General features: G+C 37.6%; 1 protein-coding gene across 1 annotated transcript; it reads right to left on the bottom strand.

Annotated features, from left to right (window-relative positions):
- Positions 1-33,748: 33,748 nt before the first annotated feature.
- Positions 33,749-41,619, bottom strand: SOX11 (SRY-box transcription factor 11). Its single transcript, XM_027455179.3, has one exon. The coding sequence runs from the start codon at positions 41,298-41,300 to the stop codon at positions 40,089-40,091; it is 1,212 nt and encodes a 403-aa protein (XP_027310980.1). The 5' UTR covers positions 41,301-41,619; the 3' UTR covers positions 33,749-40,088.
- Between the last annotated feature and the right edge of the window lie 30,470 nt (positions 41,620-72,089).

The raw sequence follows: 72,089 nt of genomic DNA, 5'->3' as shown, positions 1-72,089 counted from the left end.
GATCTTAGCAGACATCTGCTCACAGTTAAGGATCTGAAACTGTGGACTCACAGGGATAGCAGAAGAGTCCAACAATAGCTTTATGTCAAGGTATCCACTCCCAGTAATTCTTGTTTCATACGTGGGCTCTTGTTCACCTTTCCAACAGAGCCAGTTCTCCTAGGTGGATTAAAGCTACATTGTCTGTTTCTCACTGGAGAAAGACTATTAAGAGTTAATCTCTTAGACTCTTCCAAGTCCTTTTATTGTTCTGCCCTTAAAGCTTGTCTTGTTTCTTTCTCCTCTTTTACTTCAGCAGCTCACACTGAGCATTCAGATTTCTGATGGATTTAACCATTCTCATGTCGGGAACATGAACTTTGGATTCAGGATGGGGGCTCCAGGAGACAGCACTTTTGCCCATTGCAACTCAGGTTAAATTCCCTCTGGATCCAGAACAAAATTTTAAAAGGTGAAAACGTTAATTCTTTATCTAGTTCCAATTAAAAATTTGCCTTTGAGAGGCCCATTTATAAAACAGTTAACAAGGATAAAAAGACCACATAAAACAAGTTTTATTCTCAATAGTAGCTTTTATATACTGAAAATGTTTCTATGCAGTTTAGTCAATGGGGTACAATTTATGGTTTTCTTATAAGAATTAATTAAGTGAATATCAAGCCCAGTTCCTAAACTATTTTAATCCTCCCAATAATTTTATGGGATGCCACCACTTGGTTTCTAACATGTGTATATGTGTATAAATACCTGAGGTGTGAGAGACAGAGGGATTTGGCCAACCTCTTTTCAGTGGTTTGTTGGGACAGGACAAGGAGTAATGGTCACAAGATAGAGCACCGGAAGTTCTGCACTAACATGTGAAAGAACTTCACAGTGAGGGTGACGGAGCACTGGAACAGGCTGCCAAGGGAGGTTGTGGAGTCTCCTTCTCTGGAGATATTTAAAGCTCACCTGGGCAGCCTGCTCTAAGGAACCTGCTTTGGCAGGGGGGTTGGACCTGATGATCTTTCGAGGTCCCTTCCAACCCTTTCAATTCTGTGATTCTGTGATCTGAGGACCACTAGCAGACTAACAGATGAGTCTGACAGCAAATTGATACTTCATCACAATTTCACCATCTGTTTTCTGAAGTGGCAGTATATCATACAACTGCCTTATTGCTGACTTTATCAGCAGTTCTACAGTCATTTTTGTGAATTCTTGGGGTAATATTTCAGCTAGTATCTTCCTGAAGAGTTAGTGTTACATGCATTGTAAACCAGAAGTGTTCTTGATTTCAGGATCTATATGGAAATACTAGTTCTTTTATGACTATGTACAAACCCATTAGCCTATGTTCTTGCATGTATTTGAGCTTTGCTGCAGACAGTATTTTGTTTCTGAGTAAGAAAGTCAGGGAGTTAGGAAAGTGTTTACACTTTCAGATGGCATTACAGTTCATCTTTCCAAAGGAGAACAAACTCACAGAAGATTCTACCTTCTTCAGGATGATATTTTTGTGCAGCTTGAATATTGTTTTGCAGAAAAATAACAAACTACTGTTTCTTCTCAGTCTTTAGAGATTCTTCAAAAACATCTAGGAAAAAGCCTGGGGAACCCTTTTTTCATTCTTGAGGCCAATGTATAAAATCAAAACATTTGGGGTGAAATTTCTTTATTTTCTTAATTTAACAAGCACCTTGTAACTCTTCAAATGCACTCAGCAAAAGTATAAACTATTTGATCCACTCTGAAGTACTCTGAAGTTACTTGCTTCAGCTTAAAAAGGAAGGGAAAGACACATACAGAAAGAACATCACCCATCATTCATCTGTCAATGTAAATCAACTTGTGTACCCACCATAACAAGGAAGTAATAAATAAATTAAACATTACAATCTTCAAAAGTTGCTGACAGAATCATCTTGAAAACAAAATTCATAAACTGGCATTTTTATATTCAGGGACCTGTTACAAAGAAAGTTTCTCCTTTGAACACTTTGCATTGATTTTCCCTCCTGCGGGCCCAACAAAGGAGGTTACTTTGGTGCTTAGGTATTTGTACCACTTTTGCCTTCGTATTATTCAACCTTAAAATGGTTCTCCTTTCCAAACCAATGTTTCCAATGTTTACAAACCAATGTTTCCAATGCTTACAAACCATCAGTTCTTTATTCAAACTACCCAGTGCTTTCTGATTTACTGTTATCAACTATTGATTATTTGTGTTTGTTTTCATAGGAAGTCCTTGTTTATTCAACTGTTATATTAGGATCTGATCCTATTGAAATTAGGAAGTTTAATGGTGTGTGTGTGTGTTTTTTTTTTTTTGTTTGTTTGGTTGGTTGTTTGGTTGGGTTTTTTTTGTTTGTTTGTTTTGTTTTGTTTTGTTTGTGTGTGTGTTTTTTCTTTTGTTGTTGTTGTTTATTTGTTTTTGTTTTTAGGATTTAGGAGAATCCTAACCTGACTTTAAGCTCATTATCTCTAAGAACTCAAATGTTTAGAAGTAGACATACATTCAAGAACTATATTGATTCCTAGTGATAAAGCCCACAACACTTTGCGGTTGACACCAGGATCTTAACATGATATAATAACATCATTGTGACTGTGGAAAAGAGCTCTAGAACAGTATCAGATTTCAGTTCTGAATTCTACTTAAGGTTACCCTGGACAAGGTATGACACCTTAGTTTCTCCTACCTTTTAATGAGAATTAAGGTTATACATACATATGTGTATAATGTGTAAAATACTGAGATTTGTAATTAAATCAATAACACTGATTAATTCTATACTGTATTGAGTAGAAGCAAATCTGTTAAAATTATTTGTCTTTGAGACTAAAATGTTAATGTGAGTTGTTCCTTACATTTTTTGTATACCATCTATCATTGATAAGACACAAAGGTAAGTTCATATATAGATGATAAAGAATATTACAGACGATAGACGATAAAGAATATTACAGATATAGACGATAATTAAAACTGGCATTTCGCTATTCAAGCTGGCAGCAGAAATTTGAACTATGGTTATTACTATGGAATTTAACAGCAAGGAATAGATGTATCCATTTATAAATACTTGAGGCTATCAAATAATTCAGTCCATCTTGAGTCACATACCAAATCTTGAAACATTATCTTTACACATTACAATCAAAGTCACAATTGAAGTTGATTACATCCTGCTAGTTAAAAAGCTGGGAAAATAAATCTTTATTATTATTATTGTTATTGTTATTATTATTGTTTTTGTTATTATTATTACTATTATTATTATTAATTTAGTGAGATCTGCTTTTTTCAGGAATCTAATTCAAAAAGAAGTGGACATTTGAAATATACCCTTCCACACATTGCTATAATTAAGATTGAATTAGACCTCCAATCTTATCAAAACACTCACAGCAGCTCCTGTTGTGATATGAACATTGAAAAAAGTTACCACACAATCATTGCATCTTGACAGGAATATTAAAAATAAATCTGTTCTTTCAGTCATACATGACCTTAATACTGAAAAATGAAAATGTGCAAAATGACTTATCAGAATACAGTCATTGTGTATTCTGTGTTGTCTTCTGGCAATACTTGAGGTACAGAACAATGTTTCTATCTAGGTATAAAGTGTTTTTTAACTACTTCTGAATATAATGGGTAATATTTGCCCCTGAAAGTTTGATATGTCAGTACATATATGGCTGACAATGAAAACACAATGTTACTGATTCTATGACACTGGTCAAAACACTGCTTAAAGGAGGCAGAGGTAAAAAGAAGACTTTAAGAAAAGTCAGAAATTGTTTACCACTGCTACTGAAAAGAGGACAAGACCCCACTCCAGAAAGAGAAGTAGAGAACATATGTCACTGTGATTACAGGTATTGACAAATGTGAAGAAAACCACACTCCATAATAACGTGTGAGGTGCATAATGGGCTTGGTTTCATGTAAAACAGACAGTATCAACAGCAGAAGGAAAATGAAATCCCATTATTGTTTCAAATGTTGATGTTGGGTCTCTCTCCCACATTGTATACTGTGTTATTTTCTTCCTCTTTGATCTTGATTCAGCTTCTATTAAAGATAACAGAAACCAATGAAAACTGGATCAGGCCATGGTGGATAGTAGGGTGTTATTAGCACCAAATTTTCTCCTTCATTTGCAGCTCCCATCATTTGTATACTGAATGTTTCCTTGTCGCTTTGTAATTTAAGGGCTCCCGTCTGTTAATTTGTTCCCCAGATGCTGTTTCAGGATGTTATTGCTGTTGCAAGCAGCCTGTCATTTCAAAGATGCTCAGACTTCATTTTGGCATTTGAGGAGCTGGAGGAGCCTCTGGAAGCTGTGGAGGTTCACAAACAGAAGAGAGCCTGAGGGCAGGGAGTGTGGTTTCTGGGCAAGCTGGAGGCAGTCAAAGGATGTGGTTTTGTGGATGGAAAAGAAGCTGGATGGAGCTCAGGAGATGGTCCTTCATAAAGAGCTCTGACAAAACCCAGAGCTGTGGCTATTGATAGTGCTCTAGTTTTGATGCTGTTGCAAACTTAGGAATAGCATTGCAGTTTTTGTACCAAAAAAATTGTTTAGTAAAAGAGAAAGAGGAAGCAATAGCAGAGAGATATTTTCATAAATAATGAACATGATATATTGGCCCAAATTATCTCTGAAGAAACTTAGGCTTTCTGGGATCTCAGTAAGCTTAGCTAAATCACTGTTTGAAATCTGTGTTGTAATAAAAGCATCAAATGAAACAGATCTTATGAAACTGCAGTAGAACTTAGAAAACTCACAGATGTCTCAAAATACTGTATCACTTTGCTTTAACTAGCTCTTTCAGCAACAGGATAGCTTTTCTGAGCCTTAGATAAAGCAATAAACATACACACACGTACACTTTTTTTTCTTTTAGTATGTTAAAGCTGCCTGTCTATCTTTAAAATCTGTTTTAGATATTCAGTTTCAATAATAGAGAAGACATGGCACTTACAAAAAAAAATAAAAATCAAAGCCGTAAAAAATGAACGGCATTAGTAAGGTCCACCCTTGGTCATTCACATTAAATTGTACGTATGTGTATTAGAATCAATTAAATGAAAGCATGTCTTCCTTCCAACGCAGAAAAGAATTAAGTAATACTTTAAAAGTAGATAACCTTGTTTGCCTCCTACTCAACCTTTCTTCATCATTCTTAATAGCAAACATCTAGCTATTGATTAGTTCATTTTAAATGCTACTAAGGTAAATGCCATGCTGCTTTGAACTGATGAAAGTGTTGAACAAAGACAAATCATAGTAATTGTGGCATGTTGAGGAATGCAGATCACAGGACAACCAGATACACATGCGCACACACACACACACACAAAGCCAAATGTAACCTTTTCTTTCATGTAAAATCTTTGAAAGGAAAGAAAATGCATGATAAGGCAGTCAAAGAATTTTAACTTAACTAAAGGCAGATCCTTCTCATCTCCTTCATTTTGCCTTTGTAGTAGGGACTGCAACTTCATTCTAAATCAATACATTTTCTCAGGCAACATGATTCCGTCATAAATCATCATTTGCACAATGTGTTTCTGCTAATAAATCTGCAGCTAGAAGGGATAAGGAGGAAACTGGTTAACAATAAACTGTGCTGTTAAACTAGGGCAGAATCAATATAAAACACAAGGTTATTATTGACACCTGCACCTACAATATACTCTCTATCTATGTCAACTGTTGTGGAATTAAATGAACTTTCTCCTGTCTGTAAAGTCTAAGCTGATGCTCGAGATGGTGAAAATGCTGAACCAAAACTATTCATGATGAGGTTTAATGTATATAATTTAGCTGCAAACCTGGCCAACTGCATCTCGAGCAGATTTTCAACAGCTTCTCATAGCAAGGCAAAATTTGACACAAATACATATTTTGTGGCTTGGATGTAAACCTAAGGAACTTATTACCCAATAGACTAAAAATTTCCTTTGAAACCTCAAGTACATGCTCAATATAATCAGTTATAAAGCTAAAAACACCAAACTAAGTAAAATAAAGGCTAGACTAACTGATGATAGTGTAAACTATTGATAGTTTACAGAATCTGAAAGCCTAGGGGTTATATGCTTCTATCCTGTACAGAAACAGTGTTTTTAAATCAGTATTGTCATTCCCCACCCCCCAATCCCGTACCCCCACAAATTAGGAATCTAAGTTAGAATTGTTAAATTCTGACTTAGGAAGAAGCTTTCAAAACCACAAGTGAAAATCATATTCCACTGCTTTTTAATGACAGCTGAACTCCAAATTGCTGGCAAACACATGTAGAAATCTGTGCCATTATTACATGATGGTTTGAAAGCCCAGAAAACGGGAGGAAGTAGGTACAAGTCCTTAGACTACACTAACTCCTCTTTTTGCCTTTGAAAACCTGCTTTGTGGGTTTATATGTCCAAAAAAACTTTGCTCTTTGTCTCCTCTCCAAAATAAATTCCCCTCTTGACACCTTCCTTCCTGATTATTACTGCCATCACACAATTTACTGCTTCCAGAACTGAAAGCAAAATTATGCATCAGCCACATACTCTGAAGCAGAAAACATAGCTTCAAAATAAAAGGGTTAATTTTCCAAAAGGTTCAGCATCTTTTAACCCTGAATTAGTAGAGGCATTTCTTGCTTATGAATCTGAATGAAGACTTGGGGAGAGGTTGTATTTTACTTAAATCTTGAGGGGAAAAAAAAAAAAAAAGTCCTCTGTCATGGTCTTTTAATCTGCCAGTTATATAATACATTATAAAGAAGGTGTTGCTTAAAAGAAGACCAGATTCAACCAAGTTTACCCATCTAGGGAAACGGTACATGCACAAGTAAACAGAACACATTCAGCTTTCTTCATTAAGACTTCTACAGCAGTCAGTCAGTGAGCAAAGCTTCCAGATTTATTTATTAGTGTTAACGTATCTATTCAACACATTTCTGTTTTGTTCAAGCAGTAAGAAAACATTCATACTTTTGTGCCTACTGTCACTGTGTCTGCCTGAAAACTCTCTGTGTGGACGGAATTCAGGGCAGCCCCTATAAACACTTTCTTTTCCTTATTCAGGAACCAAACAACAAAAGTCCAGTCCTGGGCCAAATATTGTCTTCACTTGATAAATTTCTTAATCACCTCTCACATCTTGTTGATTCAGTGTCAATCAAAGGCAATACTACTGCTCACTTACTTGAAGCTGAATTGTAGCTTTAAGCGTATGCGTAAGTGCTTTTTTGGACTGATGCCAGGGTTTCTTGGGATCTTGCCATGTCAGGCCCCTGGTGAATACATTTTTCTCATGTGAGACATATTTCCAGGCTCAGACTTGCATCTTTGAGCATGCTGACAGCTAAACGTCTCAGGGCATAGATGAGAGGGGGCTCCCCTGTTCAGATCACCCTTGACTTCTTCTCGTGCTCAGTGCTGTGATGAAGCCTACAGATTTTGCAGAATTACGTGGTAAGATTGAAGAATCTGCCCCCAAGGGAGTACAACTGTCTATGTTACTGCTCGATATCTTACACATGCAAAAGAAAATGTATTTAAGCACTGAGAGGAAGAAGCTAGGCATGGGGATACTCAAATGAAGAAAAATTTGCAAAATGTACTTTGATTAAAAAAAATCTAGAAAAAAAAAATCTGGGCAATAAAATTTACTAATCTAATATTGGGTTAAATATTATCCCTATACTCAGATTATCCTACTGTGTCTCTTTAGACAATAAGTTACAAAATTATCAATTATGTACAACTTTATGGATTTTACCTCATGTTTTCAAATTATTTTTGAAGGTCTGGCAGCCCAGACTGATCTTCTGAGAAAAAATGCTCTAGTCACTTTCACACCCTATATGCAGTGAGGATGTGATGCTCTGGATGCACCAGACTCACAGTGAATACGGTATACAGATGCCGGCAAGTCTGATATACCCCAGAGTTGATCTGCACATGCTCCTGAGAGACATTCGGGACACAGGGACTGATTTAGTGTTGTGTCCAAATGTTTAGTCATGTCAGGTATCCCCAGCCACCAGACCCTTATGTTTTGGGAATTGCATATATGGACAATGCTGTGTAAATCTGTATAAATAATGGAAGGGACAATTAGATCTCAGATTTCAGATCTAACCCCTGTGGAACAGGGACCTTGAGCTTCTGGTAAAATATTATTTCATATATGCAATCTGCATTCTTAAAACTGTTTGAAATGGAGAAAGCTTGAGGTATAGACTTTGGGGTAAAGCCTTTTTCCCTGAGTCCTAAGGAATGGGTAGTGCAAGGCATCCATTCTGCTGGTGAAAGAAGATCCTAACCTAGTAAACACCTGAGGCATGCATGTCATATTTTCTTGGAGAAAAGGCCCATGTGACATGAAAAATCCCAGAGAAAAGACTTTGAGGGTTGGATGATTACTGAAGAAAAAGAGTATAAACATCTTGTCAAATATTCCCCTCCCAGTATGCTCAGCTTTTAGTCAAAATGGTATATTCTGTAAAACATTTAAACTGATTTCTCTAGGCTGAAAGAATGACAGTTTACCAGTAATGCATGACAATGTGAGTGTAATACCTTATGGAAATAGCACCTATTTTCAGAAAAATAAAAATAAATAAATAAATAAATAAAAACCGTATAACTAAGACAGTGGTATTTCTTACAGTTTATGAAGATAAATTTATGCAAATATTGAATGTAATCTTCTTTAAAAATGTAAAGTGTATATTAAGTTTCTTTGTCTACTAATATGTAGGCTTTTTTTCAAGCTAAGTGTCTTCAGTGTGCTCTGGGCTCGTAGGGCTCCCAGTTTATTCTGCCTTCTCATGAAGATTTAACAATGTTAGAGTGTCTGGAATGAACCGTAATTCTTTACAATAGAAGAGGGCTCAGGAGCATGGAAAAATAACACCTCACAATAATCTCTATTTTATTTTTAATTGACAAAATTATAATTTTAATTACAGTGATGTCTTAATTACAGTATATGGCTTTACGTATGATGAAAACAAGGAGAAGAATACAGAATATTTGATTTTCAAGGTTGCAAAATTTGCTACCTTCAATGTACTAATGTAAAGGTATAAAAAATATATATGTGCTATAAACGCATCTAAGAGTTTATGGAACCTAGTATATATAAAGTTATTGTTTCAGACTCCATCCAGACTTGCAACAGTGACAACTCCTTCCCACAGGGGTAAATGTAGTCTTAACATGAATGAGAAGGCAGAACTTCTTGACCAATGCTCTCTCATGTACTTTAGAACAAGTGAATGAGGGCCACCTCAAAGCTCAAATAAGCCTCTTCCTCTACTAAACTGTAATTTAAAGAAAAAAAAAAGGGGGGGGGGGGGGGGGGGGGGGAGGGAGAGGCTTAAGTTCTAGAACTTACATGTTTTACATAACCGTAACTTATTTAAGAGTCTGAGCTCTAATTCCATTCCCTCAAAGACGCTATCAGTCCTAGGAAGCAAAGGCATTCCTGTGTGACTGGAGTTAACATGTTTGGCAGCAAACAGAGTGGAAATGAGCAGTCCGCTCCTCTTAATGGTCTTTCATTATGGCATGAACATGTTGGGAAGATAACATGGCAAAGTCTATCACATGTCTCTCTCTGATTTGTAGAGCACCTTGACCTGTCAGCCATATCAATCAGGCAACCCTTCTGAACATCCAATCAGAAATTTGTATTTGATCTTTGATGATATTTAAGCTGGTCTTTGACAATAATGATCATACACAGTCCTAAATGAAATACTTGTTGTTTTTTCTGTTGTTTTGTTTTGGTGTGTGTGTGTGTGTGTGTGTGTGTGTGTGTGAAAAGGAAATTTATATTTTGAACACCTCAAAATTGTTTCAACATTTGAAAGTCATCCTTTTCAGCTCTTGAATCAAAGATATTTTCCAGGAGTTTGCCACTTTACTGGCAATGACATCCCACATAATTTTAATCAACTTCCAAGGTCAAAACTGAAGTAGAACAAGGCTTCAACAAGCATGAATTAAATATTATGAATTTATTAAAAGTAGCTGTAGATCTTCTAAATGAAATACAAAAAAACATGTTCATTTCTGTCTTAGCAGGAGGGGAAAAGCCAAGACAAAGTGGGATTTAACAGTGTTAGTTTGATAGAATGAAATGTATGCTAATAATTCTGTGCTTTTATGTACCTTTCATTTCACTGCTGGACTTTAAAAAGGATTTTCTTTCTTAGACTCTTCTACTGGACAGTGATATAAAGAATATAAACTCATTTGATAACCTAACAGTTCAACAATATTGCAATTTATTTTCGGAATGTGTTAGATCAAACACAAATTTTAGCCTATAGTTTTTGTTTTGTTTTTACTATGATTGTATCTCTTCCCTCCTCTGATTCTCTTCTATACAGGAGGTTTCCACAAAAATTACTTTCCAGGTTAATGCAGATTAACTCTAATGAAGGTATCTCCCTGACAGGTGTTAGCCCTCCATTGCATTTAGAAAGCAATTTTTCACTTTCTGGTATAAAACAGCCATAGAGAAGGGGCCTGAACCACAACTATGAATCCAAACACTCCTTAGTTTGGGGTGATCTTGGATCCAAACCAAAATTTGCAGCTGGTACCCATCTGTAGTTACAACACAATATTGAAGTATTCTGCAGTGGTGTAAATTGGCACACTTTCATGGACTTCAAAGGAGCCGTGCCAGTCTGCAGAAGCAGAGGGTATGGATAATCTTACCTCTGAGAAAAAAGAAATAAAAGACACTGGGAAAATCAAAGTAGATAGAGGAAATATGAAAATCCGGATCAAACAGAAAAGAAAGCAATCCCTGAAAGTTAGAAGGCCTAGTGTGGTGCAGACACATGTACATGTTTGGGATATATTTGTGGCTGTTAAGTACTTGGCCTTGTCTGCTCTGTTGTATTTTATGCTACAGAGTCTTCAAGAAGTAAAGAACCCATCATTTTTCATACTAAAAATCCCATAAAATTATTGTTTTAACTACTTATTTGTTTTGTTTTGCTTTGTTTGTTTTGTTTTTGTGTGTGTGTATGTTTTTGTGGGGGTACTCACTACTATAATTTCCAGAAGAAAGACACCACAGCACTTAATCAATCAAATTAATCAAATCTAAAGGCTACTATATTTTATCCTTCAAGCAGTTTTGAAAATACTATCTAAATTCGTATGAAATTATTACAAAGAAGATGAATTGTCTTATCCACATTTTTATAATCACCACACCTGGCCAAGGTAAACAGCTTCACTGAATTCAGAAAAATAAACAGTTCAGAAAAATAAACAGTCAGGAAAAAAACCCAGAGGTTTTGTCTCTGACATCTTTGTTGACACCATTGAACTGTTTTCCACTCTATAGGTCTGAATCTGCATATGTTTTTGTAAATGAAGTTGTTTAATGTTTCAATTATTTGATTTTGAAGTCCTGGGTTTAGATTAAGAATATTAGAAATTATTTACGGAAATTTTGTGTTTCATTTTCAACAGAACTAAACCTTTGTAGGGATAAAGGAGACTGTAATTTTCATATATATTTTGCCATGTTAGTTACTGTACATTGTTTGTTTCAAATTAATAAATATGTTATTGTTGTCCCTGTCATCAACTAGGACACACTTGGATACAAATACTTTATTTCAGTGGGATTTCTTTAGTAAAATTTGCTAATATAAATGAGATTATTTTAATATAAACAAGACACTTTCTAGTTTTGACATGTCCCCAACCTCTTCCTCTCTCCCCTCCCTCTCACCCCCTACCCCCCAAATACTTTGAAGTCCCATTAAACCAACAAGGAAGGGACATATAATACAAATAAAATCAATAACTATATTAAGCTTGATTTTTTTTTCTTGTTTGTTTCTGTTTTCATTTTCCTTTCACAGGTTTTTTAGAGGTTTGCTGAATATGAGTTCTCTTCTTCCCTTAGCTAAACACTGAGGTAAGCCACTGCAGGAATGCTGCCCTGTGATGCAGTGCTGGCAACATTAAACAAGGACACCCATCAAATCTAAAGGTTACTATATTCTACCAAGACTGTGAGGATTACAGAATTAGAGGGTGGGCCCTGTTTTAATATTTTAATAAGACAGATTATCAAGTCTCTAGAGTTAAGTCTCGCCCTTAATTAAGGGAAGAAAAAAAAAAAAAAAAGAAAAGGAGACGAGTGACCAAAAATCTGGGTATGTATATGTATATTTTGGAAAGAAAACTATGAAAAGAGCAAAATGATACATTCTCAGGTGCTTGTATGCTCGTATTGGGAGGTGGAATTGTCCAGAGATTCACTTCAAGTGAGATTTGGGTTAAAAGTTTCATCCAGGCACTGTTCAGACACGGTGATATTTAGAATATGATTGCTGCTGGGAGATCACAGCAGAGTTGGCAAAAGTGTTGGTGAGTGTCAGTGAAAGTAGGCAAAATAAGCATTTTCTGCTCAAATAAGTCAATTATAACCTTTTCCTTGTCATAAAACTGCCAGTTGATCTAATTAGGTAGTGACAATGAAAATGCAAAGCTAGAGCCATAGATCTATAACAATGTGTGCCATAGCCTATGTGTCATCTCTTCTGTCTTTATCAGGGCTTGATCTGAACCTTTAAAGCCTCAGCAAAGACTCAATTGCACAAAAGGTAAGAAAATACTCTTTAAGTGTGTTGGAATGTCATTTTGCTGTGAATAAAATTAAGTAAATAAATAATTAAATGGTGTTTTCTTACTCTATATCTGCTTTAAGAAGAAAAAGAAAATGCTGTTGAACTACTGAACTATTTTACAAACACTCTTTGAAATGTGGATACTCCTTCACCTGTTCATTCCTCTTAAGTGCCTCTAGTCTGGCAGCACAGATAACCTCTGTGCACCTGCTCAAAGCTCAGCTTTTCAGGTTACACTTCTTCAGCCTGCTTCCCTGGGTACCTGTCTGGAGCAGAGTGCAGTGCATGCATGTGCAGAGGTGAGAGCTCTAGGCAGCAACCATGTGAAATAGTCCTACCCTGCATAAGTAGAAGATATAAGCATTGTTTCAAATGTGCATTTATGGAATAAAGCATGTTGGATAGGGTGATGCAACACAGCCTGTGGTGTCAAAGCTGGGCAGGGGAAGGTGAGATGTATTTTTTTCCTTGTTGTGTACCATCTAGACAGTTTTTCAGTTAGGGCTACAAAACAAAACAAAACAAAACGTCAGAGAGCTATAGTCTCCATGGCTCCAACAACTGCATTTTAGGTGCCAACTCAGGTTTTAGAAATGAAGGAATTAAATTCGCAGAGATTTGGATACTTACTTATCAATTTAACTGACATGAAAAATGCAGACCCTGAGAAACTTGTACAATTCTGCCTACAATTATTAAAATACAGTAAAATACAGACTCCAAACTCTCATTCTGTCCTGCTGAAGTTGTTCCTGTTTGTATATCAAAAAAAAAAAAAAAAAAAAAAAAAAAAAAAACATTCCCTGGCTTTCAAAACCGGATGTTTAGGTGAATATATCTTAGGATTCTTTGAAGCTGGGACTCAAAATGCAGTGATAAGCATGTAAAAAGCCAGCAAGCAAAATGTGTAGTTTGTAAGAAGACTTTTCCTGCCCCCACAGAAAATAGGATTGCCACGTTGAAGGAAATGGGTAATTCAGAACGATTACTGGATTGGACTGAGAGCACAAGCACAAAAATATCCCCATCTTTTCAACAAATTATCTGGCTGAGGCAGAAGTGCTGCCATATGAGTGATATTTAGAAAGAGAAAAAAATGCTGTGGCTACAGGAGTACTTAGTCCAACTACTGATATGTGGGGTTTAAGGAGGAAAAAAAAAAAAAAAAAAAAAAAAAGGAACTCTATATAACCATATAAAGCTAGAAGTTAGATGGAAAGATGGAAGATAGATGAATAGATAGATAGATATGTAGATAGACAGATATGATAAATAGACAGACGATAGACAGGTAATTTACACATTTTTATCTATGTATCTGTTATCTTCATGCTGGTAAAAAGGCTGTGAAAAGACAGCTTTTCCTTAGAAAAATGGACATGGCATAGTTACTTTGTCTCAACCTTAGTTAACTATATGTAACTGTAATTAACTGCACAATACCACATTACATGAGGAATTATTAGTTATGCTGGGGAAAACAGAGATTTGTAGCAGGCCAAGGACACAAAGAGGGAACAGGCCAAGTGTCAGTGCAACCACAAGGTCTAAGCTTGGAGTAGAAAGCATTTAACTGCACGGAGACTCCTGCTGCTAGTCCCAACCATGGTTTGTTGGAACTGTTTTTATGTGATGTGGTTTTAATGCCCTTGCTAAGCAAAGAGTCAGAGTGGTGCTGATATTTGCTGGTGATACCATGGTGGAGGGAACTTGACTCTGAAGGATGGCTGGGAAGAGGCACGCAGGAAGAACTGCATGACGTCGTAGGCTAGAGTAATTGAAATTCAATACTACAAAATGCAAGGTCATGCACTTACAGGCTAATAACAAAAGCCTCTGCTACAGGCAAAGGGCTCGTTTGTTAAAAATGACTGAGAAAGAGAAAAACCTGGGTATATTAGCAAGTCACAGGATAACTACTAACTATCAAAGTAATGTAGTTTCTAAAAAGGACATTGTTAACATGAGCAATATTTTTAGCAGGGATATGGAGAAAAAAATCATGCCACTGAACAAATGGATAGAGGGTCAGATGGAATATTAATTATGTCATGTATACAGATATGGCCATTTGTGATATGAGGGACTGGGATGTGATTGCTCAGCAAGACCTTCCCAGCCTCCAGTTCCTGAGACTTTATTTTTCTGCAGTCCTCATGGGACCCATGCTAGCTGCCTTCCCTTCCCTGCAACAGGCACACTGAGAAGTGGTGCAGGTGTAACATGATGCAGAACGCCATGGCCCTGTGCCCATGAGTCATCTATAGTATCTACAGTATCATGGCTCAGTGCCATGGAGGCACAGACTCTGCTGCAATGGGGAGGAAGAGGTCCTAACATAGGAGGGATCCTCTGCCTGTGTGCTGCAGGTGGGGAGAGACCCTATAACTGACAAGAAATTGTCACTTCTGCAAAGTGCTTACAGACATGAATCAGGCCTCTTCACTGGCTGCTTTGCATATATATTTAGCTTACAAGTGACTCAGAACATCAAAGCAACTATAACTGTATATTAATATGATCTTGGTCTCTGGTCACAATATTTTCAGTGGGACACTTTAATTCTTCCATACCTCCCTCATATTTACTGCCAAATTTTTTCTTTTATTTTATTTCTTCTACCACAAGCAGTTCAACTGAAAATTTGTTAGTATATAAGATTGAATACATAGCTGAAGATGTTTAATTTCTTGTAAAATAATAAGCATTTATTCTAGGTTTGGCTTGAGAATGCAGACCTAGCTCACCTGAATGAGTAAGTCACCATGAGTTTTCATGGGATTAAATGCTTAAAGAGGTACTGTTCAGGGCAGGTATAGGTTTTAGGCTTGAAGTCATGATGTGAAGTTTGACAAATATTAGCAAAACAAAAGTGATTCTTCTGATACTGGATGTAGATGCCAGAAATGGTGAAACAGGAATATTCTGCCAAGGCATTTGGTGTGAGGCACCGTTTATATGCTTCCAAAGGCAGTTGGTTAGGAGTGACTGGGGAATTAGTTGAAGGATATGAAACCTTTTAGCTGTAAGTCTCTGGTTCAAATCCTCTCCTGGTCAGAAGTGAATGAGGACCTAAAGCACTGGAATAGATAGAGCTACTCTTAAATTTATATATGCTCTAAACAGCTTTGTTGGATGGAGGCTGGAAAGTCAGCATTATTTGTTGGCCCACATGAAATAAGTTGATGTCCCTGATGCAATCCTACTCAGTCAGCACCAAAGGATTTAAAAGCAATGAATTGCTTTTGCACATCTGGTGCTTCTCCCACCGGAGTACAACTGAGTGACAGGCAGGGAAAAGCCTTACCTGCCTTGGGTAGAGAGGATTGCAGTCTCTACTGCTGTAAATCTGGCACCTGTCACAAGCACTAAAGCTCATGTTACATTGGACAAACCTGGAGCTTTTTTTTTTTTGCTTTTTTTTTTTTTTTTCTCCTTTAATGTTTTCACAGCTACATCTAATCAATATAGTCTTCTCTTTGTTGTAGGGGGAAGTAGTAATTAACTGCCTGTCCAACATAAACACACTCTCATGTTGGTTTAAAAGTGAATAGGAAGAGGAAAAACAATTTTGCCTAAACTAATTAGTGTCACTAACTCATGCAATTACTGAGATTACAGAAACAAAAACAACAACACCAACAAAACAATGTACCATATCTTCACTTTATTATGAAGAAATACCTAGGCTGCTACAGAAAGTCCAAAGAGACCCTGGTCAAGCATTCATCAAGGTAACAGTTTCAGGATTACATGGGTGGAAGTATGTACTCACTGTAGAATTAAACTGGAATGTCACAGCCTTGTGATTTGCCTCTGGAGAAAGAAAGGAGATCAAGAGCTTTTATCGTGTTCAGGTGCAAGCCACAGGAAATTAGGCTTGCTTTATAGACCATGATTTCCTGACTACACAAGCATAACAATAATTAGAAATCTTGTGGAGGAGATTATACACTGCAAATGTAGTTGTTTACCCCTACAATCCTATTGTGATATGAGTTTTCCAATAACATTAGTTACTCTGTATATTTTCCCTAGCTTATACAGAGAAGAGAAAATCCACTTGTTATAAGACTTCACACTTCTAAAACTATATGGCTCATGAAACAAAATAGATGTCATAAGGCAATAAAGGAAATTAAGTTCCATAGAAGATGTGGGAAAATCAGCCTATAACCTAATGAAAGTTCAGGAAATGGTATCATTTGTATGAATATGGCATTTATACATATATCACTTGTACCTCCATACCATTTTCTGTAGCTGTGTGACTGAAAAGTTGCTGCAGATCAGAGCCACCAAATCATCCCAAATTCATGTTGTCCTTGGAAGAGAAATACAGAGGCATTTAAAACAAAAAAAAAAATAAACAAATGGCATCAAACAAACAAGCAACAACAAAAAAAGCATATGTCGTGGTTTAACCCGGCCTGCAGCTAAACACCACACAGCCATTCGCTCACCCTCCCCCCTCCCTCTCTGGGATGGGGGAGAGAAATGGGAAAGTGAAGCCCGTGAGTAGAGAAAAAGGTAGTTTATTAAGACAGGAAAATAATAATAACAATAATTATTATAACAATAATAATAACAATAATGATGATAACAGTACTACTAATAATAATGTGTACAAACAAGTGATGCACAGTGCTCACCAACTGCTGAACAATGCCCAGCCTAACCCCGAGCAGTCTGGCCCCTCTCCCCTGGCTAGCCACCCCTATATATTGTTTAGCATGACGTCAGATGGTATGGAATACCCCTTTGGCTAGTTTGGGTCAGCTGTCCTGGGTCTGTCCCCTCCCAGCTCTTGCTGCACCCCCAGCCTGCCCGTTGGTAGGACAGAGCAAGAAGCTGAGACGTCCTTGGCTTGGTGTAAGCACTGCTCTGCAACAATTAAAACATCAGAGTGTTATCAGCACTCTTCTCATCCTAAGCCAAAACATAGCATTCTACCAGCTACTGGGAAGAAAATTAACTCTGTCCTAACTGAAACCAGGACAGCATATCATAAAAGGCAAAGAACGTAAATATATGAAACTGTACTTAGGCTATACAAAGAAAAAGATCATGTGTGTAATGGATTCTGAGGTGACGTTATCTGGTTTTGAAGCATTTGAAAATCTTTTCAGTGACAACCAAAAATATTATTTAGGGTGGAAGAGATAAGCAAAGTTTTGTAGAACCAAACTTGAAGAGATCATACAAATCATTCACAGATGAATAGTAGAAATGTCAAAGGCACATTTCCTATTTGAGTAGTAGTTACCAGAAGTTTATTGATGACAATAATACTCATGTGTTGAATCTACCATACATGGGTATTTTCAGATTTTAAAGCACTGTGTTTCATTGTGTTTTGAAAATATGCAAATGTGAAATATCCTTGCCGCAATACATGGTGTCCAACAAATTAAACAGCCTGTAGGATTCCCATGTGTTACTTTGCAAGCTTGCTTTAATTCAGCTGAGCCATTAGACTGTTTTAGAAACACATTGTGCATATTATTTAGACACATGTCAGCAGCAGCGAGACATCTAAGCACAATCAGTGTCTGCCTTATCATGCAATGGCAAGGTGTGTGTCAGAGAGAGAGTCTTCCACAAATAGAAGTGGAACAGAGTAATGATAAGATTTCCACAGAATAAGGGGTATATTGAATTAAGATTCTAACTGATTAGATTAATTAGTGAGTCTGAATTGAGAAGGTAAGTTCTATTTCTTTTTCCTTACTTTGTAAGTATCAGCTATTTGTCATGTATCATGTATCATCAGTTATTTATCAGCCCCAGGTTTGATATTTCATAATACATATCTCATTGCTCATCACATTTTTCTTGTTTTTAATATTAACTAAGAACTAATTATTATACGTATAAAAGATAAGATTCATCTCATTTTCTTTAATGATCTAGTATCTAGGCATCCACTCTTGTAACTTAAGTGTTCATTATCACTCTCCAGAGGACAATTTAGCCTATACACTTTAGATATTTTTTTTCTCACATGAAGCAACCTGAACGATGCACACTGATAGACCCCTAACTTTTAAATGGCTAAAGGGAGATGGATGCTACCCAAAAGAACAACCTTTTCATCCTTTGAAGTTGAAGATGAAGTGACCTCTACAAAGAGAACTCATTAGGGTGGTTTAAAGAATAAGGATGAAATAAATACTGGTACCATGCAAAGCACTGGAAGTTTTATTACCATCCTCAGTGGAGACAGGTCACCCCGAGCCCATGTATAAAGTCAATCCAGTTTTTATGTGATGTTTTGTCAATTAGATGCGCATTTGTAGAAGGCCATCTCACATTCCTCATCTATCCCAATAGAAGCATAACACATGAAGAGGAATATGACTGGCAAATTCATTGCATTATCTTGGATTCAAGTTTTTGGTCTCTTTTTGGCAACAACAGTTTGTAATGAGTGTGGAAGTTGTGCTGCATGCTGGAAATTACAACAATAAGGACTGAGACCTCCTTAGCAGATTTAATGTGCCCTTTATTCTTAAGCAAAGACACACACATAAAATGAAAAATACAAAGAAAATATACTAAGGAGAAATACTAAGCATTACTGGGAGAAAAATGAGAGAAAAAACATAAAAACTTATGGTGGATGTTATTAGAAGACATAAAGCTTCATGCTGGACTTGATTTGGAATTTAATGGGGGAGTGAAAAAAAACAAAACTCAAATGATGTTTGGTGTACTGATAAGGTTTTAGGATGAAATACATGAATAAATATGCTGTGCACATCAGGTATGCATATTTTATTTTATTTTTTTCATTAGATGGCTCCCAAAGCATTTTTATGTGCTTTACAAGTAGCAACATTATTTTCGTGTTGGTCAATACCACAACCTAAGAAGTTAAAAAATGCCAACCACTGTGATCTACTTGCCTATTACTGCTGGAATTAAATCTATTTCAGTGACAAATTAAATTAATTCAACTGATTTAGGACTGAATAAAACAAGAAATACTAAAAGGTTCTATAGAAATGTTGTTGTTTGTGAGTTTGTAGTCTTCAGGCGAGGGACAGTGATGAGGAGCCAGGTCAACTTTTTCACAGTTGCAAGCGGATACACAAAAATATCTTGTCTTTTCCCTGAGTTCCCAGGGAAAATTTCCAGCTTTTGTATGCGCAGGTCCTGGAAGTATTGCACATGCAGGACCTGTTTTCTTGAGAAGTATTGAACAGAAGATTTTAAAGAGACCTAACAGATAAGCAAAACCTAAAGATAAGCAAGACCTTGGTGTGACGGTTCTGCATAGTGTTCTATGGAACACTCAGCATGTATAAAAATGTACTTAGTTCTTATTGCTACAGAAACTGCTTCTGCTTAGAAGGAAATCCATACATCAGATTTGTTTCAGTGAAAAGCTGAAAGTTAGTATTTAAAAATTGTCTCTCTTGTCTAATTGTGAAAGGGTGGGAGATATCACAGGCAGTTTTTTGTTTCAGGCAAACCAGAAAGGACAGGAGTTGATACTTACACCCTTGACCTGAGATCTGAAAGATACCTATAATTACCGCAACACACTTGTTTTCTGGATATCTATTTAAATTTCTGTTAACACTTTTTATTATGGTAAATTATGTTAAATTTGGAATAGATTAAGTCTGACTTAAGACAGGAAAGAGGGATTAAAAGGGAAGGAAAGGTTTTCATTTTATCAACATTAGTAGTAGTTTTAGTCACTAAGGTAAATTTGGTGCCCTAGTGTTTGCTTTGAGAAAAAAAGATAAATTAATGATAAAGAAAGCATTACTTACTAAAAAGAAATACATAATTCTGTTTCCTCAAACAGTACAAACAGAAGACAAAATTCATCGTTCACAGTCATTAGAATTTTTAACCGATTTCATACTAAAAATCCTCACCCTGTATCCCTTTGGGACACAGAGCAATGGCTGTTCAAATTGCCTCAAGATCTCTTCCCTGCCTCTGGCTGTGCATTTCTCCTTGTTTTTCAAAATCCAAGCATATCTATTCAGAATAAAGCAGATTCTTGAGCCACCTTGCATTTGTCTGTGGCTTGAACAGAGTTTTGTCTATTTCTTCAGCTTCCTTCTTCTATAACAGAGGTTAATACCTTTTAGAGTTATCTTAAATGAAAGGCAGTGGTTAAACATAATAGTTCCACTGAATTTTAATCTGGGCTATAACAGTGTTTTAAGACTTTCTGAAAGTAAGTTTAAAGTTTTACGGGGCTATTAAATGTTAACCTGGCCTTTGACAGCAATAGTGTGGTTTCATCAGCTCACACTGAAGAACTAAGAAAGCTGGAGTGCAACATGAACTTCCCTTTCACACTCGCATCCACCAATATTACATTTAGGATTTAAATACTCCTTATACATTACTGGGAGATCACTGGAAACCACAGGAAATCCTACTAACAATCCTGTTGGCCCCTTGCACCTCTTCTTTTCCAATATAAGATGGTAACAAATGTGGTTTTTTTGTTTGTTTCTGAAATCTTTGACAGATTCATTACCCTCTTTAATTTGCTAAAACTCAGAATAAAAGAAATCATTTAAATTCCTAAGCAGACCAATTCCTTTCATACTATCTCGCCGTACTATGTTAACACAGACATAATATTACACAAATATGTTATTTTTTTTTTCAACTTGAACTGTTGAAGTAAAAGCAAAGAGAGATACATTTGGTCATGGTTCATGCCAGCAGAGAATGTTCTCCTAGAATAGTTCTCTGTCAAGTCCAGCTTTTAATAGAAGTGGTTGTGGAACTCCCTTCATCTAGTAGGTTGACAGGTCCAGTTTTAAGTTTCATCCTGTCATGCTTACTTATAATCCTTGTGCCAAAATAAACCATTCCTTTCAGTCATGGTATTTCCATCTTGCAAGTAATTGTGGTCTGTTACCATACCCATCTTAGTTCTCATCTGATGAATTGAAATATATCTAAATTTCTTCATTTTTTTCCTTGTAAAATATTTTTTCCAGTTTTCTCTTTCTCTCTATTGTATTTTTCTAAATTCCTTCCAATTCATCAGTATTATTCTTGTATTAAACCTGAACAAGGGTGTACATGACTTTTATTAATGACACACATAGTAGAGAGACACAAAAATTGTTCATAGATTGAGAAGGATTGTTTGTATGTAACATATATGAGAGAGACATGAATAATACAAATGATTATGGAAAATAATTAAATATTATCCTAAGGCACATGGAAAATAAGGACGTGATTGGTGACAGCCAACATGGTAGATGGTCCCTGACAATTCTGGTGACTTTCTACAATGGGATTACAGCATTGGTGGCTAGGGGAAGAGCAACTGACATCGTCTATCTGGACTTGTGCAAAACATTTGACACAGTCCCAATGATAACTTTGTCTCTAAGTTGGAAAGCCATAGATCTGGTGGATGGACCACTCAGCAGGTAAGGAATTGACTGGATGATTGCACTCAAAGGGTTGCAGTCAACAGCTCAATATCCAAGTGGAGATCAGTAATGAGTGGTGTTCCTCAGGGGTCAGTATTGGGACTTCCAGTGTTTAATATTTTTATCAGTGATATGGACAGTAAGATTGAGTGCCCCCTCAAAAAGTTTGCCAATAGCAACCTGTGTTATATGGTCAACATGCAAGAGGGAAGGGATGCCATCTGGAGGGACCTGGACAGGCTTGAGAGGTGGACTTGTGCAAACCTCATGAAGTTCAACAAAGCCATGTGCAAGGTCCTGCATCTTGCCTGGGGCAATTACAAGAACAAATACAGGCTAGGTGGAGAATGGATTGAAAATAATCCTGATGAGAAGCACCTGGGAGTGTATGTTGATGAGAAGCTCAACATGAGCCAGCAATATGCACTTGCAGATCAGAAAACCAACTAAATCAAGGGGTGCATCAAAAGCAGCATTGCCAATAGGTTGAGGAACATAATTCTCCCCCTCTATTCTGCTCTCATAAAACCCTACCTAGAGTGCTATGTTCAGCTCTGAAGGACAACTAGGACATGGATCTGTTGGACTGAGTCCAGAAGGGGTCCACGAAGATAATAGGACTGAAACACCTCTCCTGTGAAGACAGGCTAAGAGAGTTGGAGTTGTTCATCCTGAAGCAGAGAAAGCTCCAAGAAGGCATTATAGTGGCCTTCCAATACCCAAAGAAGGGCTACAGGAAAACTGGGGAGGGACTCTTTGTCAGGGAGTGTAGTGATAGCACAAGAAGTAATGGCTTTAAACTAAAAAAGTTTTAATCTAAAAAAGTTTAGATTAGATATTTGGAAGAAATTCTTTACTGAAGAACTGAAACAGGTTGCCTAGAGAAATTGTGTATGTCCCACCCCTGGAAGTGTTTAAGGCTGGATCAGCCCTTGAGCAACCTGATCTAGCAAGAGGTGTCCCTGACCATGGCAGGGAGTTGGAATTAGATGATCTTTAAGGTGCCTTCCAACCCAAACCACTCTATCATTGTAATTCAATCATTTATTCCAGAATTTGTAGATAAACTCATTGTCTTGAGTACGATAGAAGAAAATGTTTATTTCTGTCCAAGTCATGGTTTCTCAAATTATTGGTCATAGCTGTAAGCAATTAGGATTAGTACATTTTGAGCCACACAGAAATGTGATAGGTGGCTGATGGTGGGGAAAAAAGAAGAAGAAAAAAAAAAAAAAAAAGAATCGCTGATTTAACAGATATGTACTATGACTTGAAAAACATAATAGAGTGCTGCCATGAACAGGGAGTGTTTCTTGTGGTTTTCTGTTCCCATCCAAACACCAGCCTGAGCTAGAGCACTCAGAAGCTGGTCCAGCTCCTTCCTGGTGGAAGAAGCATCCTACTGAGCACAGCAAGAACATGAGGGGTGCATCAGTCTTTTTCCATATCTCATGTGCCCACATCCATTCATTTCAGCCCTTTTTCCTCAGACATTTTCTTTCCACTGAAAACGATGATACTTTGTTAGAACTACTTATTTTCATTTTGTGTCCACTTTGGACTCTGTTACAACAGAGCTCTGCATCAGCCAAGGGGACGAGACTGAAAATGTGTGCCATATGGGAATGACATCAAGTTTCAGAGGACTGTTTCATCCTAGCTGCTTCTTGGTACACAGGAAAATAATCTACAAGCCATGTATCACTTTTCACATCATCCCCTGAGTAACAGGCTCTATTAGGTATGGTAAGTTTTTGCTTGTGAAGTGGTTCTTTGAGTCCTGAGCAAGTAAAGGTTAAGGTGCTTTCTCTTTTATTCTTCTATGCTTATGATTCATTTTATCACGGAAATGTGTAAAAACCTAGTTTGTTTTAACTTTCTGTAATGTACTGGAGGTTCTGAGAAAGATATCTTTCCTTAGCATTCAGTTCCTTTTTCTTCATACAGCTGTTGTAGCCATACATGAGTTCAGATAACCATGATGTCTCTCGCTGGAGACATCACACATCCTGCAAGAACACAAACTCCTTACCTTCATCCTTCTCCTGCTGCCAGACTCTCTCCAAATTTCCTGATTCCTAAGTATGCATCAGTACAGAGTCTTGCTGTCCTTTGCACTCCTCTTCCTACTATCCTTGCCTATGTCTTTGATCTTCCCACGCTGACTCCTGCAGTCTTGACCTTGTTGTCATTCATGTATCTCATCTTGTCTTTAAAAAATGTTATTCTTCAGATTTTTTACTGTTTTTGTTGTTGTTGTTGTTGTTTTTTTTTTTCATTTTCCTTCTTTACCTCCCAGTCATCTTACATGTTAGATCCATGTTTCTTTTAATCATTTTTAAGTTTCTATGCAAGTCTGCCTCAAGCATGTCCTTCTGCTTATTTTTTCTATCTTATTCTACCCCAAAACAAAACAAAACAGGTGCATTTTAAATGGAGTTAGGGTCATTTAGAAAAAGATGAGAGAAATTAAATCCAGATACTATTTCTTTGCAGGAGAGATCATATCTGTGTTTCCATATGAGCATTGCCTAATACCACAGAGGCCAGTTAAAGCTTGACAAATATTCTCATTTAAACATTTTACAGTGAACGAACTACTTGTTCTTAAAATAAAACTTCTGTGCTTTTATTATGTCCTTATTTGTCCAGATACTTAAAAAAATATATATATATACTTCATTGTTTTCCTCTTTTCCTTGTTTTATTTTATTTTGTTTTATATGTTTTATCTTATTCCAGGGTGAATGAATGAATGAAAGGTGTCAGGAATGTTTTCTCACTTTTTCCATTTTTCTTCTGACACTCTGTAACTTTTCAAAACTTCCTAAACTTTGGAAAAAGTAAAGAGGAAAAAAAAATGAGACTCAGTAACTTTGTCACTCTACAACTTTTAAAAAAGGTGAAAAAAAAATTAAATGTAACAGAGAGACAGAGTTATATAATTTAATTTTTCTTTTGCTTGATACTTTTCCAGAGCTAAAGAGGTTTTTTGTTTGTTTGTTTGTTTGTTTTGTTTTGTTTTGTTTTGTGTGTGTGGTTTTTTTTTTTTTTAATTTACAGACTTGGAAAAAAAAAAGAAATGAAATACTAAGGAAGAGGGAAAATAGAGGTCACCATTTTTAATATGTGCCTTTAAAAGGAAAGCTGAGAGGTGAAAAGAAAGGGCAAAGACAGGATGAAAAGTCAGATCTGAAGCTGTATAAAGAAAATAGCAGCACAGTGCACAATCAAGTTAAAAAGTAAAATAAATAAATAAATAAATAGATAAATAGATAGAATAAAAATAAAAATCAATCAATTTCCACTTATTTCATTATTCCTGTATTTACTTGATAACTTTAGCCTCCACTATAACCAGAATTTGTGGACCAACTGAAAAGCAGTCTATAAGGTCCCAATTCAGAAAAGCACATATCCAAATTTATCTCTACATTTACCAGCTTGCAGCCTCTGGCACTTGGTCAGATGCTGTAAATAGCAGTGGAGGAGACAGAGCATTCTCAGAGGCCTCGTCTATGAACGCACTTCCACAAGCACTAAATTTAAACAGGAATCTCATCACCCTCCACCCTAAGAGAAAGACACATTCCTTTGATGCTGCCACGATTTATGCAAATAACTGTAAGAGAGTAAATACTGCAACACATATTTTTGCTTCACCTGCCCCCATGGATCTCATACTCAGTGGTGATGGCCCAGTACAGGGCAGGATCTGTCCCATCCCTAAGTACAGGGGCTGTGCTTGAGAGCTGCAGCCTGAGGAAGACACAGGAGACAGATCTCCCAGAAAAGTAGTCTTTAAAAAAAGAAATCATATGTGTTGTATTAAACAGTTACTTGCTTGATTTAGCTCTTGACTCTCTGTGGTTCTCAATTAACAGAAATCCCAGACTCTTGCTAGGCTGAAGTTAAGCACATTGAATGGTCCCTTTGTGTATGCTAGAGGAACCTCCTGTCCCAACATGAGATTTTCATCTGCTGCAATGATTAGGTACAGACAAGTCACCTGAGTCCTTCAGCTCCCTCAGCGTAGACCAAGGTGGGTATAGGTAGTCTGGATTCAGCCCTAAGTCTAGCAAGTCCAAGAGATGTAGGCATCCATATCCCAAAATGATGTTTGAGACTAGTCTTGGGAAAATGTTCACGGTGTTCACAGGAGCCTACGGACCTGACAGTGGTAGCCTTAGAGAGGAACCACTAGAACCACTGGAGCTCAGCCACACTCATCCTCTGTGCACTACGTCCCTACTGCCTGCACTGTTATTCCACACCCTCTGGGACAGGGGGAGTATTTCTATGTTAAATTTTAAAAATAAGAATAATAATTTTAATAAATAAATAAATAAATATATATTCATGTATAGTTTATAAAAATGAAAAAATGAAAATTGGCAGTATACAGTTGAGTTTAGCTTCATTCTGCACAATGTTATCTGTAAATCTAAAGGAAGAAATTTTTTGTTGTTTTTTCAGATGACAATATGTATTGTATTTACCTGTGAAACTGGAAAGATTTAGAAGCTGATCCAGATTATTGTGCAAATAATACATGTAAAAGTATATGACTGTCTTGTCCATCTTGCTAGTTCTTCATTTTTTTGAATGGTTTATTTATAGTATGCCTGTGAATCCAGTCTCCTCTGTGGATGATGTCATTTCACATGTATTACACATGCTGCACCCCTGGGAAAAGGCAGCAATATGTCTCACCTTCTACTATTTCTCATGCCTCGTAAGTAGTCCATATAGTTTACATAAATATTTGTTTCAGACGTTGCTGAGACATCTATTCAAAAATATATATTTATAGAAAAAGAGAGGAAAATTACAGTTGCTGGTTCCAGTTCGTTTGCTCTTATATTATTATTTCAGATAACAGACAAACTGTTCTGCTTGTGACATTCACTTATGTCTTGTTTTCAACATATTCCCATAGTACTTTGCATGTCTGATGGCTAATACTTGGCTTGGGAGAGGTTAATTAATCTAAGGCTAAATGGTAACGGCATGAAATAAAGCTAGTATCAAAAGGACTGGAGAAGGCAAACATAAAAACACATGGCTTCTTCTGCTCTCACTTTCCCAAAGCAAAAGATGGAGGGTTGTTAATATCTATCTGGTTTTCTCACTAAGAGGACAGTAGTTACATTCTTAATGTTACTTTATTTACCTTTGATTCTATTTATCACGTATATGAAATACATAAATATTTTAATCACACTGCAGAGTTACCAGAAAGGAGGAAGAAAAAAATGATTAGGATGTATTTCTGGATTTTGGAGTCACAATGGGAAATCCATCCCACACGCTAACCTCCCAAATGAGCCGGTTACAAGAACCTCTTGTGAGGCTAGGAGAAATTCTAGCCCTTGCTAACTTCCATGAGCTGGGAAGTGGTGCCTAGCATTTAAGAGAAGTAAAATACAACTTCTGTTGGAATATATATTTTTTGTTTAATTGCCCCCATACACACATACCTCCACACACATGCACACAAGTAATTACCAGATATTTCCTCTGTTTCAAGGCTTGGCAGAATGTTGGAGTCAAACTTTTTAAAACATTTTCTTCCTGCAATTGTAAGACACAATACATCAAATATACATGAAATTAATTGTCTGCTTTAAACCACAGCCCACACAAATTAAACTGAAAATATATTTAAATACATATTGTAAAAGTATAATAACTAATAAACTGGAAATCAATATAATACAATATATTACAAAATAATTATAAATGTATTTGTGTGTGTATGTGTATATGTATATGTATACGTATATGTATTATACTATATCATATATTTTTATACTTTGCACCTAAAGTAGGTCTTCCGTGTCCCACAAATGACAAGATTTCTGAATTCTGTGAATCTTTTATGAAAAATCTTCCTTGACATACCACCTCCAACATCCCAGTTCTCTTACATGAAAGAATGCCAATAAAATGAATTAGACCAATTTGAAAAGACAGTCAGAATTCAGATCTATTAGAAGGTTCTTAAAAGAGAATCTGAGAGGAGGAAAAAAAAAAAAAGAGAAAAAAAAAAAAGAAACACAGGAAATTACTCTGTGAGTGTGGATTTGACTAGATAGTATCCTAATATGAGGTGCACGCTAAACAGTTTGTGATTTTTAATACAATATACAAAAGAAACAGTTGTTGGAGGAATCAGTGAATGTCTCTTAAATCTTTTTTAAAAGCTATTGAATAATTTTAAAAATGAAATTATTTGAGTTAAAATTGATTACTGTTTTTTATCTTAGATATTTATAGCTTTATATATAGATACATACATTCCTAATTTTATAAAATAAATATATATATGTGACAGAAAAATGCATGTATCGTTACTGAGGAAAATAGCTAGCTAAGCTTCAAATAAATGTATGAGTTTCTGTCTGGGAAGCCTGAATCCATTAGTGAACTCAACAAATAGGTCAAGAAAAGTAATAGCCAAATAAATATTTTATTAGCATTTTGTGAAACTTGCTAATGGTTAAGACTACTAATCCCACAGTAGTGGGAATCTTCATTCAATATCAGGTCATTATTCAATAGACATTGTCTCCAATTTCATACAAAGTGACTTTTGGGGTGTGACTGGAAAGAGGTGTTTTCACACTAATTGAATTCTTTACTCTGGGATACCATGGAAGAAATTTGCTTCTGGTCTAACTTTACTGCTGGCTAACTGATAACAAACAATCAAACAGAGCTCTATCAATCTGCATCCAAAGAAAATACATCACGAATTTTTCATCAGCTTTCATAACTAAAATCTCTCTTGAAATGTTGAATAAGGAAAATGCTGGTGTCATGGAGGATGGATAGCACTCTGGCTCAAAGTCTCATTCTCCAAAAGTGCAGGGTGGCATCACACAGCCCTACAAACACTTCTAGTGGTTTAGGAGAGGAGTCATCTGCAAATGCCAATATGGATATTGAACTTCATATCCCCATCTTTGTCCCTCTCGGATTCATATTTTAACTTCCAGAGACTGAGGTTGCCACCTGCCCATAGGAAGGCGGGGAAGAAAACAGTCACAGCACATCTTGCTGGCTGGTGCCCTGGGCATATCCGTTTCAAAGAAATGGCACTGACTAGGACTGATGCTGATGACCTAAACAGCAGATGCAATTTTTCAGGATCCCAGCACTGAGGGCTTTTTGGAAATTATTCTGGTGTGGCAGCACTTTTATAGTGCTATAGAACTCAGTGGGCAACTCTTTGTAGGCAAGTTGCTTGTCTTGTCTTTCTTTGCCATTTTAGCTTTGTTGTTGTTGTTTGTTTGTTTTGTTTTGTTTGCCCAGTTTATGCTGCTCTGTTTTTCCTTCTATCCACAGCAATCTTGTTCAGATTATCTCTGTTCAAAGTCAGATAGCATTTGTTCAGTCAATAATATCAAGAAACCAAAGAAACCACTGAATATCAGAAAAGTTGTGAAATCTGGTGAACTGCAGATGTATCATTTTGTTTTGATGTTGATATAACCCAAATAAGTCTGAAACCTGAATCTTCCTTTATGCTTTTTTAGATTTAGTTTCATCTCCAATCCTTAACATTAAAAAAAAAAAAAAAAAGTTCGAAGCAGTTTTTTTTGTGTGTGTGTGTGTGTGATTGAGTAATCACTGGGGTTAGACCATAACACTGATGTGCTGATCACGGGAACATTCCCTTTTCAGGACACTAAATCAATTTTACTAAATTATGTTCATATTTAAGTAGGAGAAATGCTTAATGATTCCCTCTTATCTAGTCCAGCTGGATTGATTTCTTTTCCTAAGAGTGCAGTTTATGAAAATATTGTCTAAACTAACTGTGAGGGTGCTAGAAGAACATACACTGTATGATTCTTATGTATAATTTAAATAGCAATTTCAAGGCTCCAGTTCTACAGCTGTTCAACATATAAAATTCTCACTCAGCTCTACAGTTGGAGGCGATTCAATAGAAGTGATTCTACAATTGATTTCAGTAGGTATTTTGACTACAAGAGTAGCTCAAAATTGGCCAACAGTATTTGTAAAGTGCTTTTGGATTCTTGGGAGTGAAGGCACTGCAGCATAAATTGTCAGTTTTATTAGCTAGAGCAATTTCCTCTTCTTAAATTCCATCTGAAATTACCATGTTTAAAAAAAAATCTGTGGTCACAGTCTCACTGTGCACTACTGCTCTTGAAGATGAGTCCCCATGACAATGCAACAGAAATGTACCATTTGCAGAACTGACAATACCCATACCAATATGCAGTATGTATCAGTAATAGAGTAGAAAGTCAAATTCCTTTTTGCTTTGCCTTTAGGCTCATGACCTTTACATTCCAGCCCATAGATTAAGGCTAAGGTATTCTCCAAAATTATAGTGACTTTATGGCCAAAGTCCTACAGAGTAGGGTTTATAACCTATAGCCACATCTATGCTAGTAAATTATTCCAGGGTCTGTTCCCTGTTTTTGAGGCCAGCTGGCATAATCTGGCCACATGTATGCTAGTAAACTCTCCTAGTTTCCAAAACAGAGTGGATGAATCCAAACTGCCTATTGGGAATGATATTTGGCCCATGATAATTTTCAAATTGTTCCAGTGATTTTTTGGAAGAGCACTAGTATTCACCAGCCAAAACCATGTCAGGGATTTTTCTAACAATTTAACGATACAGACAACTGAGTTCCAGTGCCTGGACTATGTGATGTTTAATTTCTTAGCATAGATGTGCTTTCCATCTCTTTCCAGTGCTTTCTGCTCCCTAAGCAAATGTTTTACCTACAAGATACCATATCAGTGAGAAGAGTTTGTCATCTGTCATTAGAATAAAACCATGAACTTGAGGTCTTGAGTAAACAGAGAGGGCCAGAATAAAATCCTAAATCTGGTGTCAGAGACACCTCCCATTTTCACAGTCAAGCTGCAGACCTCTCATCACACAGCACTAAGGCTGTGCCCAGACATCTGCCATGGATGAGCAGCTGGACCCAGGTGCCTAACTTCTAGGTACAGCATTGCTTGGTATGCATGTTCTCATGCCAGTATATTTGCTAGAAAGGATTTGAATAAAGTTGAAAATGCAGTTTTTCCCATGTTGTTCCTTAACTTTACAAGACTGACAAAGCTGCCTTAGCAATGTCTGTTTGTGCTTGTGCATGAAAGACTGTGAAGTATATCAGTATTCACACCTATCCATTTATATATAAAATATATGCTCAGAAAAAGGCTAGAGAAAAAACAGCAGTATTTTGTCTGACTGACTGACATGGTGAAAAAAGTGCAAAAATGTCTGGCCATAAAACTTTTTTGGAGGGCTGAAGAAGTCTCATATTATCATGGCTACATTAAGGTTTACATTTTAAACGTGCAGTTATTGGGGGGTGGCGGAAAGCATGGTTACTGCTGCTGTTATTTCCCTTTTTACAGATTCTAAAACTTCACTGTTCATACCAACTTCCAGCAAAACCAGGATGGCTAGTTTAACTGCTTAAGTAGATAACTTAGATGGTTTTCGTAAGTGTAGATGACTCACTCTGCCTGCAAAGTTATTGGCTTTGATAACCCACAGCTGATGAATGACCACACAGAGCTGAGAATGGCAGAATTGGTTTAGGCTATGGTTGTCCATGTGATTTTTCTACCATTTTTCTACTTTTTGAAGGCCATGCACAACAGTGATACTGTCAGGGGAAAAGATTGGTTCTTATCTCTAAAAGGTATGAGAGCTAAAACTCAACAAATAAAGTGAATGAAATTAGGTGAATGAAAGGCAGGCTTTATAGATATTCAGGGACTATTACCCTAAGGACACGCAGGCCAACAATGTCTCATCAAGTAAAGACTAGGTGTAAGTGTAAGACCAAAAAATAGTTCTTATTCATGTAAGAACATTAAGTAAGTAAAAACATCTTTGTAATCCCTAAAATTAGTTCTTAGTTTTAGTACCAACTTGAAAATGTAATTTGAACATATATAAAGCTATTGTATAGCTTTAAGATGTGATATCTTGTAGTTTACCAATCCAAAAACACTTTCAAACACAGGATAGGAAAGATTCCCAATACGTAATGTAGAAATTTTCTCTGACAACAACAGAACCAGATAATAACTGAAGTTCCAATTTTCAGTACAGTAGCGACACTTCTCACTAAGGAAGAGCCAAACACAAGAATTCAGCTAGAGACATTTAAAATAATAGAGAGACAGCCTTAGTTTGTTCTGGTAAATTTCTGTAGCTTGTCTTTGGTTATATACAACGATATGTAAACAAACAAACTATGGGAACTTATATATATGTGTGTGTGTATATATATATAATATGTATTATATAGAAATGATGTGGTTTTAGTGCATTGTTTCAAATCCCACTAAAGTATCTTAAAAAGTATTTTTTAAAACCTTTTTCATAAATACAGAAAGGACAGTGGTGTGATGGCTGTAAATAAAGATTTTATTTCACTGATTTAGAGTGACCAGCTTAAACTTCCTATCTTCACTATGATGCATCAAATTCAAACTTTTACGTCACATCAGTTACACCTCCATTCACAAGAAAGAATACTACTAGACCAGACTTTTGAAATTATATAGATTGTTTTCAATGTTCTCAGTAAATTTGGTAAATTAAAGAGAAATAATTACTTGTGAACTGAGAAAACTATTTTGGAGAAAAAAGTTATTCAGGTGTTGTGATAACAACAAGGGCAGCAGGAAGAGTTGTACTTAAGATTCATACAAAATGATCTGAAACCTTTTATTTGGTGAATCGACTCTTCTCAAGTTTAAATGCTTGTATCAGCTAAAACTGAAGTCAATATAATTTTTATTATTATTATTATTTCCTGGATTCTAGGAGTAACCCACAACCCCTTGATGGGAAGGAAACTATTATCAGTTGATATATTTACCCTTAGGTAAAGTTGCAGAAGTATAGATATAAAATACAATAAAATACAAGCAGGAGAGATGTGCCTTGCTTTTTTTTTTTTTTTTTTTAACATGGAAATATGTCTACAGACAGGACCTTTAGAAGGCTTATTCCAGCAAAGGATGTCTCGTGATAATTGCAGATTTTTAATTTGTAACAATATAACTCCATCATTTCTATAAAACCATATTTAATATACAAACAACTTTCACCACATAAACACATTAAAAACACCTTTTTTATAGTTCCAAGAATTGATTACAGGGTTCTCATAAAAACATTTTCATAACTAGAATCTTAATACAGAATGATTTTTTTCTATGCCAAAATACATTTAGATGGTAAACTGTTTGTAGAAAAAGTTACAGAGAGAAATGCGTTTTGCTGGCATGTAATCCATCTTATTTCATTCTTCTATGGTCAACTTTAAAGCAGGTTTTGAAATGTTTAGCATAAAATATTTTATTTTATCCAGAATACCAACAACAAAAAAAAAAAAAAAGGAAGTTGGCTCATTCTCTGTTTCAGTGTCTCTCAGGCGTGCCCAGAACAGCACTTACCCTTTTCACCTTGACCATAACTATCTATTGAGGGTTTTTTTCAAAAGACACGTTATTCCCACTAAATTTCAGCTTTTTCAGCTTTGGGTGCCCACAGAACGAAGAATGGATTCGCTATAATAGCTGAACTGCATTTACCAAATACAACACTGGAAAAAAAAAATCCACATAAAAACACATAGGAAGATTGATCACACAATTTTATTAGAGTCTTTTGAACAATTGCATTATGTTGTTCCTTTATTTAAAAACTCTTGCAAAAAAAGACATTGGAGTGGACTGGTTTCAACCCTGAGCATTAACACTGCATATCAAGTACTGTAGTAAAGAAGCTGGTTAAGTTTGTAGCACTAGCACAAGTCACTGATATTAATCCTCTAGGTGATCAGATTTTTACAAAAAAAATACATAGTTTTCAATAAATAATGCTTAATTTTACAACTTTGATACAGCAATGTCATACACTGTTTTGACACATACTAAACTCTGCATGCTATATAGTCTACTAGAAGACAAAACTTTGCCATGCATTTTCTTTTTCTAGTGCTAGAAAACACTTTGTCCTCCAGTGCATTGCCTCAAGCAGCCTTACCATCTTCCTTCTCTCACAGCAATAGGCCGTGCACTGGCATGCAAAAACCTCAAGAAAAGGTTTCCCCCCCACCATCACTCAGACTTCTAAACAAAAGTACTTTTCAGCTTTTCCCCCCAAGACCTGGAGTGGCTATGAAAACTAATTTCATGTGGCCTTGAAAAGTCTTTGAAATTACATATTTTAAAAGTGTCATGCTTGAAAAACTGCTCTAAAACATTCAATTTCCCCCACCTGTGGCCATCATGCAACATCATTGAAATGTTGTAACCATCAAAAGTCCCACACTGGAAAACAGGCCTCCATTTTAAAACAGCCCACCAAAAAAAAAATAAAAAGAAGAAAAAAAGTATCACAGCATTTATGTAAAGACTCCAAAACGCCAACATATGTACAAGAGCAAAACCAGATACAAATTGTAAATGAACTAACAATGGCATATAACTCTTCTCCCTGGTTTAGCCAGGGGTTGAGGCAAGTTGGTTTTGGAGATAAGCAGGACGATGGAAACAAAAACAAACTGTGACAATGGGAGTTCCTGGATTAATCATTATTAGTTGACCAAATTTCTTCAAGTGGTAAATCAGGGTCTTGATTTTCTTGGAAGTGGGAGTTACCAAAATCAAAATGTCCTAATTAATAACATATAATGCTAAATCAAACCTGCTTCTAAGTATTTGTAAGTCTTAGAAGTTTGGCGCCATGCACTTTTTCATCCTACAAGATTGCACACTTCACAGAAAATCCAGATGTTGCAACTAACCACAAAAGAAGAAACATGATTAATTAATAAGGATTGAAACCTCCATTCTCACACTTCCAGGTTGTTGTTCATCATTGAAAACCATTCACCCCTTCTTATCCATATTGCTTTAGGGGTTTCCTTGTATCTACAGAAGTCATTCCTTTGAAATTGCTGTCAACCACAATTTTCTAAGAGTTTTTAAAATATTCCTATCTTTGCACTGGCATAAGTATTGGGTTTTCTAAGAGAATCCCAACCCAAAGAAGGTATTACTTTTATACATGAAATATTATGAACTTTTGTTTCCCTTTTTGTAAGTCATTCTACACTTTCTGCACATTTGTGCTTTATATTGAATATAAAAATAGGTCTTTAAAACTCTATTTACTTTAAACTCACTAAAAAACTACTTGCTTGTGAAATTCTCTTACAAATTCACTGCATCCATGTAGAGAAGATAAAACTAATTAGGCAGTTAATTGGTATAGGTAGTGTGCAAAAAAATTAAGAACAAAAACAATCACAGCCTTTGATGTGGGTGAGGGGAAAGGAAATAAATCAAAGGAATATAACCATATAGAAGGAGAAATGTAAGGCAACTCATTGAATTAAATTTTTGTTGTTTTGTTTTGTTGGTTTTTTTTTTCTTTTACTTTTTTTTTTTTTCTGGCCATGCTTACAAATGAAGGTTATGAAGAACTAAGACACCTATCCTGCCAGCAGCCCTTGAGGCAAAAACTCCCATTAAGCTCAATGAGAATTTTTTTAATTTTTTTCAGGTTTAAGGCCTTACTAGGCATCAACTGTGCAACTGTAAAAAGGAACTTAATGACTGTGTTGAATATCAAACACCTAAAAAGTATATGGCCCTGACTTTGACCCCACACCAGTTGTACCTTAGCGTAACACCAGAGTTGCACCTTCCTCAAACAGGCATGAATGAAGTATCAGACTGCATGCATGCAAATCACATTCAATAGACTTGAAGAACTTTAACCCAAATGACAGCAAATGCCTAAAGAGCACGTAGCACATACAGGATGCTTGGAATGAGTCTTCCCATAACATTTGTAAACAACTGCACTAAAGGAATTAAGATATTTCTCAGGTGTACTTGTTTTTGTGTTTTGTTTTTTTTTTTTTTTTAAAGAAATAAGGGGCAGAGGGGGAACAACCAAAGGGGGAAAATGGTAACTTTAAAAAAAAAAAATCTTACTATAAAATTAAAAAGAATCACCATATTTGATTAAGTTTTACATGGAGTTGACATCCTCAGTGCTACGAACAAAATTGTCTTTCCAAAAAAAAAAAAACACCACTCATTTTTCTCCCTCTTATCACTAAGTCTTATTCTACTCATAAGAGTATTGTACAGAAACGAATGCAAAAAATGTGAAAAAGGCCATGGGAGATATTAAGCCTGCAACGGGACTACTCTAGCAGGTCAAAAAGGATTCTTATGTACACTAAAAATAAAATTATAAAGGAGCTGAAGATAGGAATATTATTAGATACAACAAAATCAAAAAATATAAGAGTAATTTAGCAAATGCTATTTTTCCTGATTAGAAGATTGTATGTTACTTTCATTGAAATCAGCAGGAGCTTAGGCATTCAACAGCATCAAACTTCAGCCCTAACAGTGTAGTGGCGTAAAAAGAACTCTATTTTTTTTTCCTTGAACAATATGCAACAATAAACTCTGAAATAAATGAAAGTCAGACTTTATGGACAAAAATTATCTCCCTGCACTATACACCTTCACTCAAAATATTCCTCTGATATAGTATTGTATCACTCCCAACTAGAAGAAAGAAAAGATATACTTCTGAGTGGGTATTATACTCTTTAACTAAAGTAGACCTGTTGCTCTTTTAAAATATGCCTGACTGCTCTATACTTGGATCCTTTAAATTAGTTATCCTTGACTAATATCTTAAACGGTAATTTTAAAAAACATCTTCCAAAAATATATGCAAGTCAAAACTCCTGTAGGCTGAGACACAGACCTTATCACAATGCAAACCAAATTCAGCCTAGATTCGACAATAATCATTCATAACTCATTGAACATCTGTAGAGCACAAATATTTAATGACACTGCCTATTATTACTTTAGTAAACAAGGATGCATATCAGAAGAAAGGGACTAGAAGAAAAAGTCCCCATATTCTCATGATAGCGTGAAGAATTACTAAGAGAATTTTGGCTCAGTTTTAAGACTTAGAACCTGATCAACTGACTCCATCACCCTAGCCCAAGAAGGGATTCTCAAAAGCAGGATAGTAGTGAATGGCTAGGCTAGAGCACTTCAGTGTATCTATTTTCTTTCATTCTTTTGCCTTAGAAGAGATAAATGTCATTTGTTTCAATCTGATTTCTAAGTTATTACATGGAGAACACACTAATCATTTGAGACCAAAAACTGAAAATTCAAGAAACTCTGTTTTATTGAGGACTATCCATTGCCAAGGATATCTTATATATTGTAATTAAGTTTGTTTTAAAACACAGTTTCTCATAAAGAATTATCACAATGCAAGACATAAATTTGAGTTCCCAGATATGCTATATCTCTTTTTTGATAGCAAAGATTTAGGCCAAACAACTTTTATTTAGAATCATGAGTGTTTTATTATTATTATTAGAAAGAGATCAGATTATATTAATCATTTTACTACCAGTTCATTTAACTAACCTAAAGTAAGATATCTCACCACTTAAATGCCTAAGAGTTGTCCTTGATTAAACATAACATGCATGCAGGTTTTAATGTTATGTTTTATTATGCCTTACAAATGTGTATGCAGGATTTTCATTTCAGCAAGTCTGAAAGCCTGTAGCAGTGGTTGCCACCAAAATACCAGCACAGTGAATTGTCCCTGTAAACAGCTGGATAATTAATTAGTGGAGAAAAAAAATTACCAATGCCTATCATATAAAAAGTAAACGTCTTGAGAAACAAGCTTCCACCTTGTGAGTCTGTTTATTGCCATCAGCAGTTATTTCAGAGCTTGTAACTGAAATCTGATGGCTCCTAAGGAAAAAAAAATAAAAACCGCACACTGCCAAAGTCTGCTCACCTACAGAAGAAGCTCGTACCCCTTCTTTCCTTCCCATGCCCCCTCTGAGAGGGGCTGGAGCTGCCCCGGCGGGCCGAGCGCTTCCCTAAGGCGGAGATGGGGGCACAGAGCATCCCCTCGTCAAGTCTCGCCCAGGCTACTCAGCAAAAGGAGGAGAAAAGGAGGAAGGAGGGGGAATGATAATAATAAAGGCGGGGAGAGGGGGAGCTGTCCCTGGGGCGGCAGGGGGAGAGCGGGCACTAGCCCCGCAGCCCCCCGGCCCCGGCAATGGGATGCGGGGAAGGGGGGGGGGGCGGGGGGTGAGGCGCACCCTCGGGGAGCTCAAGCGTTGCTGGGCGGCCGAGGGGGATGCGGGAGAGCCTAAAAGCAGCGGGGCGAGCCCACCTGCTGCACCGCGCAGCCCCGCAGAGCCCGGCACGGCCCCGGTCCGGTCCACCCCGGCCGCCCGCGGGTACCCGGCTGGACCGCGCCCGCCCCAAGGGGCAGCGCGGAGCAAAAAAAAGGAGGTGGAGAAAAAGGAGGGAAAAGAATACAAAAAATATAAAAAGGAAAAGGCAAGAAATCCTTATTTTCCTTCCCCCTAAGCTCTGGTCATGCACTACAGACTATAGCTACCGCTCCTCCACGGGCGAGGGGTGACAACACGGCATCTCCAGCGTTACTTCTACAGACACTAATAGCGATACGAGTTTCTATCAGTTCCAGCTGATTTATTAAAATTGTCAAGATACAGACTTTCAGCATTAAAAAAAAAAACAGGCTATGATGTTGACAGTGCACAAGTCTGCTTTTGCCATCATTTGCTACAAAATATGCAGATGGTCTGTACTTTAGATTATATTGCACAACATGAGAAACTTTAACTATGTGCCTTTTTTCTTTTTTTTTTTTTTTTTTTGCTAAAATCGAGAATCCAGTTTCATACCTTCCATCTGGGGCCCCATCCACATATCACAGCGTATGAGATACATAAAGTCCTACTATAGTACAGTACATATACAATCTTTTAAACTAAGATAACAGCTCTGAGGTCTATATCACCATTTTCAATAAATCTTTACCTACAAATATTGAACAAATCTGAACTATAGCTGTACAAAAAAAGTGTTTGTTTCTTTTTTTTTTTAAAACCACAAGGCCTTTAGATGCAAGGATTATTTTTTTTAAAATGTTAATCCTTTTAAAACCAGGACGTAACGTACCAACAAACTTGCATGCTAAAAACAGAGAAAAAAAGAAAATAAAAGGGAAGAAGTGCCTGAAAAGTCTTACTGAAAAAACACAGCAAGAATGTTCCCTTTTCACTGTACAAAAATACGCCTGAAAATATATTAATTTTTAAAAAAGACTGAGGTCTGTTATGTATCAAAAATGTTTCAATACCTTTTTGTACTGAGGTCTAGGCTGTCTGGTATTCAATCAAGGAGGTATAAGGGAACAAGTTACAAAAAAAAAAAGTTGGCAAGTAGAAATCACATTTGTAAAACCATAAACAATTTGATCTGAAAAGTAAACTCTGATCTTAAGTCAGTTCAGTTATTTGTAAGCGTTTGTACAGTCTGCATTTTTTCAAGCTCCCTGCAGCTTTGTTAAGAATCGGATGCATAGAAGACATCAGTTTTCTCCCTCCAAAAAAAGTTGCAATGGTCCCTTTCGGAAAAATAAAAATAATTAAAAAAATCAGAACAGTTCTTTAAGATCTCTCACGGGAAAAAAAAATAAAAATATCCACAAACCCCCTTGAGTAACAGTTGTGCTGCCAAAAGACTTCTTTGCAGACCATCTTCCAGACTTCAATCAGAGACCGACAAGCTTCAAACAGCGCCTTCTGTATCATTTTTCCCCCAGTCCCATTTGCCTTTGCTGTTGTTGTTGTGATCACCAAATGCGATAAAAAAAAATAAAAATAAAAAACACAAAAATTAAAAAAAAAAATCACAACTCCCGGGCTCGGAACTAACTTCGAGATTTTTTTTTTTTTAAAAAAAGAAAACAAGACCTTTTTTTTTTTTTTTTAAATCATCATCATCACCGGCGTCGCTCCAGCTCCAGCTCCGCCGCCTCGCCACCGGCGCCCGCCCTCTCTCCACCGCCGCCCCCGCTCAGTACGTGAACACCAGGTCGGAGAAATTCGCCTCCAGCCAGTCGCCCGCGATCATCTCGCTCAGCTCCGGGGTGCAGTAGTCGGGGAACTCGAAGTGGGAGCCGAGGCTGCCCTCGCTGAAGGAGTCCAGGTCCTTGTCTACCAGAGAGAGGGAGAGGTTGCCGGCGGCGGCGCCCGCCCCCAGCTCGGCGGCGGCGTGGCCGTGCTGCGAGAAGTTGAGGCTGAGGTCGAAGAGGAGGTCGTCCGCCTCCTCGCTGCCGGCCGACGAGGTGGAGATGGAGCGGGACGAGGCCGGGGAGAGGCCGGCCGGAGGCTGGGGCGGCGGCGGGCCCTGCTTGGTGATGTTCTTGAAGCTGTAGTAGAGTCTGCTGCCTCCGCCCGCCGCCGCGGCGCCGCCCCGCACCTCCTCGTAGAGGCTCGCCCCCTCGGTGGACTCCGCCGAGGAGCTCAAGGTGGGACTCGCCGGCACTTTGGCCACGTTGTACCGCCGCAGCTGCTGCGGCCCCGGCTCCTCATCTTCCTCCTCCTCGTCCGCCTCCTGCTTGATCCGCAGCTGCAGCTCGTCCTCGTCCTCCTCATCCTCCTCGTCCTCGTCCATGAAGACGCACTTGACCGTCTTGCTGCTCACTTTCAGGGTGCCGAAGACGTACTCGTCCCCCGCGTAGTCCCCGTGGTGGGCGGCTTTGGCTCCCGGCTTGGGGGGCGAGGAGGCGGAGGAGGATTTCAGCTTGCTACATTTCTTGCTGGAGCTCTTGGCGCTTTTGCTGCCGCTGCTGCTGGTGGGTGCGTTTTTCTCCGGACTTTGGCTGGCGTTGGGCTTGGCCGACGGGTCCATTTTGGGCTTTTTCCTGGGCCTGTATTTGTAGTCGGGGTAATCGGCCATGTGCTTAAGCCGCAGCCTCTCCGCCTCCCGGATGAACGGAATCTTCTCGCTGTCCTTCAGCATTTTCCACCGCTTGCCCAGGCGCTTGGAGATCTCCGCGTTGTGCATGTCCGGGGACTGCTCCATGATTTTTCTCCTCTCGATCTTAGACCACACCATGAACGCGTTCATCGGTCTCTTTATGTGCCCCGACGCCGTTTTGCACCAGTCCGGATCGCTCTCGTCCAAAGCCACTGGGCTGCAAGCCATGAACTCGCCCTCTTCGGTGTCCATCGCCTCCCGGGGCAGGTTGCTCTCGCTTTCCGCGCTTTCTGCTTGCTGCACCATGGTGGGCTTCTCCCCGCCGCTCCCCTCCGAGCCAACAAAGCCGCTCCCACCGGCGGCGCACCTTGCCCCAGCGAGCCGAGCTGGGCGCCGCGCTGCTGTGAGGTGGAGCCGGCGGGGGGCGAGCCTTGGAGGACGGCTGCCGCTGCTGTCTTCCTTCACCACCTCGGCCCACTGCGGCAGGGCCGGGCTGGGTGCGCTGGGGGCTCCGCCGCGCTGTGCCCCGGCCTCGCCGCCCGGCCTGCCCCCGCCGCGCTCGCTGCCCCCTTCTGCAAAACTCGCGGCTCCTCGCCCGACTCGTTATCAGCCCCTCATATGGGTGACATCACTCCCCCCGGCGGCCAATGGCGACGCTCGGGCACGCCCCCCGGGCACGCCCCCCGTGCTTTATCAGCTCCCCTTCCCCTCCCCCACGCTGACACACCCCCCTGTGCAGGGGGGCGGCGGGGGAGGGGGTCTGGCTCCTGCCCCCCACCCACCCCCTTCATCCTCTTCCCCCCTGCTCTTCTACCCCTGGGGGTCTTCGCCTGCCGCCCCCGGCTGCGGAGCGAGGTGGGGAGAGGGGCGGCGGCCGCGACCCCCCGCCGCCGTGTCCCGCTCCCCTAGGGAGGCCACCGAGCCCCTCGCAGCGGGCGGCAGGGGGCGCTGGAGCTCCGCCGCCCGCCCGTCCATCCCTCCGTCCGTCTGTCCGTCCCCACCGGGACAGTGCCCGCAGCCCCGCTCCCCGGATCGGGGCTGGGAGCCCGGTGGCCGCCCCCCGTCTCCTGGGGAGGCCGCGACGCGCTGGTGCTGAGGGACACGGGGGTCCACAGTGCCCCGAGCCCCCGGTGCCCCCGCGGAGGGTGGAGGTGGCTTTCCCCCAAAGCCAGGTGTGCGGCAGCTCCCGGGGGGCTGAGCCCGCCCTTCCTTTTTGTTGGCTGGCTTTTCGGAAAGCACCCTGGTGCGCAGCGATGTCGCGATTATCGCAGAGCCCCCGCGCTGGATACAGCTGTTCTGCTGGTTTCCGTCGGGGAGCTCTGGAAATCTGATGGCGCCTCGTCCCTGTGCGTTTTACTTTGTGAAACCCGTGGTGAAAATAAGTTTGTGCACTGCTCTATTCCCTTCACGTTTTCATAGCTACCCTTTACGGATATGAGCAAGAGAAAAGTTTAATAAGTTTGGTGATGGTTACTGGCTGGAGGAGATGCGATGGTGGTGAGATGGACAAGCCCTGGCATGGCTTCTCCTCTGTCAGAACTGCTGCTAATGGGGCAGCAGATCCCCTGGTAAATCAGCCTCTAATTAGCACAGTGGTTCGTTTTCCTCAGGCCACAGCAAAATTACTGTGCTGGGATGATATGACTATGATATCATAGGGCTGTGGTGTGACGAGTGCTGTTACAGGAACAAAACAAAAACACGGATCCCTCACCTCTTTCAGCTTTACAGATGCAGTAGGGCTACCAGGTCTCACTTGTTGTCAGAGGTCAGGAGCAGTTTGGAGGAGCAGGCAAGAGGCCAGCACATGGTGTCGTGTCGCTTTCTCTGCCTGACCCTGGAGAGGGCTACAAAGTAAGGGGAAAGGAAAGGGCATAGCTCAAAATGGTTCAGTTGCTCCCTTCTGAAGATGGATTTAGAAAAATGCCGCTTTGCCTCACCACGAGGAACCCTAGGAAAGTTTTATCTTCAGAGGTTTGCTCTCTCTCCCCTTGCAACTGCATTTAGTGGTACGATTTAGCCCCATAATCATGCTGATCCTTAGGGAGACAAGAGGTAAAATGGAAAATGTGCCTGGTAGGGTTCTCAGCCTGTTATCAAATGTTATGATTTAGAGAAACCACGAGAGGAGAGGACGCAGCACCTTCAGGAGTGCCTGAGTTCATGCTGCAGCTGTGGTCTGTCTGGGGAGGGCTGCTGGCAGAGCAGGGCATTCCTTCTGAGAGGGGCAAGTGCTGGCTCAAATCAGGCACACTGGAGAGCCATCTGTGGGATGGGGAGTTCAGAAAGAGTGAGAACATGCTCCTCATAATGATGGAGCAGACAGGAGTGTCAGGAGATACATAGCTGGCTGGCTGCCTCCAGGGAAGAGAGCTTTACTGCTGCTGGGGCTCTGTTACTAAAATTATACCAGGGTACCAAGACTCTCAGATAATCTTTATTATTGTTGTTATTTTTCTGTAAATGTCAGTATTCAGATTAAAAAAAAAAATCTGTCAGTGGGAATTTGAGATTTTCATTGTGACTTTTAAATCCACATGGAAATAAGAGGAGCCTTTGGTGTAGTTTTGCAAAACGAAACACACCAACAGGTTTTAATTTGTTGTTGGTTGTCCTAACATTTAGGGGAGATATCACTATATCATATAATTGCATAAAGTTCAAGCTGATGAAATTGGAACATTTCCTTAATTTCCTATTAAAAGAATTAAACCTATGTATTTTCATAAAATAGTGCTATTTTGTCACATCAGCACTTTCCAAGTGTTGTGAACTATTTTAGAAAAATTTCATTCAATTCCTATGGAAACCATGTAGTCAATATTGATAAGACATTTTGATGCCTAGGTCTCCATCACTCAAGAGTGACAGAATCTGACATTTAACTCATTGAGATCATGAGAGATCATTTTTAATAAAGCTTCAGAACAGATTGAAGCCAAGGCAGCCCCATCTCCTTTACGATATCATTACAGCAGACTTTATCTGGGATGTTTCTTCTCATTCACTTGTGTCCCTGTAAAGAAGAATATTAATACTATGGGCATCACTTAACTTCCATAAATGCCATTTTTTTTTATTTATTTTTTTTTTTACTATATCTCATTTTCTGAAGTGTCTTGGCAACATTTCATTTTTTCCTCAAAGTGATCTTTTAAATATAAACAGCATTACTCTTTTCTCCTGCTTGTTAATGTTATGTTCTGATTGTTGGTTTTTGTTGTTGTTGTTGTTGTTGTTGTTGTTGTTTTTTTTTTGCTTTATTTTGAAGGATAGTACCAGGAAGATAATGAAGCTGAAAACAGATTGATAAATAATAGCCATACTCAAGGAAAAAAAAATATCTTGAGGATTTTAGAAATCTGATTAAAACATGTACATGAATAAGTAGATATTATGGTTAAAACGAAATAATTTACTGTTCTAAAAGCAGTTCAATAATTGTATGCATGTTTGTGTATATTCCTATCAGAGTGGAGCAGTCAGAGCTAACAGCCCACTATTCATTCTTTTGAAATTCAAATGAATAATCATCTTTCCATTATCTAGGTCAATAGAAGGCTGGGCTCCCCCAGAAAGTGGGAGAAAACAGGTAAAACAGAATGCTTTGCAGAGCTCAATGCCTGCCCCTTGGATGGAGGCTGTTCTTAAAAATCTGTGTCCACACTGGACTCCTTAGTGCCCTATTTCGTGGAGATGTGTTATCCCAAGCGCAGACCAGTGTGAGTATATAACGCTGGTAAAAACACTGAGGTCTCTGAGTCTAGAAGTTGGCAAGATGCCTCTGAAGACATGAAGATAGCTGGAAGAAAATGCATCACACAGGAGTGCAGGCCCTCTGAACGTGGCTGTATGTGCTTACATCTGACCATGTCGGTGCTTGAAAAAGTGATCCATGTTTCTAAGACACGGGTGACAGACTTCATGCAAGATTTTGGCTACCAAAACAAGAACAGCAAATGGAAAAGCCAAGATTTTTACTGTGCTACATCTGAAGACAAATGGTACCGTGACTGCAATTTACTTTCTGTTATTTATTTCATGCCTGTTTTCAATTGTGCTGCAGACTTCTTGTCTGGAGATCCCAGGATGACTTTGCATGGGGTACATGTGAAAAAGTGGAGTTACACGCCTTCTGCAAGGTGTGGGAAGTGGAGGGAATCACATGCTGTGGGAGGAAGAATTAAAGTGTTAAGAATTTTGCATTAATGGGAAGCATATGATGAATTCTGACTGGAGGAGTCACACCTGAGGTTAGATCACACATTTATTTCTTAGAGATCTTTTCTAGAATAAATGTAAGTTTCTTGGGTCTTGTATTCATAAGGAGAAAATAAAAATAAGCTGTGTTCTTACTTCACATTAGGTAGTACAGGGTAAAATAGTGAAAAGATGCACCAGCTGTGCTTTTTACGAATTGGTGAATCTTACCTTCCCTAGAGCTTTTATCCTAAGCTCCTAATTCAGTGTCCTTGTCATCACTAGAAAGATGGCTTCCTCTTCTGTCCTAGCAGCTACTGTATGCTAGCCACCTCTGTGTTCTTGATATTGATAGGATTGTGATTTCCACAAAGCCTTTTCTTTGGAAATGAAGGTATGTAGGCACCCAGAACCACCATGTGTAACAACCAAATTTCAGAATGAGAGGTGAAGTATACTTGTTTAATTGAAATGGAGTAAACATCTGAGATTACTAAACTAGTCTTATGAAAATCCAGATAAATTAAATAAAGGGTAAAGTATCCAGATATACTTAACTTTAATTTTGTGTGCGGAAATCTTTATTTTGCCAAAAATACTTGCTTCAGAGATCTGTGGTGAGTATGGTACTGGATCTCTGGTGGGCCAGTACAGGATGTGGGGACTTTCCAGGCAGGGTGGCCTTCTGCTGCTGGATGGGGTTGCCTCAGGGGTCCAGCAGAGGCACAGTGAAGTTGTCAGTGTGAGCAGGATCATCTCCTCCTTCTTCACTTCCTTCTGGAGATGAGGGTTCAGAAACTCCAGAAGCTTCTGGACTCACCAGCTGACATGCAAGTCTGTGCCTGGTCACGTAACAGAGATCTGACCAGAGACCTGCTTTTGAACTGCTCGCTGCTTGTAGGTAGCTCCAACAACATCCTTTCGCCAATGTTTTTAAAACATGATCAGCAAAGACAAACCATAGGCATTGTTCATAAACTGAAACAACCCAGGAGTTCCAAATTGAGCAGTTAGTAAGCATATTAGTTAGTAATCTGGTGTGTTGTGTGAAAGGCGGAGGGCTGGAATTGACTTAATGGGACAGAAACTAGCACACTAAAGTGTGTTGTTGCTCTCCTATACCCCCCTAAAATATTATTGCAAAACAGCATCGTTTTTCTGGGGCTTTATGGACAGGTCATTTTTTCACAGACCTTTGATTTTAGACGAGGAGATATTTTAAGATACCAAGATAACATTTTTCATGTTGTCATTCTGATAACAAAGTGATAGCTCTTTAATAAAAATTAAAAAAAAAAAGCAACAAAATACCAAAAATAAACAAACAAACAAAGAAAAAAGCTCTATATGTGTTCCTTGGGCATTATATATGCTCTAAGAAATGGCATAAAAATAATGTTGGGATGTGCCACATTCACTGCAACTTTTTTAGAATTTTTGTTTGCAAGACAGAATAATTATTTTGTTCCTAGTTGTGAGACTAAACCCTTTCCGAGGCTCTGTAAGTCAGGCTGGGTTCCTTCCATCCCACAGATCATTGCAGTACTAGCAGTTCTGTTTGACAGATCATTTCCTCAGCCACTTGTGTGTAACCCTATTGATTTGAACGTCTGCCCCCAGCAACACCTGTGCAAATTCATGGATGGCACTGGGACTGCACAGATGCCATGGAGGGCATATTCTGGCATACAGGATATTTATTACTCGTGGTGATGCATGAGATGGAAGGGATCCAGGACTCAGGCTGAGTTTGTGCAGCTGGCAGTTAGAAATTTACTTGCAAACTGAGCTCATTGGGTAGGAAAATCAGTGTGATAATGAATCTGGAGCCCCTAGTGCCATTTTTACCAAATCACTTTCAGGGCAGGAGAACAATTTAGAAGTGATGTCTCTTATTAAAAGTGTCTGAAAATTGTACTTGAAAAAAAAAATAAATAAAAATTAAGAGAATCCCATTAGAGATTAGATTGAAGCTATTTGGTATCACAAATTACTGTTACTAAGTCTGCATAAACAGAGCCGCTTACATGTTTCTACTGAAAACCTGAAATATGTGTGAATTAAAAAATAAAAAAATAAAAAGCGCTTAATTTTAATGAAGTATTCAACAGACAGTTACATGAAATTAAAAAGAAAGTAATTATTTTTAAAGTTCTTTTTGTTGTTTGTTTGCTTAATAGGAAATCTTTCAAAGTATTCAAAATGATTCAAAGTGACAGAATTTATTAATAATGCTATAAATGTATATTGTTGGCCTATAGACATTGAAATCCATAGTGTTTTAGCAGGTCTCTTGGGAAAAAATGTTGTACCTTGCACCAATTATAGACCATCTCTGGTTAAATAGCAGAGCCAGTTTGCTTAATATGGGTAATTTGATGTTGTAAAGTATTTGTCAGTACCCTAGGGTAGTCTCCTAGGGCACACAGGTTTCATTGTATAATATTTCACACTCATACATGTATGTGCGCAAGTTAACCTGCTTAGGTGGAAACTACTTATAAGTCACATGGGATTTATTATATTACATACTTAATTTATGCTATATGCTTAAAGCTTCTCTTTATCAACTGTTGAATAATAATAATGGTTATTGCATTATTTTTGCTTATTATTTTTAGTGAGAAAAAATATATATTCAATCCAGCAGGTTTCTTTGAAGGTGAAAATTTAGCAAGGGCTCAACAAAAATGTGTAACAGTGGTATAGCTGTGTACATTGCACCAATATGCCTGTTAGAGATATAAAGCATGTTCACAGTTGAAAAGACACACACACACACGCAGAGATTTATCATTTACCTCTTCTTCCCTACTAAGGAAAAGTGGAGCAGCTGTACTGTCCTGACCATCACTTACAACCAAATAACATTTGAACCTATCAAACAGAAACAAGTTAATTTCTTTGGCTTCAATGCCCTGAAGGAGAAAACAACGTAAACTCGTAAACCGCAGAGAAGACACTTAGTCTCATGTCCCACTTGCATGTGGGACCTGCGGGATTGGTTGCCCTTTGCATATACAGTTATTGAGCAACACTCTGCAACATTTGCATGAAAGAATTTTCATTTGCAGGGCTCGTGAAGAGAACAGGATTCTGCAAAATTCTGTAGAGTTTTGTTAAGAAGGGCCTTGCTCTTAAATGATACCTTGTCCCATGTCATTCCCTAGTCACATAGTTGAAGATACATGGCATGGCCATAACATGACCTCTCCTATCAGATCGGACAGGAGTCTTCCTCACCAGGGAACAAGTCCAAGGTTTGCTTTGCAGTGCTTTTAATCTGGGAACTGTGAGAGCACTGGGGGGTGATGTGTGGATGCATCCACCAGGTGCCCTGGCTGTGTTCCCAAATGAGCTACTTCTGCCTGCTCTTGGCAGAGCTCTGCTTGGAAAAGCTTGGGATTTGGGCTTCTTGGGCTGCCTGGACTTCTCTCTTCAGGCAGACTTTTCCTGCTGGCAACCCTGAGCCTGGGCTTGCACTAGCAAAATCTTAGTGAAAGCACGGTAACAGCTGTACACTGGAAAGGGAAATTAGAGCTTCATTGCTAAACAAAGAAGCAAACCACATAATATTCCTATTGCTTGTATATATTTAGAGAGAGAAAAAAAAAAAAAAAAAAAAAAAAGGTTATATGAAGCTCTTTATAAAGCTCTTTATGTCCTTGTTTTGTTATGCCTATGTAAATCTTTCTATTACCATTGTTTCAAAAAGAAATAAATTTAACAAATGTTTCATTGCTTATTTTTTTCCAAATGGAAAACAAACAAACAGGCCTCCTAGTAATAAATAATATCAGCAGTCACTAGAAATTCTACAGTAGCTAACAATGAAGGCACATAGAAATGTTGTTTGTTTTATTCCTACACAAAGCCCTGCTGAATTCACAGGAATGAATTAAATATGCTGAGTGTGACTGGGACTCTGGGAAAGAAACACTTCAGTTGATACTGGCTTTAATTTTCCATTTCTATTAATTTGTTGTGAAATTGGATAATAGCCTTAAAATAAAACCCACTACATAACTGCAAATGTGCATGCATATAAAAGTGCATTGCTAATTCTTATGAAAATTACCTCATGTTCTTTTGGGTTCTAAAAGAATGTCCAATAAAATCACTAAATATTCACCAAAAAGTAGGTAACTAACTAACTAAATAAATAAATGATACAATTCCTTCTAATAACCTTCGATTTGTAGTGAAATGGGAAACATTTCCTTATTCTATCTGCTTTGTCTTATTTTTGAAATATGCCAGGAAGTCCCAGGTGTATGCAAAACCATGTCTGTACCAATTGTTTTATGATGGTGATGAACATATTAACTTGGAAAAGACTGTTCACTTTAAACCAAAAATCAAACTGTTTGTCCTTCTCCTTCCCCTAGCCTTCTTTTACATTGCAAACTGCACACTGTATTAACACCACCAACGTATTCAATAACATTAGAGGCTTGACGGTTTCCTGATGCTTTATTACACAATGATGAAAATATCATAATGCCTCTAACTTCATCAAATCGGGCATTTCATTACAGCATTCTGCAAGTATAGAAAACTGATTGTCTTGTGTCAGCATGGCCCGAATCCAGTTCTTGCATACAAGACATGGTTACTAATGATCTTTGTAAGTCAGCTGAGACTTGATCTTATTTTTCAGTTTTGCCGCACTAGGAATTGTAAGTCAGAGCAGCAAATAGAAAGTGTTTATTACAGCTTATCATATGGTTTGTTTGACAAAATGCTCAATCAATAATAAGCCATAAATTAATAATTAATTTCACTTGCTATTTGCACAGCAGTTTATATCTCACATCAAGCTGGCATCTGAGGTAAGGAATTATTATCAGCAATTTAGAGAAGGGAACTGTAGTTTTGGGGTTCTCCCTGCACCATTGGTACTGGTCAGAAAGGGATGGTACAGGGATCTAGAAACAACTTCCCCATCTATGTTTTGTGCATTAGCTGTGAGGACCTGATTTACCCACTGTCTGTGTTACCTACAGGAATATATGTGCTGCTGGTTAATGAGTGTATGGAGGAAGCCTTTTTTTTTTTTTTTTTTTTTTTTTATCATAGACTTGACCCAAATCCTTGGCTTCTACCCAAAGCCTCCATTCAGGTACAAACATAGTCCAGGATGTTCCTCACCTTGTAGGGTAGATTTACTACAAGGAATCATCTCTCGTGTGAATGAGATTAGTAGAATTGTGCTTAGCCCCTTCGCACATCTTCATATCTCCTTTCTTCTTTGTTTCCCAAACTGCAAGAGAAGAAAGGGTATAGCTGAGCTGCTATACACAAATTCAGACTTCTCTCTAAGTTATTATTTTGACAATTTAGGCATAAATGAACAAAAGATGGAGTGGAAGATGTGACCCAATGGCAAGATAATTTACCTAAGACTACACAGTGAGCCTGTCAGAACAGGAATAGTCCTGCTGATTACAGTCCTATGGATTCTTCACCACACAGACCTGAGTCTGAATATGTACACAGAGAAGTCGTGTTTGAAAAGATAGTTTTTACAATGTAATTGTTCCCATTTTGAGCCAGGGTAAAGATCAACCCAACTAGTGAAACAGATTAAATGGAAGCACGCTTATTTATTTATTTATGTTAAGGTAAACAGTTTTCTCTTGAAACAGGATTATTATCTGGGAGAACCGTCTACTTCTATCCTCAAGCAGAAAAAGAAAATATTGTCATGTTCCATTTCTGTGTTATTCTGGTAATGTATTTTACTGGCTGTATGCATTTCTGATTATTCAGAATCACTTCACAGAGTGATTGAATTTACATTTTATCTAGACACAAGTCTTACCCAGAAAGATCTTTTCCATTTCAGTGCTAGTTTGAAAATCCATTATTTGGTGTTCATCGGATACAGGTTTTCATTTGCAGCAAGATTGCTGTAGCAGAAGAAATATAGACAGACTCAATGGCTTCACTAAGTATGAGTTTTCTTGTAATACAGAAAAAGTCTTTCTAGTTTTCCTGAGCACTGAGCTTGGAAAATGTGGGCCCAATCCTAAGAAATATTGTTTGTCTTCAGAGAGCAGTTTAGCATCCTCACATTATGCCTCTCTCCTACATGCCCCCTGCCCTGGCTTTCAGGATGGCTAATTATTTGTTGTCCTAGGAAAACATTTTTGTTTGTTTGTTTGTTTGTTTTTGTATTTGGATCTGGGCTTGCAAATTAGCAGGAAGTCCTGTAGCCCTTACTCTGTATAATCTCAGTGGTCACAGCTGATTTGCCAGCATTGATCCCCATCAGGTCCTCAGACTAATACTCAAAGGTTAACGTTGTTTCAAATATGAAATTTTCTTCCTATAAGAACGTTTAGTATAAGTCACTTCCAGCAGCCATGCAGCAAAAACTTCTACTGTTTTTGTACTGTTAAACCACTTAGTCTAATTCCGGTAAAGTCACTCTTCTGTGTGAAGGCCTGTGGTCCTTCATTGTTCCTAGGGTGCAGATACTTGTAGTCAGCGTGAATTTTGAAAGAGTACCCAGATAAAATGGAACTTAAGGATGACCTGCTGTTCAGGAAAAGCACTATGAGAAGGTCTGATTTAAACATGTCAATGTAAGAGCACAGATATTTAAATTTGAATATAAATTATATATATATATATATATTTCTATTTTAAGTACACTTCTAAATTAATTCAACAAGAAATAGGAATTTAATGTTTATTCAGCTTTATTTTTTTATCAAGATTGTTCTGTTTGTAATAGTAATTTCTCACTGATGTTTTAAAGTCTTTTTTTTTGTTTGTTTGTTTGCTTGTTTGTTTTCCAGTAACATAATGATTTTGACCAAATCACATGTTTCTGGATTTTGCTTTGGAAGAAAATGTCAATCATTTGTATTACAGAAAAATATTAATTGGTAACCAACTGTTCAGCACTCCATCTCTTTTCAGAGACCACACTAGTATTGCTATTAGGAGTTTCAGTGGTTAACTAAGGAGAAAAGGGAGGAGAATTGGGTGTTGATGTAAATGTGAAACAGAATAAGGAGAAAACGTACAACATATAGAGAAGCAAAATGTAGAGGTTGAAGTGTGCAGAAATAGGAGTTAATTAATAATACAGATTTTTTACATCAAGGCACTAAGCAAAGAAATCACATTAATAACACTTACTGTATATAGATTTTTATTTCCAATCACTCAGCCAGCTTCCTGCTAGTATCAGCAAGATGACTTATGTGGACTTCAGGGAATATGAGAAGCATACAAATGGCTGGGCTATAGGCTGGAATTCCTGATGGGATGCAGTTCTTGCTTCAGATTGGGATTGGCACTTACAGGGTAGAAACTAGAGAAGGAAAAAATATTAAAGCACAGCAATAAAGGCAAGCAGCCATAAATTGATCCCATCTGACCTCTGCTCATAATAGAAAAGGTTTCTTAATTATAATGAAAACAAAAATTTATATATATAAACAAAATTTATATATATATATATAAACAGTTTAAAGTGTGCAAAATACAGAAAGGATCTAAGCCACAGATACTTGCCCCTTTTGGAAGGCATAGGCATGAAGCAGTGCTTCACAGCATTTTACTACAATGTTCTCTTCAGGTTTCATCTGTTAGTGAAATGCTTAAGCAAATAGTTACAAGAAAATGAGTTCTTAGGGCAGCTCCAATGTCAGCCACATGTGCAAGATAAGGATAGGTACTTACATTTAGATGATGTAGTGTTTTGAAATGCATGCCTTTTTCTTTCTTTTTTCCTTCCTCAAAAAAAAAAAAAAAAAAAAAAAAGTGCCTTTTATACTTCTAGTCATCCTGCTTTTCCTGGTCATGGGCACTTGCAGACAAGGAATGAAAACTATTGCTATCTTTTTCGAGAATAGCACCCCCCTTCTCTTCACTCTTGACAACAACAGCGCAGAGGAGTGCAGCCTTAAAACAAAATTTTCTACAGTGTGTCATGTTGCTGTTGAAATGTAATGATATTCAGGGCTAGGAGAAAAGAGCAGCTGCCCTCCAGGTGGTGTTCCATAAATGCTCCCCAGAACTCAGCAGGAAGCTGTATAAGTTCAATTCAGTGAAGCGAATTCAATCATTTGCCCCTTTGTAAATGGAGCATAAGCAAAAAGAAAAAAAAAAAATCTTTGAAAGATACTAACACAACAACAACGTGTACCCAAAAACTCACAAACATTTTTTTTTTTATTTTATTTTTTGGCCAACACATATTTCAGACAAGCTTAATTGGATCTTACAATAGCAATTTCACATTAGAGCATTAAGGAAGAAGTACAAGAAAATCTTACAAATATCCAATATTTGTTCTTCATAGAACTCAGCAATTAGTGGTGACTAGAATTCTACAAGGTTAAGAAGTTTTCTTAATAATTTCTTTTCATAAACAACAAACTGCTTTTCCAAAGCATTAGGTTCTGTGACAAACCTAATTAGTACAACATTATGTAAGTATGAACACAGGTGTGGATTTTCATTTCAGGTTATTATTATTTTTTTATGGACTCTACCTACAAATCGGAAATACAGTGGTAAATATTCTGAGCTGCAGCTCCTTTTAATGTTAATTATTGAGGTAGTGTATAAGTTTCCTGGCTCTCCTTCACAGACACCACCACTATTTAGAGCTGGATTTATAAATATGTTATTCAAAACAATATGCACCCATCTCGTTGCAGAAGTCTGCTTGGAGTATTTCCTACATATAGATGAATGACAGTATTTTTATCTTAAAATATTTTCACACGTTTAAAGTTCACCTTATAAACAACAACAAAACCAATATTTTTCCCCTAATTTGCTGAACATTTGGCCCAATCTGCTTTTTTATGTTATACAGGTATGAAATGTATTAAAAGGTGATAAAAGACATTCTCTGCCCTCATGCAACTAAATAACTAAAACCATAAAAAGCTTTGATTTGAAAATAGGAATTTAAGAGATTAATACATTATCTCTCATGGTACTTTGAGGAGGAAAAATTGCATAGCTGAAATTGATTGTATTGGGAACTTTCATTGTGCGTTTTCTGTTAAGGATGTTTTATAAAGGCTTTCAAATTCACCAAATGTATATATGGAGTGGAAGCAGTTGGATTAACCTGGTATCAAATTAGCAATCCACTTTTAACATGTGCTTTCAGGAAGGAAGAAGAAGGACTGGTTTCTGATTTCATATCATGAAAGTCCATTCAAGGTCTCAAAACCTGGATCTGGTATTTCTGAGTGGCGCTGCATTAAGATGGGAAACCACCAAATCTCTAGCTCAGTTCTTGAAGCTTTTTTTTTTTTTTTTTTTTTTTTTTAATGGACTATTACACTGTCAAATCTATACTTTTATGAGGTGTCCAAGAATTAATATATATAATGATAAAATTTCTGAAGAAACCATAAATGTCTAACCAATAAATAATGATTGTTATCCCAAAAGTATGCATACCAGAGTATGTATTTAACCAACACATTCACTTTCCTTTACCAAATCAATGTCATACATTTTCATAGCCTCCCCACACCCTCGCCCTCTTTTTTTCCCCCCTTTCTTTCACAGTGCAATTAATATCTTTAGTAGGTTAACAACCAAGCACCAAATTCAGACTATTGTAGAGTCTGTGCAGACTGCTAACTTATTTGATGAGCATGCCCGGGCTGCTGGCATGCTCATCAAATAAGCATTTCTCCCAGTGGGAGAACAAACCCTGCAAAGCAAGTGGATGGAGTGATTGGTTCAGCTTCACATTGCCACCATCTCAAGCCAAATGGATTAGTAATTTGTGTCCCTTTTCACTGGGGTTCAGAAAGATGGTACAGTGTTAGGCTCATGGCTTAGGCTAGAGCATGCCCATATGGCAAGGAGCAATTGCATAAGGACAGGGATACTGTAGTAAAGAGAGATGACAGAGGCAGGGACACTTTCATTAGCTCTCTGGCAACAATATTCACCTGAGGATGCAGCAGCTTTAATACACTTGATGGAGAAGGACCTTCAACCCTTACTCTGAATTTCCTTCCTTTTTTTTTTTTTTTTTTTTTTTTTTTTCCCAGCTTATTTCCTACTCATGTGTTGTGTAGCTACTTCTGTAGTTGTTGAACCATATGGTTTTCCTTACCTGTGATGTTGGGAAAATAGCCCTGTTTCTTCTTCATAATAATAATAATATCAATAATAACAATAATAGCAATAACAACAAACAACAACAACAACAATAATAATAATAATAATAATAAATATTTGTGATAGAAATCACAAGTTTTCTAAATTAGATAAAAAATATTTCTTCAATTGTTTAGTTAAGGAAAAGTACTTCAAGAACAACTGTTTGAGCATTAAAACTACAAACCAAGAACTCTAATACAAAATTCATGATCATCGGACCAAATATTCTTCTCTAACAGGTTGGTTTCTTAGAAGAGGAGCAGCACATAACAAAGAGCAAGAATAAATATTTGATAGGCTCTGCATCTCTTTGCTTATGAAATTGAGAAGCCATCATAACCCCAATGAAAAAATCCTGCAGTTCATTCCCCCCCCCCCCCCCCCCCAATTTTTCCATCTTGTATAAAAACATACACATTTGTAGAGATCTCTCCAGTATGAGACTTCCCCTGTCAGAAAGAAGGAGAAGGTAGGACAGTTTAATTAAGAAGCAATGTAGTCTGAATACAGTAGATGTGAACTGTAGCTTAGTGTCTGTATAGCTCTATTAATTATATATATATATATTTTTTTCAAGAAAATAGAATGCTTTTGAGTGAAATATTGTTTTGCTTTTGTTTTTGCTTTGTTTCTGTATGTATAATGTCGACACCATAAGCTCACAATAGGGGTAGAATTTGTTAGAGATAAAGGAAAATAAGTGTCTTGAAAAATTCTTCAAAACTTTGGAAAATAACCATGAGAAGTAGAATTTGTCAAGCAATATTGAAAGGATAAATGTAAATTTTTGAGGAATTTGTGATTCAGCCCCTAGACACTCCCCTTTTCTGCTATGTTTTCAGTATTTCATGTATTTTTTTTGCCAATACATCATTCTTGACTGAATAATGTTCTGCTCAGAGACTCCATGATGCAACTGATCATTTTTTATGCTCCTTGACTGTATGACTAAAACTGAAGTTAAACATCTGTGGATAAAAGATACACACACACACATACATATATGTATATATAACCAATGATTTTGTGAAGCATTTTCTTAAGCAACTCCACATTGTATAATAAGTTTTAGTAGAAAATGCTTCATTCCCTGTATTTTCCTCCCACACAAAATCCCTCATTCTGGTACCCCCAAAACTAGTGCAGAATGGGCACAGGATATGGATCCAGTGCATGTGAAAAGCAAGGGACTATTTATATCAACACCTTGACAAGCAGCTCTTTAAAGCAGTGTGCAGGGCTAAGCACGCCACTCTCTTTTGACCTTATGCACTGTGCGCTGGCTGGCTCAGCCTTATCTGCAATCAGAGCGCCTGACCCTCCACATCCTGCTAGGTCACAGGTATTTCCTTCCACATGGAACCTGATGCATACTTCTGATTCTAGTAGCTAAACGGTTTTTTTTTTTTTTTTTTTTTTTTTTTTTTTTTTTTTTTTTTTTTTTTTACTGCAACTGTTTTCCTCTTTTTTATGCTATTTATTAAAAGGTTGCATGAAGTCAGATATATTTTATATTTTTTATGTTGATTTGTTAGAAGCATGTCACCTAAAATACTCACAAAAACCCAAACAGAGAAATGTTATATAATTTGTCTGAAACAAGCCAATTTTGATGTGTTTATTGTTGTTGCTGTTGTGTGTGTGTGTGTGTGTTTGTTGTTTGTTTTTTTTAAAAAAATTCTTCTATTAATTTCAGAAATGATGCTCATATCTGCCTTTGCAGTTACTCTGGTCCTGAGGGTCAGGTCAATCAGCCTACAGATACATGTTCCACATGATTTTGATTTCCATTGTATTCTTTGTTTCATTTAGCAAATAAATGTGTCATTAAATGACATTTTAATATGTCTTTTTCTTTTTTCCGCCATTATATGAAATAGCATTTACTGAACAAGTGCAGACAGTAGGTTAAGATACCAGAAGTAAAAAGGGATGCAAAAAATCAATGGCAACAAATATTTTCCTTAAGCAGGAGTTTAAGGAGGAACAAGAGAATAAGAGAAAACGGAGGCCAGACTGTAGCAAGAATGGTAGCTACCATCTCTGGAGATCTCCACTGATGTGTGCTGTCCTCATGAGATCTTAATGCAATGCACATAATGACTAAGGTTTTTTTGATCTGAAATCTGAGCAGATATTAATAGTCCTGATCCAATCATGTCCTACAAATACCTGCCATGGCTGTTAGTGTGATGGAGGGTCCAGCCCAGACACTGTCCATGGCTCCCAGGCCTCATCTTTCTGTGCAGTCAATGAAGATATAAAGCTGTTGTGTCCCTTATGATAGACGTTTAGACTAATTTAGAAGAACACATAAAGGTTCACAAATGCAGATATTCAAATACATCCCTTTTAATGGCAGGTCTCTTTTAATAGCTTTTTTTTTTTTTTTTTTTTTTTTTTTTAATAAATACATAAATTGTAACACCAAGTCTCTAAATGTAGAGAACAGTTGTGCTCCTGTGCCTCACTTGCCAGGAAGGTAACACCCAATTGCATGCTGCGCAGATCAATTCCAACATCAACACTGAAACAGCCTGGACAAGCTCATTTTCACTAGTGACAAGGAAAGTAATTCCTAGTTTTCAGACATGATAAACTGTTTTGTTTGTTTGTTTAATATGACAAAATTGCTTTATGTATAAACAACAAAAAAAAATCCATTACTGAATTTTCCTATTAAAAATGTTGCTTAGAAAATCAAGACACTTTTCTCTAATTTTAGAAAAAGTTTCTGAAGACAGTAAGGCCCATATTTGTTGATAGATAGATAGACAGATGTGTACATATGCATTTACAAATAAAGATTTTAAACATATATCTGTGTGTATTCTCATTAAAGGCATTTAAATTCAAGTTTAGTAGTTTTCTAAATGTCTGATGAAAGGGATTTTTTTACACCCAAATTATATTCCTGAAATTAGAGGTTCAGAATAAAGAATTGTTTAGAAACATTTATTTATAGCAGCAGCAGCAGATGCTGCAATAATGCACACTAGGTTTAAAACTATTCTCATGCTGGTATGCCAATCATTCATACCATTTTTTATTATGAGCCCCTAATGTAATGTAATGTACAGAGTCTCCAGCACACAATTAACACACAGGTTTTTCATGTGTATATGTCTTGTGAGTAGAGCCCTGTAATTGAAAGCGTTTTATCAGCTCTGGAGTAAAAGACATCGGGGAGGGAGGGAAGGGATTTAGGTACACAGCTCTTGTTGATAATGAGAGCTTCACTGTTACTAAATGTTTACTAAAGATAAGAAAAAAATATATTTGTGGCATGAACTTCAGATAATATTTTACCTGTTCTTTGAGCAGGTAAGCAGAACAAACACTTCACTCTATCAATTTCAGTAGTGAACTCAGCAATAATTTGCAAAGAGAGAGAGAGAGAGAGAGAGAGAGAAAAGAGCAACCTTGACTCTGCTTATCCTATGTTAAATGGTTCTATTTAGACAGGGGCTAAGAGCAGGGGCAGGGCAGAGCCATACTTCCTCTGGGAATATTTGGAAAAGGACTGCACAAAGTGCCTGTGATGACAGAGATTGCTCCTTTGTGTATTCTTAATGTGCATTGGGGTGGGTGGGGAAGGAGGCCAGTACTCCCTGTCTCCATCCTTTTCCTTGCTCATCCTCATTCTGAGTGTGTTTCCTTGGATTCCTTCTAAATCCTGACTCCCCTCTTTGCTCAGCTAGGCCCCTAAGAGCTTTCTGTATTCTGTGCATCCATGATAAACACTCACCATCTACATGCGAGTATTGTTTAGCTCCCCAGTTTGGACACTATCATTGACAGTCATTCTCCAAATACTCCTGCTTCCAGTCAAAGTGTTTCCAGGGAGTCCCCTGAGAGCTGTTAAGCTCTTGTTTCTGAGGTAGTCTCACCAGTGTATGACTGTCAGGTGAGGAAATAACCTCTTCTTATGAAAAGAGAAGGTATAATTTATCTTTACTCTGATGCCAGCTATGCCAGCACAGGGTACTCATAGACCAGGCTTAAGGGCAACCCAGTGCATCCTTTGGCAAAGACCCTTCATCTAAGGTCTGTCAGAAGGGAGGTATAGTCGGAGTCCATCTTCTAGCATTGGCCTCATGGTGACCTCTGAAGTCAGTCTGCCTGCCCCAGCTAGCCAAAGGGACAGCAATGCTTTGGTTTCCTCGAATTTCAGGGGGGAAATGCACTTATTTTGTCCTGTGACAGCATCTGACTTACAGATAACTGTGATCTGTAAAGTTCAATTTCAAAATTTAGTTTATTTATCACAGTAGCCCTTTGGAAATGTGGTAAAACCACCAGTGATGAACTCTGCCACTTTAATTCTCCAGAGGGCCTTCCCTCCACGTTAGCTGTAGAGGGTCTTCATCTGCATCTGGCTGAGATAGCTGCCAGGGCCAGCCACTGGGCAGACTTGTTTACTCAAGCATTTACCTGATTACTCACATGACAGTGATAAGGAGTGTATTTGTTGGCAAACAGGTGTAACTCATCAATTATAGTAGCAGGAGGTCATTCGATGACATACTTGGACACACTGTGTGTTTGTTTAAAAAGTGCTTTTAAAGTGGTTTTAAAAGTGCTCATCTGTCAGAGGAAGGGCAGCAAAAGAAGCAATCTGCATCAATCAGAGGAAAGCCACTTCAGAACACCCCAAAACCTGCTGGATGCTTTTCTGTTCTTATACTGTCCATAACAGTCACCTTCCAAATAATCAGCTACGTTCATCTGGATCTGGAAACAGACATGAGTGGGCAGCATGGGGTGCACCTTCAGTTGGCAGACCCAGCAGAAGCAAAGATCAACACCATGGTCCTTTGGAGGTAGCCAGCACCATGGAGCACTCACACTGAGCTGTGTTCAGCTCTGTGTTTTTTCACTGTCTTTCTATGGTCAGAGAGGTTAGTCTGTGTCTCTCAGTAGGGTATTAAAACAACAAATTCATTATCCATTCAGTTATTCCAGAACCATGGCTCTGCAATGGCATGTGTTGCATCTATGATGCTTTGACAATCTCTTTAGATTTTTATGTGCCTTCCAGACAAGTTATATTTGGTGTCCTTCCCAAATGCTGGTATGATTGTAATGAAGAAGGGAAATCTTACTCCATAGGGCTGATAGAAGGTACTCGATTTTTCTTTATTGGAGCACAAAGTCACACTCATTTTCATTCTGTGGCCAAAAGGAGTTATGGCTTTGGCCATGCATGAAATTTTTCTCATGCATACTGAGAGTCAAGTCCCACCCTGATTCTGAAGGCAGCTGCATATTTAAGACGCTCTTTCTGTTAAATGCCATTGCACATCCCTTCTTCCACATCAGGTTTACAAAAAAACCTATATGATCCTGGAATATCCTTTTTTTTTTTTTACTTTTTTTTTTTTTTTTTTTATTACTAAGCCCAGTGCTGGCATTTACAGATATAAAGAGACTATCACAATGGTCATACGTGTTTTAATATTATTATTATTATTTTCCTTTTTTTTAACAAGTAAATGAACCCCTCAGACTGAGTACTATAGGATTATTATTTTTTTATCACTGAAATATTTTCTTTCTGTATGATTATTTATTATTGTATGGGTATGATGAAGATAATGAGATACAAGAACTGTTTTATTTTCAAAATATACATGTATGTGGTTTTTGTATATGTACATATGTAAAGCAAGGCTAAGAAAACACTTTTATATCAGTGCTGTTTAAAAACAACAATGAAATAAGCAAAAATAAATTGGAAAGTGTATGTGTTAGCAAGAAAATAAAGAAAAAAAAAACACACCAGGTATATTTTTGGCTAGTAGCTATTTTTAGCATTTCCCACTATGGTTTGTTATGTCAATTGTTCTACAGGAGATAAAAAAGATCTTATCTTACTGCATGATTATCTTAGAAGAGTGGATGTAACTCATTTAAGTGTGACTCCTCATTTAAGGATGAGGAGTCTGGATCAAGATAGAGGCTAGATCAAAATAAATTAATGCTTAGTATTTGATTTTAAAGGACACATTTTAGTACTTCTTCCTCTCCAAAATTCTCCTGTCTCTCCCGTCTGCCTAATGCAGTTCTAGATAAATGTAATCCTAATATACCTAAACAAAATATATCTTCAAAGAAGAGTCTATTTTAGAGAGTTTGAGAAATTATTTAGTAGGTGTAAATTGAAATTGGTTATAATTAAAATATGCAATTACAAAACCTTAAAGAAAATACTTAAATGTTTGTGTTGCCTTCCCTAAAAGGAAGACATCTTTTCCTTTAAATAATTGTTTTTTAAAATTCATTTTTTGAAAGGAGCTGTCAAGGTCCTCATCAAAGTTATAATTCTTGAAGAAAAAGTTTTGACTGATTTTCATTTATGTCTTTCGAGCTTTTAACTCTGTGTTTAAGAAACCTTCTTCAGGGCATGCAATTATTTATATATAAACATACCCATATGTACATACGAGGTGGGGGGGATGGGGTGGAAGGAGATGGAGACAGAATCAGTAACTGATCTTACTCAGATTTGTCTATCAATAATATATATATATATATATATATATATATATATATATATATATATATATATATTTGTGAGCATATATATATATATGTGAGCAGAATAATTAACAGAGCTGCAGTAAGGAATTCACCATTGATTCAAACCATGGTAGTCAGTGACTCTTTTTTTCCTATTAGGGAGAGGTGACAAACTCATTGCCATTTGTTCACTAAGGGTGGGGGGAAACCCAACCCCAGATTTGCTGGCACTGATACATATGTGTGACTTAGATGTTTTAGCTGAATGGGACCAGCAGCCAGGAAAAGGAAAAGACTGTGAGGCCCGAACAAAATTGGTGTGTTCAAGTGTTTAATCTTTTCTCCATGTGGATTTTGCCATCAAATTTTATAATTTATATTTTCCTTAAGCTTATGGCCATGAAGGGGTTGCCTTCCTTCATCTTGTTTTGAAAAATACTCAATAAAAATAAAAATAAAATCAACATATTACCTTGCCAGATGTTTTCTTTATTATTTTTTTTTTCTCACAATCCTACTGATTACCTGAATTTAAATGATTGGCACTATGCTTTTAATGTGAAAGCAGATAGTGCATACATTAAGTAGAGCAATTAACATACTCCTGACAACCACTTGCCTCTTTCTTGCTCAGTCCTTGCATATGTATGTTTGTGCACCTTGCAGGAACAGAAGGTTTGTCAGAAAGAGTCATGACGAAGCCAGGAAATTAAAAGCAGTGATGAAAAATTGAGGGGTAAAAAAGAGGAACAAGAAAACCACAAACAAACAAACAAACAAAAGAAACAAAAAAAGTAAACAGGATTGCAATGTGGATATTCAGGGGTAATCACATCTGAACTGCTACAAGTAAACTGCCTGGATTTGTTGTAATTTTCTCATCCTTTTGCTTGGAGAAAACTAAAAGTAAAAGCAGCAGGTTTCATATCATGTTGCTCTGAATTACAGTTCAAATTTCTTCGATTCTCTGTCTGCTCTTAAACTGTCAGGAGAAAATAACCCGGGTTAGTGGAGACATCCTTATTGCTTTCTGCACAGTTAATTCTGCAAATGCAAACTCTTTTTTTTTTTTTTTTTTTTTTTTTTTGGTGGGGGTGGGGGAGAGGTAGCAGGTTAGGGAGAGGATTCTGTAATTGCCTCCAGCCCTAAACGAACCTCAGGGATACTACTGCCAAGTTCATGAAGCTCAACAGTACCAGAGTTAAGGAGAAAACCTTATCACTCATCAGATGTGCAGCCCCAAAGCATTTGCTCTCAAGAATCAGTCATGATGTCTCTCAGTCAGCTGTGTATGAAGTGCATGCTATCATTCTCTTTGTTTAGCAAATAAAATGGATGGAATATAGACTTCTGTATTTACAATGTGCAGGGATTACATTTTTCTTCCTCCTGAGACCTAATTTAAAGGTCTGTTTTTCCCTTAGTTCTCTATTTACTTGTGTTTTGAACAGCAAATTGAAGAACCATTATGTTAATGCATGAAAATCCTAATCTTGAATTAAAATCCTCTCCTTGTTGCAGTTTTGCTCGTGTACTAACCAGGAGGAGACTAAAGGCAGGGAATGATTTCAGAGTTTCTGTTCTGCTGTTGCTGGAATGGAAAACACTGCAGAGGTAATTTGCTCGGTCCCACCTTGCTAAGGCAACACTCACTAGCAGCTGATCACTCCCTGAGGACACTGTTTACTTGCCCTTGGATAGGATAGACAAGAGATAAAAACAAGAGAAAACACAAGTTACAATTGTAATTTCCCTGATAAATTCCTCCTTCCCCCACAAAAGTCATTATTTGCTAACTGGAACTTATTTTTGCTAATGGATTTTGTGTTTGAGGAAGATGCCATCTTGACAGATTTGGTGACTGACACCTTCTTTTCAGAAGAGATACAGTGCTGATCACCAGAGTGCACATTTCCTCCCTCTCTGGCTAGCTTGTGTTAACTATGCTCTGCAAAGACTCTCTAAGGAGTCATTTAGTCTCTCTCCTGGTTAAAGATAAATGTCATTGTTGTGCAAAGAAGGCCCATGCATCAAAAAAGAAGTAAATGATAACTAAATATCTATTATTCTACAAGAGATAAAATTTCACCTTTCATTCTTATATTCCATTATTCTCCTTATCAGAGATAATGTATTGTGTAATTGCTAGTTTTTTGAGAAGTAAGTTTAAACCCAGAAACCATGTTCCAAAGTTCTTTTGCAGCTACTGCATTGATCAATGACAATTATTATTATTATCATTAATAATAATAATAAAGATTATTAAATAGATTTAGAAAACTAATTTGGAAGCTGCTAGACTAATTTGAAATTATCTATTGATGAAACTCTTGTCCAGCTCTGCAGAAAAGACATTGTGATTCGCAAAGGCTCAAGCCAGTCCATCTCTTCTTTCTCAGTTGAAACAGAAATATCATACAATCATACAATTATAGAATGTCTTGGATTGGAAGGGACCTTAAAGATTATCTAGCTCCAACACCCCCGGCATAGACACGGATTCCACCCACTAGATCAGGGTCATCAAGGCCCCATCCAGACTGGCACTTCCAGGAATGGGGCATACAGAACTTCTCTGGACAACCTTTGTCAGTGCCTCACTACCCTTACAGTGAAGAGTTTCCTCCTAATGTCTAGTCTAAATCTATCCTCTTTTAGTTTAAGACCATTCCTCCCTGTCCTATCATTATCTACCTGAGTAGAGTCCTTCTCCATCCTTTTTATAATATCCCTTTAAGTATCAAAAGGCTTCAATGAGATCTCTTTGGAGCCTTCTCTTCTCTAGGCTGAACAGCCCCAGATATCTCAGCCTTTCTTCATAGGAGAAGTTCTCCAACTCTCTGATCATCTTTGTAACCCTTCTTTAGACTCGCTCTAACAAGTTCACATCTTTTTTTGTGCTGGGGGTCCCAGACTGGATGAAATACTCCAGGTGTGGCCTCACAAGGGCAGAGCAGAGGGGGACAATACCCTCCCTTGACCTGCTGGTCATGCCTCTGTTGATGCAGCCCAGGATGTGGTTGACCTTCTGGGCTGCAAGTGTGCACTACTGGCTCATGTTGAGCCTTTTGTCCACCAGAAGCCCTAAGTCCTTCTCTGCAGGGCTGCTCTCAATGAGTTCTTCTCCCAGTCTGTACTCATGGCTGGGATTGCCCCAACCCAGGTGTAGTACCTCGCACTTGGACTTACTGAACCTCATGCGGTTCACATGGGCCCACTTCTCCAGCCTGTCCAGGTCCCTTTGAATGGCATCTCTTCCTTCTTTGGTATCAAGTGCATCACTCAGTTTGGCGTCATCTACAAACTTGCTGAGGGTGCACTCAATCCCATCATCTATGTCATTGATGAAGATATTGAAAATTGCTGGTCCCAAGATAGACCCCCGAGGGACACTGCTCATTACCAACCTCCACCTGGACATACAGCCATTGATCACTACTCTCTGTGTGTGGCCATAGAGCTAATTCATCACTGGATGGTCCACCCTTCAAATCCATATCTTTCCAATTTAGAGATCAGCAGGTCATGTGGGACCACATCAAAAGCCTTACAGAAGTCCAAGTGGATGACATCAGGCAGTCTTCCCTTGTCAACTGATGCAGTCACTCCATCACAGAATGCCACCAGATTGATCAGGCATGATTTGCCCTTCATGATGCCCAACTTCATGTTGGCTGTCCCAGATCACCGCCTTGTCCTGTATGTGCCTTAATTTTGCTTCCAGGGGGATTTATTCCATGATCTTGCCACACACAGAAGCGAGGCTCACCAGTGTGTAGTTCCCTGGATTTTCCTTGCTACTTTTTTTTTTTTTTTTTAAATTGGATTGATGTTTTGCTTTTTCTAGTCACCGGGGATTTCACCTGACTGACATAAGTTTTCAAATATGATGTAGAGTGGTTTGATGACTAAATCAGCCAACTCCCTCAGGACTCTGGGATTCATGTCATCAGGGCCCATAGACTTGTATTTATTAAGTTGTGGCAGGAGGTCCTGAACTTGCTTTTTGTTTACAGTGGGAGGGACTCTGCTCCCCAGGCCCCTGCCTAGAATTTCAGGGACTCAGAAGATGTGGGATGTCTGACCACTAGTGAAGACTGGGGCAAAGAGGTTGTTAAGTACCTCTGCTTTTTCCACTTGTGATATTACCATGTATGATAAAAGAATCTAACTTTTCAGTTTTGAGCATTCCTATATCCATGGGGAAGATTCTCTTTTCCTGTAGGTGTTAGTCCAGAAATCCTCAAGAAACAGTAAAAGAGTCAGCAATCTACAATCACCATCATGACTGATAGCAGTTCTGATTCTACATTAAAATGTTTCTGCTAGAAAAGCTGTTAATTCTGATTGATATTGGTCATTTTCTCTCCCATTCTTATTGCTGTCACATTTTTTTGGAATATTTTAGGCAAGAGATATACTTTGTGTTATATAAAGTAAGAAAGAGACATACTTCATCCAGAAAGAAATATATTTTTATAGCCTGTGATTAACTAGAAAAAGTGTGGTGGAGAACAATGCAGTAACTGATAATATTTTGAACTACAATTGCATCTTTCATCTGGTGATTTTAAAGTGGCATTCTAATAGTTAATCTCTACATTACTCTTTTGAGACAGGTTGTATTTATTAAAACCACTACCCCCACTAGTATCCAGGACAAATAACATTAGCTGTATTACAATACATAGAAGCAAAGCCCAGTATTTTGAAGTAATGAAGAAAAATGGATGGCATAAAATTGAAACTTCAGAAGCAGAATATAATTACATGGATTGGAATTTGGCCAAAACATTGGCTTTAACACTAACTCTTGTGAAATGTCATGAAATATTTAATAACAAGTTGTTAGCCCAAAGGAAGAAATCCCAGGACAAGTACCTAGTCTTATGTTTCATTTATAAGTAAATGTAAAAAATATAAAGACAGAAATGCTATAAAATATATCCATATTTTGGTACAATGTTTGGAACTCATTGCTGCTGTCTCTGAATTTGTCAAGAAAACATATTAAGATAATTCTAAAGGAATTAATTAGTCTTCAGGAGTTACTTCGGACTATCTTTTTTTTTTTCATGGTCATTGTATTTTAGAATAGAAGTTACTTTATTCTGAAATAATTGATAATTGTCAATTTCGCAGAATTCAGCAAGTGATTAAAAAATCACAAACAAACACACACACATACAGAAACCCACCTATAAACTGAAATAGATTGTACACAGAGAAAATTGCAACAGACTATTTCAAACAGACATTGTAGTATAATGTATAATGCACTCAGGTTATTCTGGCCAGTGCCATTATTGGAAAGAGATCCCCAAAATATGCTGTAAAACAGGCAGTGCAGATGCTGCAGCCAATATAGATGTGTAAATTACACGGACTATCAGGAGTTAATTAAATGTTCACATTATCACTTTTCAGAGTTGTGCCAGGACATCTTAGTATTAGCTGGTCTAGCACAAGATATTACATTGGTATACGACATTTACACTGCCCCTAGTCCTATGCCATTACAGCTACAGCAAATTACTACTGAAGGGTTAAATACAGAAGGACTTAACTCACCACTCACAATTATCATGTACTTGACAGTCCTTTAGAATATGTTATAATCCTAAACCCAAAATAATAATTCATTGTAAGAGCAATAATTCCTAGTCTACGAATCTTTTTTTTTTTTTTCCTCAAAAAAGTGATGACTTCAGCAAATAAAAAGAGTTGAGATTCATAAATATATTGACTCCACTATTTAAATATTAAGCATTAAGTATTTAGATATATACCTTTTTTTTTAAAAAAAAAAAAAAAAGCTACCATAAAATCATGCTTTTCCACTGATTCAACCACCCTTTGTGTGCAGCTTAAACAGCACTATATGCAATAATAGAAGGTGGCAGAGGGTTGTTTGAACAGTGTGTGTATTGGTTGCAGAAAGACAAATGTACACATAACTGTTAGCATTCCAAGAAACAATTTACCTACATTTACCACACTTTAATCTTCTTCCTGCTGCTGTTGAGATACAAGACCTCTTCAAGACCTGCAGAAGTCATGTTCCCTTATTTTCCTTACTGTGATAATCACTTTAGATATTTCGTATATATACTGTACCAGAATAGTATTGTTTTACTTTGGCATAACAAAAAACTGCTGTTATCATTTTCACTTTTGGAAAACAGGCACAGGAGTCTTCAATAGCCAGAAGAAACCAGGATCTCGGCTTTATGTCTCATCTAATTGGCAGATCCAGCAACACATTGACTCTTGCCACAGACTCAGTTGACTTAAAAATCTTGACTTGCTTTCCTGAAGTCCTGACACATCATTCTCCTATTCTGAAGATGTTTTAAATAGTTGTTTTAATACAGTTTTTAATTACAATGACAAAAATAGAATAGCTGTCTGACTACTTTCTTTTAGTATTCTGGGTCTCTTGTTCCACAAAGACCTGAAAGCTCTAAACACTTTCAAAGATGGAACCATGTAAACTAGATCAAGAGAATCAGGAGTGTGGAAAACAAGCAGTGAATATTTTATTTAGTTTAGGTCTTACAAGGAAAATCTTAACTTGAACCAATCTGAGTATGAAATAGTGTCTTAATGGGATTGATTAAACTTCTATCATCTCATCTATAATTAAGCTTCACAAAACATCTTAGAATATACTATCAAGAATAGTCCTTCACTGTAAATGGATGAATTAGGTAAGGAAATGAAATAATGTTTCAATAGAAAGTGCTTGATTTCTGAGAATTCTTTATTTTTATTTAATTTTATTTTATTTTTAGAAATTCACTGTCTTTACCTGGGTAGTCACTTAGAGGTTTTAGCAGTCAGTAAAAAGAAGATTACTGTGGGATATATTGTGGGATATATTTGTCTTACACTAAAGTTCGTGTGCTAAATATGTAAAATATATATATGTGTGTATAAAATACATATGTGTGTAAATAGGTAAAATATATTGGATGACTTGTTTCTAGTAAGTCATTCTCTGTCTTGAGTATAAAAGTTGTTTAGGATACTCCCCTAAACATCATCACTAAAATATCATCAGTGAAAGGTGAAATTCACTTTAAACGGTAAAGTCAGTAAAGACAAGTCTTGCTTGCTGTGCCTACCTACCTATAAAAGGTGGAAACCTCTACCCTTTGAAGGTAACCTTTGTTACCTTCAAAGCAGACAAGCAAAACTAGAATTCAGATATTATAGGAACTCTTTCCATCTGAATGAGAATGGACATGACCCATCTTGTCCAGAGAAGTTGCCAGAGCTCGTAGCTGCACACTGCAGAAGGAACACTGTCATTTGTTCAACCTACACATAGACAAGTTTCAGGATGAACTCATCATATTATCCCTAAAAAGAGGATAGCTTTTAAAACTTAGTTCATCTCTTTGCATGGTATGTGTACAGACAAAACAAAAGTGCAAAATTAACAAGAGATTATTTACATGTCCACAGCTATGTTTTTGTGTCTTCTATTTATCTATTTACCTGTAATAAAGTAACTGTTTTTGCCTCATCACTACCGGGTCATTTTTAATTCTGTTTCCAGTGACATAGAACAGAAATTATTCACAGTTGTTCATTTTCAATAATTTGAACACTGACATGTAAATAATTTTATGAAAAAAAAAATCAAAGCACTTCTTCATTTTTTAAAACATTTTTGGATAAATGTTCTTAAAGTACTTTATTTCCTTTTCATATTGACTCTATTCATATGAAACATGGCTGCCATTTTTGAGAGGTCATTTTATCATTTGTATTGTTTTGTTTTGTTCTTTTTTTTGTGTGTGTGTGTGTGTGTGTGTGTGTATGTGTGCTTTGTTTTGTTTTGTTTTGTTTTTGTAGTGTTGAATTTTTCTCTCAAAAACACACACACACACAAAAAAAAAAAAACAAAACAAAACAAAACAGAGAGAGGATATGGAATGAAGAAAGAAATAAGACAGTAACTGATGATATCTAACTTTTCAGAATTCCATCACATTTTGGAAAGGAAAATTACAATTTACAGTGTATTTTTTTCCCATTATTTTTGAAAGCAAAGGAAGGATGTGAAGAGATAGAAGTGTTCAAAGGAAATAAAAATGAGAAATGAGGTGGGAGAACATAACTACAACTTAACACAACATAGCTGAATACAGATCTTCAGTGGCAAAATAAGAGTAATTAATTAAAAAAAAAAAAGTGTATGATAATGTAAATCTTTTCTAATTTAAAATCAGATGTGAAAAGAACGAACTTCACCAGGAATGTACTGGTTCACAATAGTCAGTGATTCATGACTATTTTGCAAAAAAGGTTGGTACATTGATGGAAGAACAAGTTTGGTAGTTAGTGGCAAATTTTTGACACCAATCAATTCAGTATTTCACTGACGAGACAGGGTTTAAATTTAATTTAAAGGTCTCCACGAGGATTATGAGGAGGATTATTGGCATTGTCTCAGTCAGTACTGGTCATTTTGTACATCCACTTGATCTCTATTGTGAAGAGTGAATGCCTGTTCACAGGTAGTTCTTGTCTGGCTTCTGGGAAGAGGACATGCTCCAACAAGCAAGCCAACGCTAACTTCTTTGCTTTGGGGAGGTGTCTGGAAAATCTGTTTTCTTCACCGACTTCATACTTCTGTGGGATGGTATTGCATTACTGGAGAAATGCTTGGGAGATGCTCACACAGGAGTGATCATCTATAGGATGGAAAATTTCTGAGAGATCTATCTAAAAACAACACAAATTTGTATGTTTTAAGTTAATTATTTGCTTAATACCCATTTTATTCTGGTTATTAGGGGCATTCGGAACATAATTACAATCTTGATTGATTCACTCTTTTCCTGTTTGCAGGTCACAGTAAGCACCAACACATTTTTATAATAATCATTTACAGATAATGGAGTGAATGGGGTTTTGAGTGTGACTTCTCCATTTGTCTGTTATAGTCCTCTATTTTCATATATCTATTCATAGAATTTTGCTACTGGAAAAAGCAAGAAAATATAATTAGTGCTATTTTCACTGATGGAAATAAGAAATGGCCTTGTTACTAAAAGGCCAAGTATACTTATCTTCCAGGTGGAAAACATTCCATATTTTAAAGGGTAGATTGTTATAAGCACAGGGTTTCTCACTGTTTTTTCATGTTGTGTCTGTATGTGTGTGAATATGTTACTTTGTGACATTTTAAATTTTTATATAACTACCTCACAAAATTTGTTGCTTGCCTTAGACATTCCTTGTGTCAAAAACATTGTCTGTTTGTTTATTTCTTTTTTTGTAATGCATTTGAAAGCAAGTGCTGCAAGAAAGAGATGTAAAAACTCTAGCAGCTAATTTTCTTTTGGAAGGGCATTTCTAAAGGAAAAACAAATTTGTGTTGGGTGTAGCTTGCCATTCAGCTCTGACTCCACATTGCTAAAAAGTCCTGTCAAACACTGCCTCCCTAGGAGGCCATTAGCAAGAACTGTGCATGGTGAAGTGTCTGGAGTTATGGAGTACGACATACCCTGCCTTAGTCACTTGGAAATAATTCTATACCAGTGGTGTTCAGGTTTGCCCTGACAAACCTGAACTGTGGTAAGGTAAACCTGTGGCTGTGGTAAGACACAGATTCAGAACCTCCAACTGTACCAATGTCATTCCTGTCCTGCCTGTGTGATGACAAGTCATGTTGTCTCCACACTGGCATAAGGCTTCCACTGGAGGATATAATTTTCCACTTTTAGCCAGATGCCTAAGCACTGCTCCAAGTTGTATTTGAAGAGCCTGAAGGGAGAAGGGACGGATTGGCTGAGGGCTTTAGGAGGCTGTTTGCTCAAGGGAAAAGCAGGGAAAGACAAAGACCCCAAAGCCCTGCTTTTGAAAAGTGATGAACGATTCCAACAACTCATTGAATACCTCTAATTTACAAGTCTGTATTTCTCATTTGCAAATAGGAAACTGAGGCCCTGTAAGAATAAAGACTGGTTATATATACAAGAACACACGTCTAAACACTACAACTCTGTGCACCTTTTGGTGTTTAATAAAAGTCTGTCCCAAAATAACTTGCTCACATTTTCTAAAGGATACAATGTTCTCTTGTAAGGCTGATGTACGCCAGGGTCTGCTGTGAGACCTAGTGCAACCTTGTTTTTATGGTCCTCAGATACATCTTTTCTATTACTTTAATATACAGCCATTGAATTTGAAGAATGAAAT

This window comes from Anas platyrhynchos, chromosome 3 (genome assembly GCF_047663525.1).
Source record: "Anas platyrhynchos isolate ZD024472 breed Pekin duck chromosome 3, IASCAAS_PekinDuck_T2T, whole genome shotgun sequence".
Classification (NCBI taxonomy): Eukaryota; Metazoa; Chordata; class Aves; order Anseriformes; family Anatidae; genus Anas; species Anas platyrhynchos.
This window is presented reverse-complemented; position numbering and strand designations above follow the sequence as displayed.

What these genes read in the sequence shown, in the direction of transcription:
- SOX11 (XM_027455179.3), bottom strand. Translation starts at nt 41,300, where the DNA reads ATGGTGCAGCAAGCAGAAAGCGCGGAAAGCGAGAGCAACCTGCCCCGG.